This window comes from Leuresthes tenuis, unplaced genomic scaffold (genome assembly GCF_036924035.1).
Source record: "Leuresthes tenuis unplaced genomic scaffold, fLeuTen1.0.hap1 SCAF_27, whole genome shotgun sequence".
Lineage (NCBI taxonomy): Eukaryota > Metazoa > Chordata > Actinopteri > Atheriniformes > Atherinopsidae > Leuresthes > Leuresthes tenuis.
This window is the reverse complement of record NW_027325381.1, coordinates 576,761-648,849: the sequence shown is the minus strand read 5'-3', so window position 1 is coordinate 648,849 and position 72,089 is coordinate 576,761. Positions and strand designations below refer to the sequence as shown.

At 42.7% G+C, this 72,089-nt stretch overlaps 4 non-coding genes across 4 annotated transcripts; all 4 read right to left on the bottom strand.

Moving 5' to 3' along the window:
• Positions 1-40,055: 40,055 nt before the first annotated feature.
• Positions 40,056-40,246, bottom strand: LOC140285126 (U2 spliceosomal RNA). Its single transcript, XR_011910283.1, has one exon. It is a non-coding gene; the product is annotated as a U2 spliceosomal RNA (small nuclear RNA).
• A 259-nt stretch (positions 40,247-40,505) lies between these two features.
• Positions 40,506-40,619, bottom strand: LOC140285129 (U5 spliceosomal RNA). The gene has a single exon (XR_011910286.1). It is a non-coding gene; the product is annotated as a U5 spliceosomal RNA (small nuclear RNA).
• A 390-nt stretch (positions 40,620-41,009) lies between these two features.
• LOC140285127 (U2 spliceosomal RNA) lies at positions 41,010-41,200 on the bottom strand. Its single transcript, XR_011910284.1, has one exon. It is a non-coding gene; the product is annotated as a U2 spliceosomal RNA (small nuclear RNA).
• A 308-nt stretch (positions 41,201-41,508) lies between these two features.
• On the bottom strand, positions 41,509-41,622 carry LOC140285128 (U5 spliceosomal RNA). The gene has a single exon (XR_011910285.1). It is a non-coding gene; the product is annotated as a U5 spliceosomal RNA (small nuclear RNA).
• Positions 41,623-72,089: the final 30,467 nt, after the last annotated feature.

Sequence of the window (72,089 nt, the reverse complement as noted above, 5' to 3'; positions counted from 1 at the left end):
AATTCAGACCTTATCCGTCAGGGTGCTCTAGGCGGGGTTACCCCTAGAGGAGCTTAAAACCTTATAGTTTGTCAACATTACCCAACTCCTTAGCAAATAGCAAACATTATCATGATTATAATTTGGTATGACCTGTAAGAGCAAGTTTAAGCAAAGCCCCAGCAAACACGATTATGAGTATAACAAATCCAAAAATAAAAGAATTCAACTGCGATGACGTCATCTGGTCCCGTTCTTCTGAGAAGCACAACTCCGGGTGCTCTTTAAGGAAAGTCAGTCGCTGGTAATATGAAGAGGGTGAGGGCTGACGTTTCCAGATGAGGGTTGAGTTGGAGCCCGGGTCTAACACCCGTCCTGCTCGTCAATGATGTCGTTGCAAGGAGGCAGAAGTGTACTACTTCTGCCTGCAAAATGCCACCAGGGGATTATTCTGCCCCTTGTTGGTTGGTGGTCTTTTCCTCTGTACCAGCTGGTACAGTGTACAAATCTGTCAGCGCCTGGTGAGTGGCTGCTAGGGAGCGCTGAGGTTCCTCGGCTGCAGCGCACTGGCTCCAATGGAACCACGTATCACCTTTCCCTTTGACTCGGACTGCGTGGGAGGTCCTTTCGGTCACCTGATAGGGCCCTGTCCACCTTGGCTCCGACCACTTTCGTTTGATGACCCTCAGCAATACCCACTCAGCCTCTGGAGCCGGCGCTGTTTGGCCCTCTCCTCGGCTACTCGCCACCTGCTTTGAAAATTCTGCAACGAGACTTTGGAGTTCATGGAAATACATTTTGTGGGTTAGGTGTTGTTCAATATGTCCTGTTCCTGGCAACTTAGATTGAGGTCCAGGAAAAGCTCTCCCTGTCTGGAGCCCATGTGGTGTAAACCTTGTGGACTGATTAACAGAGCTCCTGATGGACATTAAGGCTAAGGGCAACGCATCTAGCCAATTCATTTTGGTCTGTGCACAGATTTTAGCCAATTTGCTCTTCACTGTCTGATTCATTCTCTCAACCTTACCCTGTGATTGTGGATGGTAGACAGTACCAAACTTGTGTTTTAGCCCTAGCATGGCCTCAACCTGTTGCAACTCTTGGTTTTTGAAGTGAGTGCCGTTGTCTGACCTGATCCTTTCTGGAAATCCATGCCTGGGGATATAATGGTTGATCAGAAATTTTATTACCGACTTACCATCCTCTTTCTTGGTAGGCCGTGCTTCAGGCCATCCTGAATATGCATCCACACACATCAGAATATACCTATACCCTTTCACCGGTGTGATCATGTCTGTGTAATCAATGATGATTTCTTTCCCTGGCTTTACCTCCAATGGATAACGTCCAGGGTGTGGTTTCACTGTTGGTCTGACATTGTACTTTAGACACTCCTCGCATGACCCCACAAAATGTTTGGCCATGTCCTTTAGGTATGGATGCCACCAGTGCTCTAGATTTCTCATCATTTGAGCTACCCCCACATGTCCCACTCCATGTGCCTCTGCCAACGCTGTCTGTCTGATCCCTGGAGGTAGTATAGGTCGTCCATCTGGGCCCCTCCAGAGGCCGTGTACTTCTGTCGCCCCTCTCGCTTTCCATAATGTCTTTTCTTGTGGAGAGGCCGCAGCTTGCTCAGCTATCAGTGCGGTCATGTCTGTGTCTTTCTCTGTCTCAGCGCACATGAGGATCGCCTTCACCACATATCCTGCCGCGGTTTTAGCTGCCATATCTGCTGCGTCGTTTCCCTTTTTTGTAGGTGAGTCATTTTTCTCATGGCCCTTACATTTGATAACAGCTACTTTGCTCGGGAGTAGTAGGGCCTCCGCTAGCTCTTTCATTTCTGCCTCATGTCTGATGGGTTTATTTGTTGCGGTTAGAAATCCAGCCCTCAACCACTGTTTCAGTTCCACATGTACTGCTCCTGCTGCATAGGCTGAATCTGTGTAAATGTTTACTTCCTGCCCTTCCCCTAGCCTCAGTGCTGCTATTACTGCCAGTACTTCTGCTCTTTGTGCTGACTGCTGTCCTTCCAGTCTCTCTGCTTGTCGTGTGATCAGTTCCCCTTGGACGTCCTCTACAACTGCATATGCTGCTTTCAGTCCTTCTCGTTCATCCCTGAAGCAACAGCCGTCTGTGTACAGTTCTCTGGCCCCTGGTATCGGCTCTGTTTGTAGGTCCAGTCGTACTTTCTCCTCTTTCTGCATTCTGTCCGTACACTCATGTGGCTCACCTGTTCCTAGCTGATCTGCCATGTTTATGCCTTCATGAGTGAAAGTCAGGTTTGGTGCCTCGAGAATTTTGCTCAGTCGTCTTTGTCTCAGAGCAGTCAGCGTAAAAGTCTGTGAGTTCACATAGGCCACAACGCTATGTGTGGTCAGAATGTGCAGTTGATGTCCCATGACAATGTGTGCAGTTTTTTGAATGAGCTTTGCTATCCCTGCTGCCTGTTGTGTACACATAGGATGGCGCTTTTCCATATTGTCTAGCATCACACTGATATACATTAGTACTACTCTCTCACCCCCTTTTCTCTGGAACAGGACGCCATTAGTGCAAAGTTCTGTTCCAGAGACATCCAAATAGAATGGTAAGCTATAATCGGGTATAGCTAGGTCTGCTGCTGTGGAGAGGGCCTGTTTTAGTGCAATAAAGGCTTCCTCCGCCTCCTGAGTCCAATTCAGGGTCGCTGACAGGTTGCGCATGCCTTGTTCTTTCACTAGGGCCCGCAGAGGTCTAGTTAAGCCGGTGTAATTGGCTATGTAAGTCCTACTATAGCCCGTCAACCCTAAGAAAGACAACATGTCCTTTACCTTCACTGGCTTAGAGTGATGGAGAATAGTAGACCTGTGCTGAGGGGAGAGCCCTGCTCCTTTTTGGGAAATTTGCCTGCCCAAAAACGCTACCTGCCGCCGTGCAACCTGAAGTTTGGCTTTGCTGACCTTGAACCCTGTTCTTGCAAGATGTAAAAGGACATTTTTAGTTGCTTCCAAACACAGAGCCGCAGTGGGCGCTGCCAACAACAAATCATCTACATACTGAACGAGAGTCACCTGCTCTGGTAGTGGGCAATCACTCAGGATATCTTTTAGAACCTGGTTAAAAATCCCTGGGGACAAAGCGAACCCTTGTGGCAGCCTGGTGTACTGTAGCTGCTTGTGCTGATACGAAAACGAGAAAATGTGCCTGCAGTCTTCCGCCAAGGGAAGACAAAAGAATGCATTAGCCAAGTCAATGCAGGTAAACCACTAAATTTTCCTGATACCAATCTGTCTGTAACCCATCATAAAATAGAGTAACATGGGGGGAATCTGGAGGTGAGACATAGGGTTCGAGTTGGGAAATCCAGGGTTTCCACTGGAGGTAAGCCGAGAGGATACCACGCCGCTCAGATGTTTCCGGCTGTAATAGACCCCAGTATATGTTCGCGTATTGTTCATTCACTGGCTGCACAAGATATTGACCAGTGATGTTCTCCATCGGTCCAGAGCACGGCAAATGAGATCCATCAGGCATGACAACAACCAGGCCATCGGCGCTGCAGAGTATCGTGGCCCCCAGTTTTATCAGGAGATCTCTTCCCAGCAAGTTCATCGGTACAGAAGGTGAATGTACAAATGGATGTGTCACAGTCTGTTTTCCCACCTGGGTGAGTAGCGGCTTAGTGAACGGCAGTGTCTTTTTCTCCCCAGAGAAGCCCATAAGCGTGATGGTATGCGATGACAGGGAACCAGATGGTACAACTTTCAATGTGGAACATGTGGCTCCAGTGTCAACCAAGAAAGGCAGATCTTTTTTCTCAATCTGAACTGACAGCATCGGTTCTGCCGTAGTGATGCTGTCTGAGAGTCTCTGTGGGGTGTGTCAATACTGACCGGACTGGTCAGGGTTCTCCCCATTGTCCCACAATGGGAACTGACCAGCAGCAGCTGCTCCCCAAGGCTGCTGAGGATACATAGGTGCAGTAACAGGAGGTCCGGAGCCGCGACCCCTGCCTCTCCCAGGAGGACCACTATCCACACCTTTCTGTGCTCTTGGATTATGTGGGCAGCTTCTTATCCAATGATTAGGGTCTCCACAGAGATAACAACAACGAGTCTCCCCTGACTGTCCTCTTCCTGTACCGCCCCTTAGTCCCCGACCTCTCCCCCAAAGCCTCCACCCCGCATTGGTCCTCCCCCATGTCTTCTCCCGCCTGATGGGGGCTGCGGTACCCATGGTGGGACCGGAAATAAATCAGGAACCTGTGGTGGCTCGGCAGCCAACATGACCCTCGCAGCTTCCCCTTTTTGTTTTTTATTTTTATTATTACATTTCTGTCTGGCTTCCGTTAATTGTAATTTTAACAGCTGAACCTGCAATTCTTTTAAGTCATCCTGTTCTTTCTGTGTATTATCTTGTGCACGGGTGAGATGGTGAATTAAGTGTTTCTCCCAGACATGTGATTCAGCACCGAGCATGTCCGGGTTATTAACCATGGCTGTTTTGACATTCTCCGGCACTCCTTCCAGTATAGCCTGTCTAAACCACTCCCTCTGAGCTCCAGCTTTCCCTGGGTGGCATCCTGTGTGTTTCAACCATAAATCCTTGCTCTGATCCACATACTCCCTGGGATTTTGTTTGGGGTCCCATCTCATCTTTGGCATTACGGTGGCGTTAGGTAGTGGATATTTTTCTCTCATAGCTTTCCCTATTTCAGTGCTATGATGCGTGAAAGGGGTGTCATCTGTCACCCTGTCTGTATGAGCGATAGTCTCAATTTCTCTCATGTCCCCGCCCGTCATGCATCGTCCTGCAATCGCTCTAAAGTCCCCCAATGCCAATTTCTGTCCTGCCGTCAGAGAATCCAATTTGCTGAGCCACAAATTTCCACCCTCGGCTACAGGTGGTAATTTCTCCACTATGGCCTGTATGTCCCCTATAGTGAATGGTCGGTACTGGTCACCTTGTCCTGGTACTGCTGTTAGTGGGTACATTGTGACCGGAAGGATTGTCCCACCACGTCGGCGCTGGCTAACTCTTCTGCCTATCGTATCTGTCAGTTCCTCTGCCACCTTCATTTCTTTCTCTACACTTCTCACCAGTCCGTCCCTTTTTTGACAGAGCTCTTCTATCTCTCTCCGACATAACTCATCTAGCTCTCTCTCTTTCCTGACGGCTGAATCTTCATCATCCTCCCTCCATGTTCCTGCCAAGCTAAAACTTACTGGTACTTCTTGTCTTTCACCTTCCCACTGTCCCTTTCCTTGAAAAGAAGCTGTCCCTGCTGCTTCTGCTTCCTCCTCACAATCTGAAATCTCACTTCCCCTCATGACCTGCCTCCGTGGCTGTGGTGTGACTTTTCGTTTTACCGTGTGCTGTGGAGCCTGTTCTCTTGCCTGTCTCTGCGAGAATGGGTCTGGGGGCGCCGAAAGGTTATCACCTGTGAAGGGGTTATAAGAGGATTTGGACGTCGTCCCTGTCCTTACGGACGTCTCAGAGGTTGATGCTGTAGGAGTGGCTGCACTTGCGTCAGTCACACTGTCACTTACAAGTGTCTCTTCTGAGGCTCCAACCTGAAGTGTACCACTAGTCACATATAGTGTGGGATATAACCCTGGTGTCGGTGCAGCAGGCGGTGCATATGGAGGTGGGCATGTAGGAGTGTCAGGTGCAGTTACCATTTGTTTGCCTCCTGGTTTTCCTGCGTTCTCATGGAGATGTCTCACACTTTGCCAGAAGACCGCCAGCTCAGACCAGCCCCGTCGTCGCTCCTCCTGCTCTTTCGCCTCCTTTTTTTAATTTTGAACGTTGCAGCACACCTGCCTTTTGTCCCTGCTCTGCCAGCTCTTCTTTCCTCACCTTACATTCTTTCTCCTTTTCCCACAACCAGGCCCCTAACGGACCGGGGTCTGACATTTTCTTGCCCTTATATCTCACCAATTGTTCCACTTGTCCCTTCATGTCGGCTAATTTCCTGTCCCTACCCTTTTTAGGTAACACTGCCCCTGCTGCTTTTAACGTATTCTCTAACTGCAGCTCGAGGGGCCTCCAGGCACCCATACCTGGGCCCCATCCCCCATCATCTATTTCCCTGTCAAACTCTCCCTCCATTTTACTTCTCTTTTTCTAAATTCTGAGGCCAGCCGGTTTGTATGACGTACGTCCGAGCAACAGGCCTTGTAAGGTGATGATTTATTAACGGCCAGTCAGTTAGTGTGGCATAACACCCGAGCAACTGACCCTTTTGACAAACCAAGCCACTTATGTTAGCACCGCTAGGTTTCGATGGCTCAGACAGATTACGTTATCACCGTTAGGTTTCCTCTGTCTGATTGTCGAGTTTGTCAAGACACCGTTTTATGTACCCATTCACCTTTAGACACCTCAGAATTTTATTTTTCCCACAGCCCGCTTCTCCTTATTTCTCTCAAACAAATACAAAACACACAAAGCACGTTAAAATCTTCACAAACTTTTTCAAAATGCACTTATAGAAAAATACCTCAGGAACCCTGTTCCTGTACTCTAGTATAGGGGACTCTAGCCCCAAACAGACTTCAAGAATTTATGAGGAGTATAACCTCAAGGGACTCTAACCCAACTCCGTAGAGTATACTACTTTAGGGGACTCTAACCCCAGGGACTCAAACCCAGTAGAAATCGGGGTGTCTTCACCTCCCCGGGACTCTAACCCAGCAGCCTCTCAGGCTTCCGGTTCCTCGTCAGGCAACCGGTGGGGTCCGCCACGACCAAAGACAGTCTGTTTTATCCTCTTTTCTATTCACTTTTCTCTTATAATTTCACGCAGTTATCAACATTAACTCTTATCGTCTTTTGCTGATTCAATCACCAGTTTCAGGACAGGACACGTTGTTTTAAGATATTCAATGTGCAGAGTTTGATAAAACAGGTTCTGCTTACCTCTGTGTTAACGTGCCGGCTCGTGTCCCGTCTCTGTCACCGTGAAGGAATCTTTTATCCGAATGAACTCCGTCCTCTCCTCACCACATCCCGAACGAGCCCCCAAAATTGTTGAGGTCAACCTGTACCTCTTTCCGAGTCCGTTGATGCAGTGAAGGAGGAAGACAGAGGAGACGATATAAGAATCAACACAGTTTTATTTGCGCAGTTTGCAAAGTGCGGAGAACAGTTCAGTACAATACATGCGAACAGCACAAAGTACGGAAAAGCTCTGTCTTTGTCTAGGGGTGTGATGTTATATAGACTTGAGTTCAGTCTCCACCTTATGAGATGTGTGTGCGTCAATATCTTGTCTCTTCCTCTATGTGTGTGCGTGTGTGTGCCTGTATAAGGCGTTACTTTCAGAAGACCGTTGTGAGTGCGGTCCTAGTTTCACAACATGTCTTTCTCAGAGCTATCTCCTTATAAAGCTGCTGTGCAAGCACAGAAATGAGCAAGCCGGTTATACATGATATTTCCTTATAAGGCTATCCCCACTCACATAACCTATTGGCTAAGGAATAGTGCTAAAAATGAGGTAAATCTAATCCACCACTGTCCTTGGTCTTCTATAGGGTTTTTAAACTAATACGTGGTGGTTTGTTTTTCCACAGAAATTTGGAGATGCATGAATCTAGTGACTTAAACCAAGTAGCAGATGGTTTTATGGGGATCATTGAGAACAAATAGTTAACTTTTGGTAGTATCATCATTTTAATGGTTGTAACTCTCCCCATAAGTGATATAGGTGAGGACTTCCAACGAGAGAGATCGTCCTCTACTCTCTTTAATAATTGCACATAATTTAGCTTTGTTAGCTCTGAGAGCCTGGAGGAAATGTTTATGCCTAAATATCTAATATTTCCTGACTGTAAAGTGATCACAGGTATATTCTGGACCCTGCAGTTAATGGGCAGAACTTTGGTCTTAGACCAGTTGATAGAGTAGTCAGAAAGTGCTGAGAATTTATTTATGAGTGTGATCGTGTGAGTGAGAGACGTCTATGAGTTCTGAAGGAAAAGGCTCCCGGAGGGCCTCTGCCCTATGCTTATGGGGGCTCTTTCCGGGGGATTCCTCTGCAGTCTTCTGGGTGAATGTGTGGTTGCCCCTGCGGTGGGCTTCCTGGGTTCTGTGCTCTGTGGGGGCTGCTGGTGGCCTGGGTCTTGTGGCCCTCTCTGCCTGCTTCTGATTGCTTGGGGGGGCTGTGGATTGTGGCCCTGTACGCTTATACACTCATAACTAAGCACGGTTATCATGTAGGTCCTGTGCCATGGGTGTTGCATGTTCTCGCACACACACACACACATTCATTAGTCCAGTAGCATGGTCGCTAAGCAGTTGATGTATTATCATGTCGTCTCAGGTCATCTATATCCACAGCTGTGTTGTATGCGATTGCCGCTTCTTGTGCTTGTTTTTGTTTGTTTGTGTGTTTGTTTTTTTTCTGCTTGTCTGCTTTCAGGTGCTCCTGGTGGCGCTAAGGCTGGAATCCCCTCAGAGGCCATGGATTGTTGTCTGTTTTGTTTTTTACAGGTGTAGCAGCTGGTTGTCTGGTTTTTGTTTCTATTTTTGTTCTCTTTCCTCTTCTTTCCTCTTCTTCTTTCCTTGTCCCCCGGTCCGGTTCAGTTCTATTACATGTCATATATTAAATGACATAAATAAATAAATGGGCATCAAGGGGAGCTTTACATTTATAAAACTTCCCTTGGCAAAGCAAATCTGTTTGGCATCAAAGGTATTCAGACTACAATTCTGCTGCCATAATGCTGAACAGGACAAGGGGAAAAAAAAAAAAAAGTAAAGAAGACAGTTCTGCCGAAAGCCAGGGACTAGACCTGTTCTAAGTTCTATACTTTTTAAAAGGGGCGTGTTTATCAACTATAGAATTAGAAGATTTACAAAAATGGTCAAGTGCTAGATCTTCATCTGGGATTTTAACAGTGTCATGAACTATTCAACAGATCAGTTAAAAAAAAGCCTGCTCATGGAGATGTTTCAGGATCTGGATACCAACCGTGGACCTAATGTTTTCATTTTTGCAATTCTGATACAAGCTATTGAGCAGTGATAACTAACACCAAGTTCAGATACTGCGGATTTTCTACCTTTGATTTGTTAAGATTGAGCCAATCAGGGACAACCTTGAAGGATCTCTTAAGTTTGGTTTAGTAGGATCAGTAATTACCTGAGAAAGGTTGATATTGGTACACACCTTTTTTAAATGATCAGAGGCAGAGTTCAACTTGTTTAAATTAAAATTGCCACACAGAGATTGGGTTTAGGCCACATGCACACAGAATGACCTCAACAAATATAAGAAATATTAAACATTTACACATGGATTTTTGAATACATGTAGAGGAATGATACTTTGAAATGTGCTCATTGCGGAGTTATGCTCAGTTGAGTTATGAAGGTTGAACTATTCTGGGAAAGAGGTTCTATTCCCAGCATCATGATGGACACTCCTGATATAGAAGGTTTCGCTAACGCATTGGAATTGTTTTACTATTTTCATATGCATGTGCAATGAAGAATTGCTTGTTGCTGATAAATGCAAAGAAGAACAGCTTACACATAGATGCTCACATATAGGCTGCTGAATGCAATGAAGACCTGCTTATCCAGTAAAGTTCAATGTCAATGTGTAATATTCAATTAGGATTTGCAAAACAGTGAAGTTAAACAATGAATGGGTCCATAGTCGGTATGAGAAGACTACAGGAATATTTACCTGGGTGTACGTTCAAACAGAGATGAAAAAATTGCGATAAATAATTGTTTGTTTGTTAGTATGTATATGAATGTTATGTGTATAAACTGTGTTGGGTTATAGTTACTCAGTGGTTTCTCAGTGAAACAACCGACGGGGGAAGCCTTGCGGTGACAACAAAAGCAGTGTTTTACTGATCAGTCAAGTTTTCCAGTGTACTCCATACAAACTGGTTGGCTACTGAAGGGATAGAAAATGGGGAATACTTGTTTTAAAGCAAACAAGGAATTAGATGGGAAAAATACATGTTTTAACGGGACCCAGACAATATTAAATACTCAGACAGATGGGAGAAGAAGTGTAGTTTTGTAGGAAATCACAAAATTATTACATAAAATTAGTGAAATCAATTGAAGAATGCCTTTCTGAAGAGCTGTTTACCACAGATGAGCAGCTTTGCGACCAAGCACATTGTAGATCGCTTTACTGCCAAAATGATCTAATTTAATGGATTGGTTTAGACATGCATAACAGCATTTTAAGAACAAAGAGAGAAACAAAAAGGGACAACGCTTCATGGTGGAAGGTGATGTATAAATAACTGTGTATATGATGAAGGAGAGACCATTTGAGCAGCACAGCCATTTCGCAGCACAGGGACAGCAGTCCAAGTTAAAGGATCTCCCACGTGGTATCACCTGTCACACTGTCTCAAGGCATCAAAAGAAGAAAAAAATCACCAAACTCAAGGACAAAGAGACGAAGACTCCGGTGAACGAAGAGAGAGGACTGACAAACCAGAAATACAAAAGGATGCTCGATATCAAGATCCAGAAGAAGAGGCTAACAATGCCACGAACACTTACGATGCTGGGAATGATGCCAGCAATGAACAGAGAAGAAGATTCAGTGTCATCAATCTGCAACACGTGCCTCTAATGAGGGGGTGAATATAGAATCCTCAACAATTACAACGTCTCTGGGAACTGTGACAACAACAAGGTTTAAACCATTTTGATATATATTGTAACCTATTGGCTAACGAATAGTGCTGAAAATGAGGTAAATCTAATCCACCACTGTCCTTGGTCTTCTATAGAGTTTTTAAACTAATACGTGGTGGTTTGTTTTTCCACAGAAATTTGGAGATGCATGAATCTAGTGACTTAAACCAAGTAGCAGATGGTTTTATGGGGATCATTGAGAACAAATAGTTAACTTTTGGTAGTATCATCATTTTAATGGTTGTAACTCTCCCCATAAGTGATATAGGTGAGGACTTCCAACGAGAGAGATCGTCCTCTACTCTCTTTAATAATTGCACATAATTTAGCTTTGTTAGCTCTGAGAGCCTGGAGGAAATGTTTATGCCTAAATATCTAATATTTCCTGACTGTAAAGTGATCACAGGTATATTCTGGACCCTGCAGTTAATGGGCAGAACTTTGGTCTTAGACCAGTTGATAGAGTAGTCAGAAAGTGCTGAGAATTTATTTATGATTGTGATCGTGTGAGTGAGAGACGTCTGTGAGTTCTGAAGGAAAAGGCTCCCGGAGGGCCTCTGCCCTATGCTTATGGGGGCTCTTTCCGGGGGATTCCTCTGCAGTCTTCTGGGTGAATGCATGGTTGCCCCTGCGGTGGGCTTCCTGGGTTCTGTGCTCTGTGGGGGCTGCTGGTGGCCTGGGTCTTGTGGCCCTCTCTGCCTGCTTCTGATTGCTTGGGGGGGCAGTGGATTGTGGCCCTGTACGCTTATACACTCATAACTAAGCACGGTTATCATGTAGGTCCTGTGCCATGGGTGTTGCATGTTCTCGCACACACACACACACATTCATTAGTCCAGTAGCATGGTCGCTAAGCAGTTGATGTATTATCATGTCGTCTCAGGTCATCTATATCCACAGCTGTGTTGTATGCGATTGCCGCTTCTTGTGCTTGTTTTTGTTTGTTTGTGTGTTTGTTTTTTCTCTGCTTGTCTGCTTTCAGGTGCTCCTGGTGGCGCTAAGCCTGGAATCCCCTCAGAGGCCATGGATTGTTGTCTGTTTTGTTTTTTACAGGTGTAGCAGCTGGTTGTCTGGTTTTTGTTTCTATTTTTGTTCTCTTTCCTCTTCTTTCCTCTTCTTCTTTCCTTGTCCCCCGGTCCGGTTCAGTTCTATTACATGTCATATATTGTAAACAGAAATAAATAAATGGGCATCAAGGGGAGCTTTACATTTATAAAACTTCCCTTGGCAAAGCAAATCTGTTTGGCATCAAAGGTATTCAGACTACAATTCTGCTGCCATAATGCTGAACAGGACAAGGGGAAAAAAAAAAAAAAGTAAAGAAGACAGTTCTGCCGAAAGCCAGGGACTAGACCTGTTCTAAGTTCTATACTTTTTAAAAGGGGCGTGTTTATCAACTATAGAATTAGAAGATTTACAAAAATGGTCAAGTGCTAGATCTTCATCTGGGATTTTAACAGTGTCATGAACTATTCAACAGATCAGTTAAAAAAAAGCCTGCTCATGGAGATGTTTCAGGATCTGGATACCAACCGTGGACCTAATATTTTCATTTTTGCAATTCTGATACAAGCTATTGAGCAGTGATAACTAACACCAAGTTCAGATACTGCGGATTTTCTACCTTTGATTTGTTAAGATTGAGCCAATCAGGGACAACCTTGAAGGATCTCTTAAGTTTGGTTTAGTAGGATCAGTAATTACCTGAGAAAGGTTGATATTGGTACACACCTTTTTTAAATGATCAGAGGCAGAGTTCAACTTGTTTAAATTAAAATTGCCACACAGAGATTGGGTTTAGGCCACATGCACACAGAATGACCTCAACAAATATAAGAAATATTAAACATTTACACATGGATTTTTGAATACATGTAGAGGAATGATACTTTGAAATGTGCTCATTGCGGAGTTATGCTCAGTTGAGTAATGAAGGTTGAACTATTCTGGGAAAGAGGTTCTATTCCCAGCATCATGATGGACACTCCTGATATAGAAGGTTTCGCTAACGCATTGGAATTGTTTTACTATTTTCATATGCATGTGCAATGAAGAATTGCTTGTTGCTGATAAATGCAAAGAAGAACAGCTTACACATAGATGCTCACATATAGGCTGCTGAATGCAATGAAGACCTGCTTATCCAGTAAAGTTCAATGTCAATGTGTAATATTCAATTAGGATTTGCAAAACAGTGAAGTTAAACAATGAATGGGTCCATAGTCGGTATGAGAAGACTACAGGAATATTTACCTGGGCGTACGTTCAAACAGAGATGAAAAAATTGCTATAAATAATTGTTTGTTTGTTAGTATGTATATGAATGTTATGTGTATAAACTGTGTTGGGTTATAGTTACTCAGTGGTGTCTCAGTGAAACAACCGACGGGGGAAGCCTTGCGGTGACAACAAAAGCAGTGTTTTACTGATCAGTCAAGTTTTCCAGTGTACTCCATACAAACTGGTTGGCTACTGAAGGGATAGAAAATGGGGAATACTTGTTTTAAAGCAAACAAGGAATTAGATGGGAAAAATACATGTTTTAACGGGACCCAGACAATATTAAATACTCAGACAGATGGGAGAAGAAGTGTAGTTTTGTAGGAAATCACAAAATTATTACATAAAATTAGTGAAATCAATTGAAGAATGCCTTTCTGAAGAGCTGTTTACCACAGATGAGCAGCTTTGCGACCAAGCACATTGTAGATCGCTTTACTGCCAAAATGATCTAATTTAATGGATTAGTTTAGACATGCATAACAGCATTTTAAGAACAAAGAGAGAAACAAAAAGGGACAACGCTTCATGGTGGAAGGTGATGTATAAATAACTGTGTATATGATGAAGGAGAGACCATTTGAGCAGCACAGCCATTTCGCAGCACAGGGACAGCAGTCCAAGTTAAAGGATCTCCCACGTGGTATCACCTGTCACACTGTCTCAAGGCATCAAAAGAAGAAAAAATCACCAAACTCAAGGACAAAGAGACGAAGACTCCGGTGAACGAAGAGAGAGGACTGACAAACCAGAAATACAAAAGGATGCTCGATATCAAGATCCAGAAGAAGAGGCTAACAATGCCACGAACACTTACGATGCTGGGAATGATGCCAGCAATGAACAGAGAAGAAGATTCAGTGTCATCAATCTGCAACACGTGCCTCTAATGAGGGGGTGAATATAGAATCCTCAACAATTACAACGTCTCTGGGAACTGTGACAACAACAAGGTTTAAACCATTTTGATATATATTGTAACCTATTGGCTAACGAATAGTGCTGAAAATGAGGTAAATCTAATCCACCACTGTCCTTGGTCTTCTATAGAGTTTTTAAACTAATACGTGGTGGTTTGTTTTTCCACAGAAATTTGGAGATGCATGAATCTAGTGACTTAAACCAAGTAGCAGATGGTTTTATGGGGATCATTGAGAACAAATAGTTAACTTTTGGTAGTATCATCATTTTAATGGTTGTAACTCTCCCCATAAGTGATATAGGTGAGGACTTCCAACGAGAGAGATCGTCCTCTACTCTCTTTAATAATTGCACATAATTTAGCTTTGTTAGCTCTGAGAGCCTGGAGGAAATGTTTATGCCTAAATATCTAATATTTCCTGACTGTAAAGTGATCACAGGTATATTCTGGACCCTGCAGTTAATGGGCAGAACTTTGGTCTTAGACCAGTTGATAGAGTAGTCAGAAAGTGCTGAGAATTTATTTATGAGTGTGATCGTGTGAGTGAGAGACGTCTGTGAGTTCTGAAGGAAAAGGCTCCCGGAGGGCCTCTGCCCTATGCTTATGGGGGCTCTTTCCGGGGGATTCCTCTGCAGTCTTCTGGGTGAATGCATGGTTGCCCCTGCGGTGGGCTTCCTGGGTTCTGTGCTCTGTGGGGGCTGCTGGTGGCCTGGGTCTTGTGGCCCTCTCTGCCTGCTTCTGATTGCTTGGGGGGGCAGTGGATTGTGGCCCTGTACGCTTATACACTCATAACTAAGCACGGTTATCATGTAGGTCCTGTGCCATGGGTGTTGCATGTTCTCGCACACACACACACACATTCATTAGTCCAGTAGCATGGTCGCTAAGCAGTTGATGTATTATCATGTCGTCTCAGGTCATCTATATCCACAGCTGTGTTGTATGCGATTGCCGCTTCTTGTGCTTGTTTTTGTTTCTTTGTGTGTTTGTTTTTTCTCTGCTTGTCTGCTTTCAGGTGCTCCTGGTGGCGCTAATCCTGGAATCCCCTCAGAGGCCATGGATTGTTGTCTGTTTTGTTTTTTACAGGTGTAGCAGCTGGTTGTCTGGTTTTTGTTTCTATTTTTGTTCTCTTTCCTCTTCTTTCCTCTTCTTCTTTCCTTGTCCCCCGGTCCGGTTCAGTTCTATTACATGTCATATATTGTAAACAGAAATAAATAAATGGGCATCAAGGGGAGCTTTACATTTATAAAACTTTCCTTGGCAAAGCAAATCTGTTTGGCATCGAAGGTATTCAGACTACAATTCTGCTGCCATAATGCTGAACAGGACAAGGGGAAAAAAAAAAAAAAGTAAAGAAGACAGTTCTGCCGAAAGCCAGGGACTAGACCTGTTCTAAGTTCTATACTTTTTAAAAGGGGCGTGTTTATCAACTATAGAATTAGAAGATTTACAAAAATGGTCAAGTGCTAGATCTTCATCTGGGATTTTAACAGTGTCATGAACTATTCAACAGATCAGTTAAAAAAAAGCCTGCTCATGGAGATGTTTCAGGATCTGGATACCAACCGTGGACCTAATGTTTTCATTTTTGCAATTCTGATACAAGAAATTGTTGAGGTTAACCTGTACCTCTTTCCGAGTCCGTTGATGCAGTGAAGGAGGAAGACAGAGGAGACGATATAAGAATCATCACAGTTTTATTTACTCAGTTTGCAAAGTGCGGAGAGCAGTTCAGTACAATGCATGCGAACAGCACAAAGTACGGAAAAGCTCTGTCGTTGTCTAGGGGTGTGATGTTATATAGACTTGAGTTCAGTCTCCGCCTTATGAGATGTGTGTGCGTCAATATCTTATCTCTTCCTCTATGTGTGTGTGTGTGTGTACTGGTATAAGGCGTTACTTTCAGAAGACCGTTGTGGGTGCAGTCCTAGTTTTACAACCTGTTGTTCTCAGAGATATTTCCTTATCAGGCTGCTGTGCAAGCACAGAAATGAGCAAGTCAGTTATACAGGATATCACCTTATACAGCTATCCTCACTCACAATACCCCCTTTTGATCTCTATTAAGAGATCACACAAATAGTTGAGTAACAATACATGACTAAAAAATAAATTGAAAAACTTCACGCCCCCTTTTGATAACAACAAGATGATCACACAATCTCCGACATTCTGATGATATCATCTTCCTCTATATCAGGATCGGGAGGGTTCAGACCTTATCTATCAGGGTGCTCTAGGCGGGGTTACCCCTAGAGGAGCTTTAAACCTTATAGTTTGTCAACATTACCCAACTCCTTAGCAAATAGCACACATTATTAAAAGATAACATAAGGGTGATACTGCAATGATTATAACTTGGTATGACCTGTAAGAGCAAGTTTAAGCAAAGCCCAAGCAAACACGATTATGAGTATAACAAATCCAAAAATAAAAGAATTCAACTGCGATGACGTCATCTGGTGCCGTTCTTCTGAGAAGCACAACTCCGGGTGCTCTTTAAGGAAAGTCAGTCGCTGGTAATATGAAGAAGGTGAGGGCTGACGTTTCCAGATGAGGGTTGAGTTGGAGCCCGGGTCTAACACCCTTCCTGCTCGTAAATGATGTCGTTGCAAGGAGGCAGAAGTGTACTACTTCTGCCTGCAAAATGCCACCAGGGGATTATTCTGCCCCTTGTTGGTTGGTGGTCTTTTCCTCTGTACCAGCCGGTACAGTGTGCAAATCTTTCAGCGCCTGGTGAGTCGCTGCTAGGGAGCGTTGAGGTTCCTCGGCTGCCGCACACTGGCTCCAATGGAACCACGTATCACCTTTCCCTTTGACTCGGACTGCGTGGGAGGTCCTCTCGGTCACCTGATAGGGCCCCGTCCACCTTGGCTCCGACCACTTTCGTTTGATGACCCTCAGCAATACCCACTCAGCCTCTGGAGCCGGCGCTGGTTGGCCCTCTCCTCTGCTACTCGCCACCTGCTTTGAAAATTCTGCAACGAGACTTTGGAGTTCATGGAAATACATTTTGTGGGTTAGGTGTTGTTCAATATGTCCTGTTCCTGGCAACTTAGATTGAGGTCCAGGAAAAGCTCTCCCTGTCTGGAGCTCATGTGGTGTAAACCTTGTGGACTGATTAACAGAGCTCCTGATGGACATTAAGGCTAAGGGCAACGCATCTAGCCAATTCATTTTGGTCTGTGCACAGATTTTAGCCAATTTGCTCTTCACTGTCTGATTCATTCTCTCAACCTTACCCTGTGATTGTGGATGGTAGACAGTACCAAACTTGTGTTTTAGCCCTAGCATGGCCTCAACCTGTTGCAACTCTTGGTTTTTGAAGTGAGTGCCGTTGTCTGACCTGATCCTTTCTGGAAATCCATGCCTGGGGATATAATGGTTAATCAGAAATTTTATTACCGACTTACCATCCTCTTTCTTGGTAGGCCATGCTTCAGGCCATCCTGAATATGCGTCCACACACATCAGAATATACCTATACCCTTTCACCGGTGTGATCATGTCTGTGTAATCAATGATGATTTCTTTCCCTGGCTTTACCTCCAATGGATAACATCCAGGGTGTGGTTTCACTGTTGGTCTGACATTGTACTTTAGACACTCCTCGCATGACCCCACAAAATGTTTGGCCATGTCCTTTAGGTATGGATGCCACCAGTGCTCTAGATTTCTCATCATTTGAGCTACCCCCACATGTCCCACTCCATGTGCCTCCGCCAACGCTGTCTGTCTGATCCCTGGAGGTAGTATAGGTCGTCCATCTGGGCCCCTCCAGAGGCCGTGTACTTCTGTCGCCCCTCTCGCTTTCCATAATGTCTTTTCTTGTGGAGAGGCCGCAGCTTGCTCAGCTATCAGTGCGGTCATGTCTGTGTCTTTCTCTGTCTCAGCGTACATGAGGATCGCCTTCACCACATATCCTGCCGCGGTTTTAGCTGCCATATCTGCTGCGTCGTTTCCCTTTTTTGTAGGTGAGTCATTTTTCTCATGGCCCTTACATTTGATAACAGCTACTTTGCTCGGGAGTAGTGGGGCCTCCGCTAGCTCTTTCATTTCTGCCTCATGTCTGATGGGTTTATTTGTTGCGGTTAGAAATCCAGCCCTCAACCACTGTTTCAGTTCCACATGTACTGCTCCTGCTGCATAGGCTGAATCTGTGTAAATGTTTACTTCCTGCCCTTCCCCTAGCCTCAGTGCTGCTATTACTGCCAGTACTTCTGCTCTTTGTGCTGACTGCTGTCCTTCCAGTCTCTCTGTTTGTCGTGTGATCAGTTCCCCTTGCACGTCCTCTACAACTGCATATGCTGCTTTCAGTCCTTCTCGTTCATCCCTGAAGCAACAGCCGTCTGTGTATAGTTCTCTGGCCCCTGGTATCGGTTCTGTTTATAGGTCCAGTCGTACTTTCTCCTCTTTCTGCACTCTGTCCGTACACTCATGTGGCTCACCTGTTCCTAGCTGATCTGCCATGTTTATGCCTTCATGAGTGAAAGTCAGGTTTGGTGCCTCGAGAATTTTGCTCAGTCGTCTTTGTCTCAGAGCAGTCAGCGTAAAAGTCTGTGAGTTCACATAGGCCACAACGCTATGTGTGGTCAGAATGTGCAGTTGATGTCCCATGACAATGTGTGCAGTTTTTTGAATGAGCTTTGCTATCCCTGCTGCCTGTTGTGTACACATAGGATGGCGCTTTTCCATATTGTCTAGCATCACACTGATATACATTAGTACTACTCTCTCACCCCCTTTTCTCTGGAACAGGACGCCATTAGTGCAAAGTTCTGTTCCAGAGACATCCAAGTAGAATGGTAAGCTATAATCGGGTATAGCTAGGTCTGCTGCTGTGGAGAGGGCCTGTTTTAGTGCAATAAAGGCTTCCTCCGCCTCCTGAGTCCAATTCAGGGTCGCTGACAGGTTGCGCATGCCTTGTTCTTTCACTAGGGCCCGCAGAGGTCTAGTTAAGCCGGTGTAATTGGCTATGTAAGTCCTACTATAGCCCGTCAACCCTAAGAAAGACAACATGTCCTTTACCTTCACTGGCTTAGAATGATGGAGAATAGTAGACCTGTGCTGAGGGGAGAGCCCTGCTCCTTTTTGGGAAATTTGCCTGCCCAAAAACGCTACCTGCCGCCGTGCAACCTGAAGTTTGGCTTTGCTGACCTTGAACCCTGTTCTTGCAAGATGTAAAAGGACATTTTTAGTTGCTTCCAAACACAGAGCCGCAGTGGGCGCTGCCAACAACAAATCATCTACATACTGAACGAGAGTCACCTGCTCTGGTAGTGGGCAATCACTCAGGATATCTTTTAAAACCTGGTTAAAAATCCCTGGGGACAAAGCGAACCCTTGTGGCAGCCTGGTGTACTGTAGCTGCTTGTGCTGATACGAAAACGAGAAAATGTGCCTGCAGTCTTCCGCCAAGGGAAGACAAAAGAATGCATTAGCCAAGTCAATGCAGGTAAACCACTCATGTTTAGGATCCAAATTGGTTAGAGCCACATATGGATTCGGAACAGGAACTGTAGGAGTGAGGAGAATATCGTTGATTGCCCGTAGGTCATGTGCCATGCGATATTTACCTGTCCCTTTCTTTTCAATAGGTAAAATGGGTGTGTTCCACTCTGAGGACGAGGGTTCTAACACCCCCTTTTGTAACAGGCCATCAATAGTGTCCCTAAGTCCTTCTTCCGCCTGAGGTTTATGAGGATACTGCCTTATCCAAATAGGGGGACCCTCACGCACCTGGAATGTAATGGGCTTGTACTTAACTTGTCCAACATCTGTCGGACCCTGTGCCCATAGGTGTTCAGGGAGGCTGGCGAGTAGAGCTGCCGCCTCCACGTGATCTGTACGTTCACGGCCATGATGTCTAGAGATCTGTGCATGCTCTAATGTGACTGTATCTTCCCCTGAAACCTGAATGCGATATGTGCGAGCTTGCGCAGAATACTGAACTTGTGGAAGTTGTGTATTTACCCAATCGGATTGTAGGAGTGCCCGTTTAACAATACTCCCTAGCTCTTTTGCCTGATGCTGTGGGTGTAATGCCAATGATACATGTGGGGCCGCTTCTTCTGCCATCATATACCAGGGAAGTTGTGCAGAGGTCAGGGCAACACCTGCCGCCACGCCTTCAGGCGCCACATAAATATTATGTGTCTTAATTTGCCAATCTCGACCTTCAAGTTGGTCCTGAAAATTTTCCTGATACCAATCTGTCTGTAACCCATCATAGAATAGAGTAACATGGGGGGAATCTGGAGGTGAGACATAGGGTTCGAGTTGGGAAATCCAGGGTTTCCACTGGAGGTAAGCCGAGAGGATACCACGCCGCTCAGATGTTTCCGGCTGTAATAGACCCCAGTATATGTCCGCGTATTGTTCATTCACTGGCTGCACAAGATATTGACCAGTGATGTTCTCCATCGGTCCAGAGCACGGCAAATGAGATCCATCAGGCATGACAACAACCAGGCCATCGGCGCTGCAGAGTATCGTGGCCCCCAGTTTTATCAGGAGATCTCTTCCCAGCAAGTTCATCGGTACAGAAGGTGAATGTACAAATGGATGTGTCACAGTCTGTTTTCCCACCTGGGTGAGTAGCGGCTTAGTGAACGGCAGTGTCTTTTTCTCCCCAGAGAAGCCCATAAGCGTGATGGTATGCGATGACAGGGAACCAGCTGGTACAACTTTCAATGTGGAACATGTGGCTCCAGTGTCAACCAAGAAAGGCAGATCTTTTTTCTCAATCTGAACTGACAGCATCGGTTCTGCCGTAGTGATGCTGTCTGAGAGTCTCTGTGGGGTGTGTCAATACTGACCGGACTGGTCAGGGTTCTCCCCATTGTCCCACAATGGGAACTGACCAGCAGCAGCTGCTCCCCAAGGCTGTTGAGGATACATAGGTGCAGTAACAGGAGGTCCGGAGCCGCGACCCCTGCCTCTCCCAGGAGGACCACTATCCACACCTTTCTGTGCTCTTGGATTATGTGGGCAGCTTCTTATCCAATGATTAGGGTCTCCACAGAGATAACAACAACGAGTCTCCCCTGACTGTCCTCTTCCTGTACCGCCCCTTAGTCCCCGACCTCTTCCCCCAAAGCCTCCACCCCACATTGGTCCTCCCCCATGTCTTCTCCCGCCTGATGGGGGCTGCGGTACCCATGGTGGGACCGGAAATAAATCAGGAACCTGTGGTGGCTCGGCAGCCAACATGACCTTCGCAGCTTCCCCTTTTTGTTTTTTATTTTTATCATTACATTTCTGTCTAGCTTCCGTTAACTGTAATTTTAACAGCTGAACCTGCAATTCTTTTAAGTCATCCTGTTCCTTCTGCGTATTATCTTGAGCACGGGTGAGGTGGTGTATTAAGTGTTTCTCCCAGACATGTGATTCAGCACCGAGCATGTCCGGGTTATTAACCATGGCTGTTTTGACATTCTCCGGCACTCCTTCCAGTATAGCCTGTCTAAACCACTCTCTCTGAGCTCCAGCTCTCCCTGGGTGGCATCCTGTGTGTTTCAACCATAAATCCTTGCTCTGATCCACATACTCCCTGGGATTTTGTTTGGGGTCCCATCTCATCTTTGGCATTACGGTGGCGTTAGGTAGTGGATATTTTTCTCTCATAGCTTTCCCTATTTCAGTGCTATGATGCGTGAAAGGGGTGTCATCTGTCACCCTGTCTGTATGAGCGATAGTCTCAATTTCTCTCATGTCCCCACCCGTCATGCATCGTCCTGCAATAGCTCTAAAGTCCCCCAATGCCAATTTCTGTCCTGCCGTCAGAGAATCCAATTTGCTGAGCCACAAATTTCCACCCTCGGCTACAGGTGGTAATTTCTCCACTATGGCCTGTATGTCCCCTATAGTAAATGGTCGGTACCGGTCACCTTGTCCTGGTACTGCTGTTAGTGGGTACATTGTGACCGGAAGGATTGTCTCACCACGTCGGCGCTGGCTAACTCTTCTGCCTATCGTATCTGTCAGTTCCTCTGCCACCTTCATTTCTTTCTCTACACTTCTCATCAGTCCGTCCCTTTTTTGACAGAGCTCTTCTATCTCTCTCCGACATAACTCATGTAGCTCTCTCTCTTTCCTGACGGCTGAATCTTCCTCCTCTTCCCTCCATGATCCTGCCAAGCTAAAACTTACTGGTACTTCTTGTCTTTCACCTTCCCACTGTCCCTTTCCTTGAAAAGAAGCTGTCCCTGCTGCTTCTGCTTCCTCCTCACAATCTGAAATCTCACTTCCCCTCATGACCTGCCTCCGTGGCTGTGGTGTGACTTTTCGTTTTACCGTGTGCTGTGGAGCCTGTTCTCTTGCCTGTCTCTGCGAGAATGGGTCTGGGGGCGCCGAAAGGTTATCACCTGTGAAGGGGTTATAAGAGGATTTGGACGTCGTCCCTGTCCTTACTGAAGTCTCAGCGGTTGATGCTGTAGGAGTGGCTGCACCTGCTTCAGTCACCCTGTCACTTACAAGTGTCTCTTCTGAGGATCCAACCTGAAGTGTACCACTAGTCACATATAGTGTGGGATATAACCCTGGTGTCGGTGCAGCAGGCGGTGCATATGGAGGTGGCCATGTAGGAGTGTCAGGTGCAGTTACCATTTGTTTGCCTCCTGGTTTTCCTGCGTTCTCATGGAGATGTCTCACACTTTGCCAGAAGACCGCCAGCTCAGACCAGCCCCGTCGTCGCTCCTCCTGCTCTTTCGCCTCCTTTTTTAATTTCGAACGTTGCAGCACACCTGCCTTTTGTCCCTGCTCTGCCAGCTCTTCTTTCCTCACCTTACATTCTTTCTCCTTTTCCCACAACCAGGCCCCTAACGGACCGGGGTCTGACATTTTCTTGCCCTTATATCTCACCAATTGTTCCACTTGTCCCTTTATGTCGGCTAATTTCCTGTCCCTACCCTTTTTAGGTAACACTGCCCCTGCTGCTTTTAACGTATTCTCTAACTGCAGCTCGAGGGGCCTCCAGGCACCCGTACCTGGGCCCCATCCCCCATCATCTATTTCCCTGTCAAACTCTCCCTCCATTTTACTTCTCTTTTTCTAAATTCTGAGGCCAGCCGGTTTGTATGACGTACGTCCGAGCAACAGGCCTTGTAAGGTGATGATTTATTAACGGCCAGTCAGTTTGTATGGCATAACACCCGAGCAACTGACCCTTTTGACAAACCAAGCCACTTATGTTAGCACCGCTAGGTTTCGATGGCTCAGACAGATTACGTTATCACCGTTAGGTTTCCTCTGTCTGATTGTCGAGTTTGTCAAGACACCGTTTTATGTACCCATTCACCTTTAGACACCTCAGAATTTTATTTTTCCCACAGCCCGCTTCTCCTTATTTCTCTCAAACAAATACAAAAACACACAAAGCACGTTAAAATCTTCACAAACTTTTTCAAAATGCACTTATAGAAAAATACCTCAGGAACCCTGTTCCTGTACTCTAGTATAGGGGACTCTAGCCCCAAACAGACTTCAAGAATTTATGAGGAGTATAACCTCAAGGGACTCTAACCCAACTCCGTAGAGTATACTACTTTAGGGGACTCTAACCCCAAACAGACTTCAAGAATTTATGAGGAGTATAACCTCAAGGGACTCTAACCCAACTCCGTAGAGTATACTACTTTAGGGGACTCTAACCCCAGGGACTCAAACCCAGTAGAATTCGGGGTGTCTTCACCTCCCCGGGACTCTAACCCAGCAGCCTCTCAGGCTTCCGGTTCCTCGTCAGGCAACCGGTGGGGTCCGCCACGACCAAAGACAGTCTGTTTTATCCTCTTTTTATATTCACTTTTCTTTTATAGTTTTTTTTTTTTTTTTTTTTTTTTTGCGCAGTTCTCGACATTAATTCTTATCGTCTTTTGCTGATTCAACCACCAGTTTCAGGACAGGACACGTTGTTTTAAAATATTCAATGTGCAGAGTTTGATAAAACAGGTTCTGCTTACCTCTGTGTTAACGTGCCGGCTCGTGTCCCGTCTCTGTCACCGTGAAGGAATCTTTTATCCGAATGAACTCCGTCCTCTCCTCACCACATCCCGGACGAGCCCCCAAAATTGTTGAGGTTAACCTGTACCTCTTTCCGAGTCCGTTGATGCAGTGAAGGAGGAAGACAGAGGAGACGATATAAGAATCATCACAGTTTTATTTACGCAGTTTGCAAAGTGCGGAGAGCAGTTCAGTACAATGCATGCGAACAGCACAAAGTACGGAAAAGCTCTGTCGTTGTCTAGGGGTGTGATGTTATATAGACTTGAGTTCAGTCTCCGCCTTATGAGATGTGTGTGCGTCAATATCTTATCTCTTCCTCTATGTGTGTGTGTGTGTGTACTGGTATAAGGCGTTACTTTCAGAAGACCGTTGTGGGTGCAGTCCTAGTTTTACAACCTGTTGTTCTCAGAGATATTTCCTTATCAGGCTGCTGTGCAAGCACAGAAATGAGCAAGTCAGTTATACAGGATATCACCTTATACAGCTATCCTCACTCACACTATTGAGCAGTGATAACTAACACCAAGTTCAGATACTGCGGATTTTCTACCTTTGATTTGTTAAGATTGAGCCAATCAGGGACAACCTTGAAGGATCTCTTAAGTTTGGTTTAGTAGGATCAGTAATTACCTGAGAAAGGTTGATATTGGTACACACCTTTTTTAAATGATCAGAGGCAGAGTTCAACTTGTTTAAATTAAAATTGCCACACAGAGATTGGGTTTAGGCCACATGCACACAGAATGACCTCAACAAATATAAGAAATATTAAACATTTACACATGGATTTTTGAATACATGTAGAGGAATGATACTTTGAAATGTGCTCATTGCGGAGTTATGCTCAGTTGAGTTATGAAGGTTGAACTATTCTGGGAAAGAGGTTCTATTCCCAGCATCATGATGGACACTCCTGATATAGAAGGTTTCGCTAACGCATTGGAATTGTTTTACTATTTTCATATGCATGTGCAATGAAGAATTGCTTGTTGCTGATAAATGCAAAGAAGAACAGCTTACACATAGATGCTCACATATAGGCTGCTGAATGCAATGAAGACCTGCTTATCCAGTAAAGTTCAATGTCAATGTGTAATATTCAATTAGGATTTGCAAAACAGTGAAGTTAAACAATGAATGGGTCCATAGTCGGTATGAGAAGACTACAGGAATATTTACCTGGGTGTACGTTCAAACAGAGATGAAAAAATTGCGATAAATAATTGTTTGTTTGTTAGTATGTATATGAATGTTATGTGTATAAACTGTGTTGGGTTATAGTTACTCAGTGGTTTCTCAGTGAAACAACCGACGGGGGAAGCCTTGCGGTGACAACAAAAGCAGTGTTTTACTGATCAGTCAAGTTTTCCAGTGTACTCCATACAAACTGGTTGGCTACTGAAGGGATAGAAAATGGGGAATACTTGTTTTAAAGCAAACAAGGAATTAGATGGGAAAAATACATGTTTTAACGGGACCCAGACAATATTAAATACTCAGACAGATGGGAGAAGAAGTGTAGTTTTGTAGGAAATCACAAAATTATTACATAAAATTAGTGAAATCAATTGAAGAATGCCTTTCTGAAGAGCTGTTTACCACAGATGAGCAGCTTTGCGACCAAGCACATTGTAGATCGCTTTACTGCCAAAATGATCTAATTTAATGGATTGGTTTAGACATGCATAACAGCATTTTAAGAACAAAGAGAGAAACAAAAAGGGACAACGCTTCATGGTGGAAGGTGATGTATAAATAACTGTGTATATGATGAAGGAGAGACCATTTGAGCAGCACAGCCATTTCGCAGCACAGGGACAGCAGTCCAAGTTAAAGGATCTCCCACGTGGTATCACCTGTCACACTGTCTCAAGGCATCAAAAGAAGAAAAAAATCACCAAACTCAAGGACAAAGAGACGAAGACTCCGGTGAACGAAGAGAGAGGACTGACAAACCAGAAATACAAAAGGATGCTCGATATCAAGATCCAGAAGAAGAGGCTAACAATGCCACGAACACTTACGATGCTGGGAATGATGCCAGCAATGAACAGAGAAGAAGATTCAGTGTCATCAATCTGCAACACGTGCCTCTAATGAGGGGGTGAATATAGAATCCTCAACAATTACAACGTCTCTGGGAACTGTGACAACAACAAGGTTTAAACCATTTTGATATATATTGTAACCTATTGGCTAACGAATAGTGCTGAAAATGAGGTAAATCTAATCCACCACTGTCCTTGGTCTTCTATAGAGTTTTTAAACTAATACGTGGTGGTTTGTTTTTCCACAGAAATTTGGAGATGCATGAATCTAGTGACTTAAACCAAGTAGCAGATGGTTTTATGGGGATCATTGAGAACAAATAGTTAACTTTTGGTAGTATCATCATTTTAATGGTTGTAACTCTCCCCATAAGTGATATAGGTGAGGACTTCCAACGAGAGAGATCGTCCTCTACTCTCTTTAATAATTGCACATAATTTAGCTTTGTTAGCTCTGAGAGCCTGGAGGAAATGTTTATGCCTAAATATCTAATATTTCCTGACTGTAAAGTGATCACAGGTATATTCTGGACCCTGCAGTTAATGGGCAGAACTTTGGTCTTAGACCAGTTGATAGAGTAGTCAGAAAGTGCTGAGAATTTATTTATGATTGTGATCGTGTGAGTGAGAGACGTCTGTGAGTTCTGAAGGAAAAGGCTCCCGGAGGGCCTCTGCCCTATGCTTATGGGGGCTCTTTCCGGGGGATTCCTCTGCAGTCTTCTGGGTGAATGCATGGTTGCCCCTGCGGTGGGCTTCCTGGGTTCTGTGCTCTGTGGGGGCTGCTGGTGGCCTGGGTCTTGTGGCCCTCTCTGCCTGCTTCTGATTGCTTGGGGGGGCAGTGGATTGTGGCCCTGTACGCTTATACACTCATAACTAAGCACGGTTATCATGTAGGTCCTGTGCCATGGGTGTTGCATGTTCTCGCACACACACACACACATTCATTAGTCCAGTAGCATGGTCGCTAAGCAGTTGATGTATTATCATGTCGTCTCAGGTCATCTATATCCACAGCTGTGTTGTATGCGATTGCCGCTTCTTGTGCTTGTTTTTGTTTGTTTGTGTGTTTGTTTTTTCTCTGCTTGTCTGCTTTCAGGTGCTCCTGGTGGCGCTAAGCCTGGAATCCCCTCAGAGGCCATGGATTGTTGTCTGTTTTGTTTTTTACAGGTGTAGCAGCTGGTTGTCTGGTTTTTGTTTCTATTTTTGTTCTCTTTCCTCTTCTTTCCTCTTCTTCTTTCCTTGTCCCCCGGTCCGGTTCAGTTCTATTACATGTCATATATTGTAAACAGAAATAAATAAATGGGCATCAAGGGGAGCTTTACATTTATAAAACTTCCCTTGGCAAAGCAAATCTGTTTGGCATCAAAGGTATTCAGACTACAATTCTGCTGCCATAATGCTGAACAGGACAAGGGGAAAAAAAAAAAAAAGTAAAGAAGACAGTTCTGCCGAAAGCCAGGGACTAGACCTGTTCTAAGTTCTATACTTTTTAAAAGGGGCGTGTTTATCAACTATAGAATTAGAAGATTTACAAAAATGGTCAAGTGCTAGATCTTCATCTGGGATTTTAACAGTGTCATGAACTATTCAACAGATCAGTTAAAAAAAAGCCTGCTCATGGAGATGTTTCAGGATCTGGATACCAACCGTGGACCTAATGTTTTCATTTTTGCAATTCTGATACAAGCTATTGAGCAGTGATAACTAACACCAAGTTCAGATACTGCGGATTTTCTACCTTTGATTTGTTAAGATTGAGCCAATCAGGGACAACCTTGAAGGATCTCTTAAGTTTGGTTTAGTAGGATCAGTAATTACCTGAGAAAGGTTGATATTGGTACACACCTTTTTTAAATGATCAGAGGCAGAGTTCAACTTGTTTAAATTAAAATTGCCACACAGAGATTGGGTTTAGGCCACATGCACACAGAATGACCTCAACAAATATAAGAAATATTAAACATTTACACATGGATTTTTGAATACATGTAGAGGAATGATACTTTGAAATGTGCTCATTGCGGAGTTATGCTCAGTTGAGTAATGAAGGTTGAACTATTCTGGGAAAGAGGTTCTATTCCCAGCATCATGATGGACACTCCTGATATAGAAGGTTTCGCTAACGCATTGGAATTGTTTTACTATTTTCATATGCATGTGCAATGAAGAATTGCTTGTTGCTGATAAATGCAAAGAAGAACAGCTTACACATAGATGCTCACATATAGGCTGCTGAATGCAATGAAGACCTGCTTATCCAGTAAAGTTCAATGTCAATGTGTAATATTCAATTAGGATTTGCAAAACAGTGAAGTTAAACAATGAATGGGTCCATAGTCGGTATGAGAAGACTACAGGAATATTTACCTGGGTGTACGTTCAAACAGAGATGAAAAAATTGCTATAAATAATTGTTTGTTTGTTAGTATGTATATGAATGTTATGTGTATAAACTGTGTTGGGTTATAGTTACTCAGTGGTGTCTCAGTGAAACAACCGACGGGGGAAGCCTTGCGGTGACAACAAAAGCAGTGTTTTACTGATCAGTCAAGTTTTCCAGTGTACTCCATACAAACTGGTTGGCTACTGAAGGGATAGAAAATGGGGAATACTTGTTTTAAAGCAAACAAGGAATTAGATGGGAAAAATACATGTTTTAACGGGACCCAGACAATATTAAATACTCAGACAGATGGGAGAAGAAGTGTAGTTTTGTAGGAAATCACAAAATTATTACATAAAATTAGTGAAATCAATTGAAGAATGCCTTTCTGAAGAGCTGTTTACCACAGATGAGCAGCTTTGCGACCAAGCACATTGTAGATCGCTTTACTGCCAAAATGATCTAATTTAATGGATTAGTTTAGACATGCATAACAGCATTTTAAGAACAAAGAGAGAAACAAAAAGGGACAACGCTTCATGGTGGAAGGTGATGTATAAATAACTGTGTATATGATGAAGGAGAGACCATTTGAGCAGCACAGCCATTTCGCAGCACAGGGACAGCAGTCCAAGTTAAAGGATCTCCCACGTGGTATCACCTGTCACACTGTCTCAAGGCATCAAAAGAAGAAAAAATCACCAAACTCAAGGACAAAGAGACGAAGACTCCGGTGAACGAAGAGAGAGGACTGACAAACCAGAAATACAAAAGGATGCTCGATATCAAGATCCAGAAGAAGAGGCTAACAATGCCACGAACACTTACGATGCTGGGAATGATGCCAGCAATGAACAGAGAAGAAGATTCAGTGTCATCAATCTGCAACACGTGCCTCTAATGAGGGGGTGAATATAGAATCCTCAACAATTACAACGTCTCTGGGAACTGTGACAACAACAAGGTTTAAACCATTTTGATATATATTGTAACCTATTGGCTAACGAATAGTGCTGAAAATGAGGTAAATCTAATCCACCACTGTCCTTGGTCTTCTATAGAGTTTTTAAACTAATACGTGGTGGTTTGTTTTTCCACAGAAATTTGGAGATGCATGAATCTAGTGACTTAAACCAAGTAGCAGATGGTTTTATGGGGATCATTGAGAACAAATAGTTAACTTTTGGTAGTATCATCATTTTAATGGTTGTAACTCTCCCCATAAGTGATATAGGTGAGGACTTCCAACGAGAGAGATCGTCCTCTACTCTCTTTAATAATTGCACATAATTTAGCTTTGTTAGCTCTGAGAGCCTGGAGGAAATGTTTATGCCTAAATATCTAATATTTCCTGACTGTAAAGTGATCACAGGTATATTCTGGACCCTGCAGTTAATGGGCAGAACTTTGGTCTTAGACCAGTTGATAGAGTAGTCAGAAAGTGCTGAGAATTTATTTATGAGTGTGATCGTGTGAGTGAGAGACGTCTGTGAGTTCTGAAGGAAAAGGCTCCCGGAGGGCCTCTGCCCTATGCTTATGGGGGCTCTTTCCGGGGGATTCCTCTGCAGTCTTCTGGGTGAATGCATGGTTGCCCCTGCGGTGGGCTTCCTGGGTTCTGTGCTCTGTGGGGGCTGCTGGTGGCCTGGGTCTTGTGGCCCTCTCTGCCTGCTTCTGATTGCTTGGGGGGGCAGTGGATTGTGGCCCTGTACGCTTATACACTCATAACTAAGCACGGTTATCATGTAGGTCCTGTGCCATGGGTGTTGCATGTTCTCGCACACACACACACACATTCATTAGTCCAGTAGCATGGTCGCTAAGCAGTTGATGTATTATCATGTCGTCTCAGGTCATCTATATCCACAGCTGTGTTGTATGCGATTGCCGCTTCTTGTGCTTGTTTTTGTTTGTTTGTGTGTTTGTTTTTTCTCTGCTTGTCTGCTTTCAGGTGCTCCTGGTGGCGCTAATCCTGGAATCCCCTCAGAGGCCATGGATTGTTGTCTGTTTTGTTTTTTACAGGTGTAGCAGCTGGTTGTCTGGTTTTTGTTTCTATTTTTGTTCTCTTTCCTCTTCTTTCCTCTTCTTCTTTCCTTGTCCCCCGGTCCGGTTCAGTTCTATTACATGTCATATATTGTAAACAGAAATAAATAAATGGGCATCAAGGGGAGCTTTACATTTATAAAACTTTCCTTGGCAAAGCAAATCTGTTTGGCATCGAAGGTATTCAGACTACAATTCTGCTGCCATAATGCTGAACAGGACAAGGGGAAAAAAAAAAAAAAGTAAAGAAGACAGTTCTGCCGAAAGCCAGGGACTAGACCTGTTCTAAGTTCTATACTTTTTAAAAGGGGCGTGTTTATCAACTATAGAATTAGAAGATTTACAAAAATGGTCAAGTGCTAGATCTTCATCTGGGATTTTAACAGTGTCATGAACTATTCAACAGATCAGTTAAAAAAAAGCCTGCTCATGGAGATGTTTCAGGATCTGGATACCAACCGTGGACCTAATGTTTTCATTTTTGCAATTCTGATACAAGCTATTGAGCAGTGATAACTAACACCAAGTTCAGATACTGCGGATTTTCTACCTTTGATTTGTTAAGATTGAGCCAATCAGGGACAACCTTGAAGGATCTCTTAAGTTTGGTTTAGTAGGATCAGTAATTACCTGAGAAAGGTTGATATTGGTACACACCTTTTTTAAATGATCAGAGGCAGAGTTCAACTTGTTTAAATTAAAATTGCCACACAGAGATTGGGTTTAGGCCACATGCACACAGAATGACCTCAACAAATATAAGAAATATTAAACATTTACACATGGATTTTTGAATACATGTAGAGGAATGATACTTTGAAATGTGCTCATTGCGGAGTTATGCTCAGTTGAGTAATGAAGGTTGAACTATTCTGGGAAAGAGGTTCTATTCCCAGCATCATGATGGACACTCCTGATATAGAAGGTTTCGCTAACGCATTGGAATTGTTTTACTATTTTCATATGCATGTGCAATGAAGAATTGCTTGTTGCTGATAAATGCAAAGAAGAACAGCTTACACATAGATGCTCACATATAGGCTGCTGAATGCAATGAAGACCTGCTTATCCAGTAAAGTTCAATGTCAATGTGTAATATTCAATTAGGATTTGCAAAACAGTGAAGTTAAACAATGAATGGGTCCATAGTCGGTATGAGAAGACTACAGGAATATTTACCTGGGTGTACGTTCAAACAGAGATGAAAAAATTGCTATAAATAATTGTTTGTTTGTTAGTATGTATATGAATGTTATGTGTATAAACTGTGTTGGGTTATAGTTACTCAGTGGTGTCTCAGTGAAACAACCGACGGGGGAAGCCTTGCGGTGACAACAAAAGCAGTGTTTTACTGATCAGTCAAGTTTTCCAGTGTACTCCATACAAACTGGTTGGCTACTGAAGGGATAGAAAATGGGGAATACTTGTTTTAAAGCAAACAAGGAATTAGATGGGAAAAATACATGTTTTAACGGGACCCAGACAATATTAAATACTCAGACAGATGGGAGAAGAAGTGTAGTTTTGTAGGAAATCACAAAATTATTACATAAAATTAGTGAAATCAATTGAAGAATGCCTTTCTGAAGAGCTGTTTACCACAGATGAGCAGCTTTGCGACCAAGCACATTGTAGATCGCTTTACTGCCAAAATGATCTAATTTAATGGATTAGTTTAGACATGCATAACAGCATTTTAAGAACAAAGAGAGAAACAAAAAGGGACAACGCTTCATGGTGGAAGGTGATGTATAAATAACTGTGTATATGATGAAGGAGAGACCATTTGAGCAGCACAGCCATTTCGCAGCACAGGGACAGCAGTCCAAGTTAAAGGATCTCCCACGTGGTATCACCTGTCACACTGTCTCAAGGCATCAAAAGAAGAAAAAATCACCAAACTCAAGGACAAAGAGACGAAGACTCCGGTGAACGAAGAGAGAGGACTGACAAACCAGAAATACAAAAGGATGCTCGATATCAAGATCCAGAAGAAGAGGCTAACAATGCCACGAACACTTACGATGCTGGGAATGATGCCAGCAATGAACAGAGAAGAAGATTCAGTGTCATCAATCTGCAACACGTGCCTCTAATGAGGGGGTGAATATAGAATCCTCAACAATTACAACGTCTCTGGGAACTGTGACAACAACAAGGTTTAAACCATTTTGATATATATTGTAACCTATTGGCTAACGAATAGTGCTGAAAATGAGGTAAATCTAATCCACCACTGTCCTTGGTCTTCTATAGAGTTTTTAAACTAATACGTGGTGGTTTGTTTTTCCACAGAAATTTGGAGATGCATGAATCTAGTGACTTAAACCAAGTAGCAGATGGTTTTATGGGGATCATTGAGAACAAATAGTTAACTTTTGGTAGTATCATCATTTTAATGGTTGTAACTCTCCCCATAAGTGATATAGGTGAGGACTTCCAACGAGAGAGATCTCTATGTTTAATAATTGCACATAATTTAGCTTTGTTAGCTCTGAGAGCCTGGAGGAAATGTTTATGCCTAAATATCTAATATTTCCTGACTGTATAGTGATCACAGGTATATTCTGGACCCTGCAGTTAATGGGTAGAACTTTGGTCTTAGACCAGTTGATAGAGTAGTCAGAAAGTGCTGAGAATTTATTTATGAGTGTGATCGTGTGAGTGAGAGACGTCTGTGAGTTCTGAAGGAAAAGTAATACATCATCAGCATAAAGACTTATTTTATGCTCAATATTTTGGGATTGGATGCCTTTAATATTTCTATCTTGTCTGATAGAAGCTGCTAAAGGTTTGATGAAAATAGCAAAAAGTGAGGGAGAAAGTGGGCAACCTTGTCTTGTACCTCTCTGCAGACTGAAGCTTGGAGAAGTTTGATCATTTGTCCTGACAATTGCATTTGGGGAGCTATATAATATCCTTATCCAGTTGATGAAGTGTGACCCAAACCCGAATTTGTTTAATGCTGCGAATAAAAGTTTCCAGTTCACTCCATCAAATGCTTTTTCTGCATCTATAGAGTCGATTGTGGCTTCCAAGTTGTTGATGGTAGAATAGTCTTTGAGATTAATGATCCGGTTTGTGAATGAACCGTTGTGCCTACTGCTCTTCAGCCTGTCAAATGAAATGTATAATTTGAAACGTGACAAATGAACGAAGACCCAAGGAGTTGAGTCGTAAATGAATCAATACTGTTTCCTGTGCAAGGACCCGTCAGCCGAGGAGTTGAGTCATGAACGAATCAATACTGTTTCCTGTGCGAGGACCCGTCTCCCGAGGAGTTGAGTCGTGAACGAATCAATACTGTTTCCTGTCCTGCTGACTGAGCTTATGAAGCTGCCGCCTGCCATGTGGTGAGGAAGGGTACTGCATGAAAATGAACGAATCACTCACTGAGACAACTCGTTACTCCCGAGTCATATAAAAAATTAGTTTATATCGAACGAATCGCTCACGAACGACACATAACTATCTATTTGACGAGTTATGCATGAATTCGGATTTTGCAATAAAATTAATTCCTTCTCTCAAACCAAGTTCAAACTGCTTTGTCCTTCATATTTATCTACTTCTAATCTAGTTTCAACAATAAACAACACTGTATTTTGTAGTATGAAAAAGAACCAGACCTAATTTTCAGCAATTAGCTTCTCTCGAGGATATATGAAGGAATACAGATTTTGCTATAAAATGAAATACTTCTATCAAACTGACTTAAAACGGTTTGTTCTTATTTCTTCATTTCTGATGAAGTTTCAACAATAAACAACAAACTTTTTATTATGAGAAAGAACCAGACTTATTCTTCAGGAATCCGAAAATAAGCTCTATTTCACGAGTTATGCACAAATTCGGATTCTCCTATAAAACAAATTCCTTAACTCAAACCAAGTTAAGACTGCTTTGTCCTTCATATTTATTCATGTCTAATCAAGTTTCAACAATAAACAACGTTGTACTTTGTAGAATGAGAAAGAACTTCTTCAGCAATAAGCATCTCTCGACATATGACGAAATACAGATTTTGCTATAAAATTAATTCCTTCTATCAGCCTGACTTAAAACTGTTTGTCCTCCTTATTTATCCACTTCAAATCAAATTTCAAAAATTAAAAAAATTTTGTAGTTTGAGAAAGAACAACTTAATCTTCAGCTATCAGTATAAAAAGAGGGTAAGAAAAGGTGCAAATGCCAACCATACATCACTAAAAGGTGGAGCGGAAGTATTCGGCTGCAAGTAGGTGTGACTGTTCGACCATAATTTGTAAAAAGCGGGTAAGAAAAGGTTCGAATGCCCGACTATATATTAACAAAAGCGGAAGGAGAGATCTTCGGATGAGAGTGGGTGAGAATTTCCAACCATAATCTATAAAATGCGGTGAAAAAAAAGGTGTGAATACCCCATAGAACACTAAAAGGTGGAGCGGAAGTGTTCGGCTGCAAGAAGGTGTGAATGTCCGACTATATTTGGTGAAAAGCAGGTGAAGCAACGTCTGAATGCCCAACCTTACATCATCAAAAGCGAGATCAGAGGTGTTTGGCTGCAAGAAGGCCATAGTTTGCCAAAAGCGGGTAAGGTGCGAATGACCGACTAAATATCAACAAAAGTGGGGGCGGAGGTCTTCGGATGCAAGTGGGTGTGAATATCCCACCATACAAGTATGGTGTAGAGGAAGCTGTGAATGGCCGACCATAGTAGAAAGCGGGTGAGAGAAGGTGCGAATGTCAAACCATACATGATCAAAACAGTGAGCGGAGGTGTTTGGCTGCGACAAGGTGTGAATGTCCACCCATAATTAATGAAAAGCGGGCAACAAGTAGGTTCGAATGCCCAACCATACATCATCAAAAGCAGGAGTGGATGTGTTCGGCTACAAGAAGGTTTGAATATCCGACCATAGTTTGTAAAAAGCGGGTAAGAAAAGGTTTGAATGCCCGAACATACACCATCAAAAGAGGGAGCGGACGGGTTCCGCTGTAAGAAGGTGTGAATGTCCGACCATAGTTGGTAAAAAGCGGGTAAGAAAAGGTTAAAATACCCGACTGTACACAATCAATAGCGGGAGCGGAGTTATTCGGCTACTAAAAGGTGTGAACGTCCGACCAGGGTTTGTAAAAAGCGGGTAAGAAAAGGTGCGAATGCCCGACAATGTATGATCAAAAGAGGGAGCGGAGGTGTTCAGCTGCAAGAAGGTCTGAATGTCCATCAATAATTGCTAGAAAACATGAAAGAAAATTTTCTAATATCAAACCGCACATGATCATAAGCGGGAGAGGAGGTGTTCAGCTGCAAGAAGGTGTGAATGTCCACCCATAATTACTGAAAAATGGTTTGTAAAAAGCGGGTAAGAAAAGGTATGAATGCCTGACTATACACCATCAAATGCGGGAACGGTTTTTCGGCTGTGAGTAGGTGTGAATCTCCGACCATAATTGCTGAAAAATGTGTTAGAAAAGGTAAGAATGCCGGTCCATACATCATCAAAAGCGAGAAAGGTGGTGTTCGGCTGCAAGTAGGTGTGAATGTCCAGCCATAATTACTCACAAACGGGTAAGAAAAGGTAGTATTGCCAGACCATACATGATCAAAACAGGGAGTGGAGGTGGTTCAGCTGCAAGAAGGTGTGAATGTCCGACTAAAGTTTGTAAAAAGCGGATAAGACAAGGTGCGAATGCCTGACAATGTATGATCAAAAGAGTGAGCGGAGGTTTTCGGCTGCAAGAAGTTCTGAATGTCTACCCATAATTCCTGAAAAATGGGTAAAAAAAGGGTCCGAATGCCCAACCATACATCATCAAAAGCAGGAGTGGATGTTTTCGGCTACAAGAAGGTTTGAATGTCCATCAATAATTGCTTTAAAACAGGAATGAAAATTTTCGAATATCAAACCGCACATGATCATAAGCGGGAGAGGAGGTGTTCAGCTGCAAGAAGGTGTGAATGTCCACCCATAATTCCTGAAAAATGGGTAAAAAAAGGTGCGAATGCCCAACCATACATTATCAAAAGCAGGTGTGAATGTCAGATCATAATTTGCAAAAAGCTGATGAGAAAAGGTGAGAATGCCTGACTATACACCATCAAATGCGGGAGCAGAGGTGTTCGGCTCTGAGTAGGCGTGAATGTCCGACCATAATTGCTGAAAAATGTGTTAGAAAAGGTAAAAATGCCGGAACATACATCATCAAAAGCGGGAGAGGTGGTGTTCAGCTGCAAAAAGGTGTGAATGTTCGACTAAAGTTTGTAAAAAGCGGGTAAGACAAGGTCCGAATGCCCGAACATACACCATCAAAAGAGGGAGTGGAGGTGTTCCGCTGTAAGAAGGTGTGAATGTCCAAACCATAGTTGGTAAAAACCGGGTAAGAAAAGGTTGAAATACCCGACTGTACACAATCAAAAGAGGGAGCGGAGTTGTTCAGCTAAGAGATGGTGTGAAAGTCCGACCATGGTTTGTAAAAAGCGGGTAAGAAAAGGTTCGTATGCCCTAATATACACTATCAAAAGCAGAAGCGGAGGTGTTCGGCTGCAAGAAGGTGTGAACGTCCAACCAAAGTTTGTAAAAAGCAGTTAAGAAAAGTTTCGAATATCTAACCAAACATAATCAAAAGCGGGAGCAGAGCTGTTCGACTGCAAGTAGGTGTGAATGTCAGATCATAATTTGCAATAAGCTGATGAGAAAGGGTGAGAATGCCCGACTATACACCATCAAATGCGGTAGCGGAGTTGTTCGGCTGTGAGTAGGTGTGAATGTCCGACCATAATTGCTGGAAAATGTGTTAGAAAAGATAAGAATGCCGGTCCATATATCATCAAAAGCGGGAGAGGTGGTGTTCGGCTGCAAGTAGGTGTGAATGTCCAGCCATAATTACTCACAAACGGATAAGAAAAGATAGTATTGCCAGACCATACATGATCAAAACAGGGAGCGGAGGTGGTTCAGCTTCAAGGTCTGAATGTCCACCAATAATTACTGAAAAATGGTTAAGAAAAGGTGCGAATGCCCAACCATATATCATCAAAAGCAGGAGTGGATGTGTTCGGCTACAAGAAGGTTTGAATGTCCGACCATAGTTTGTAAAAGGCGGGTAAGAAAAGGTTCCAATGTCCAAACATACACCATCAAAAGAGGGAGAGGAGGTGTTCCGCTGTAAGGTGTGAATGTCCGACCATAGTTTGTAAAAAGCGGATAAGAAAAGGTTAAAATACCCGACTGTACACAATCAAAAGAGAGAGCGGAGTTGTTCAGCTAAGAGATGGTGTGAAAGCCCGACCATGGTTTGTAAAAAGCGGGTAAGAAAAGGTTTGTATGCCCAAATATACACTATCAAAAGCAGAAGCGGAGGTGCTCGGCTGCAAGAAGGTGTGAACGTCCAACCAAAGTTTGTAAAAAGCAGTTAAGAAAAGTTTCGAATATCTAACCAAACATAATCAAAAGCGGGAGCAGAGCTGTTCGACTGCAAGTAGGTGTGAATGTCAGATCATAATTTGCAAAAAGCTGATGAGAAAGGGTGAGAATGCCTGACTATACACCATCAAATTGCGGTAGCGGAGTTGTTCGGCTGTGAGTAGGTGTGAATGTCCGACCATAATTGCTGGAAAATGTGTTAGAAAAGGTAAGAATGCCGGTCCATACATCATCAAAAGCGGGAGAGGTGGTGTTCGGCTGCAAGTGGGTGTGAATGTCCAGCCATAATTACTCCCAAACGGGTAACACCGAGAGTCCGAAAAGGAAATATAGATCACCCTACTCACTTTTTACCTAAAGAAATGAAGGAAGAGCTAGTTTCCCAAGAAACAACCTGAGTGTGTAATTTGTTTTGATAACTTAGAAAAACGAAAATGACATACCTACTTTCCTTTATCCTTTTAATGGTTCTCACCTTCTCAACACTAAATGTAAGAAGTGTGAAATCAAAGACAAGAGCCCAGAGTATTTTATCCTTCTTAGACTCCATAAAATCAGATGTGTTTTTAATACAAGAATGTGGACTACCTTTTTTAAAAAACCATAGACAATGGGAGGAAATGTGGCCCCATTTATCGATATGGAGTGGTTCAAATCAAAATAAAAATGATGGTGTGGCCATTCTAATTAAAAATCCGCATGTTCTGGTGAAAGGTAGCACAGTGGTGAGAGACGGACGGGCACTTTTAGCACACTTGAATTTTATGGGGCAAGACTTTAACCTCTTAAATATTTATGGTTTCAATGGAAAAATGACAGGTATGACCTTTTAGAAGATATACAGCTTTACATGCTAGGGCAAGTACCTTTAGTTGTAGCAGGATTTTAACTGTATCTTGAGCAGGAAAGATAGAAAAAGAGCAGGGGGAGATTTTAAAGTGGATAAGACTTCGATTTTACTTCAGGGCATATGCAGGGATTTTAAGCTTACTGACTGTTTTAAAACCATGCATCCCAGAGAGGAGGGCTTCACCTGGTTTAGTCATGATGGCACCAGAGCCTCTCGCATCGATTATTTCTTTACTAGAGATTGCCCACCCACTGATGTTAGATTAACCCCTGTTTTCTTTTCAAACCACCTTATGCTCTCCTGCACCCTTTCACCCCCTTCTGGTGTGACGGTAGGACGTGGTCTGTGGAAACTCAACTGTTCCCTGTTGGAGGATGAAATCATAGTCAGTCAGTACAGGGAATGTTATAAAGAGTGGCAGACCCTTCAAGACCTCTACGAAACACATGCACAATGGTGGGAAATGGTGAAGGAAACGACCCAGACTTTTTTTAAACAGCAAGGTAAACGTAAAAAAAGGAAAGAGAATAGATGTATGATGGGACAACAGAAACGCTTACAGCGCTACTTTAAACTAAATCAGTGTGGCATAAACTTTAATGAAGAAATCAAAGATGTCAAAAAGGAAATGTCAGTTTTAGCAGAAATAAAGAGTAAAGGAATTTTTGTAAGAAGCAGGGAGCAGGAAATTGAGGAAGGTGAAAAATGCACACGGTACTTTTTTAAGAAAGTTATAAATAAAAAGGAGTGTATTCAAAATCTAAAAAGAGAAGATGGGTTTTGAACAAAATCCACACAAGAGATGATTGAAACTGTACATACCTTTTATAGTAACATGTACAAAGAGAAACCAGTGCACTTGGAAACATCGGCAGAAATTTTAAAATTAGTTGACAAAACCGTAAAAGAGAATGCACACTTGACACAGGATTTTACTGCTTTAGAGTTAAAAAAAATGCCTAACAGGTTTTAAGAGAAGTCGAGCTCCGGGTTTAGACGGGCTTCCTGCAGAATTCTATCTGACCTTTTGGGACCTTTTATCATCAGACATTTTAGATGTTTTTAAAGATTTTGAAAAACTCGACCGACTGCCTGACAGTTTTAGAGTGGGAATAGTGACTCTACTTTATAAAAAAAATTATAAGACTGACCTAAAGAATTGGAGGCCCATCACACTTTTAAACTTTGACTGTAAACTTTTTAGCAAGGTTTTAGCGACACGGATGTCCTCTGTTTTAGAGGAGGTAATTCACCCAGACCAGGCTTGTGCAATCTCAGGGAGACAACTCACTGACAGCCTCGTACTGATTCGAGACATCATTGATTACGATAGAGAAAGAAACACCCGGCTTGTCATCTTAAATTTAGACTTTGAAAAAGCTTTTCATCAGGTCTCGCATCAATATCTCTTTCAGGTGTTGCAGCCATCGAATAGGACCCTGAAACTTCCATCCTGCACCGCTGTTTGCTTTTTCACAAGAGCAGAGAAGATCGCACCGTTCCCAGCGGCACTGCAGTACCGGGTCGATGCTTGGAGTGAACGGAGCCAGCTCCTTTTTCAACTCCTATTGCTAAAAATCCATTTAATATGTAGTCCTCGTATAGAGGACATATCAAATATTAAACTGATAAGAACAGATACCACACTTGATCTTAGCCAAAAGGCCGAGAAGCGATAACTGTCCACTGGTTCACGTCCGAGGGCCCTTCCTGGCACAATGCGCACTTGTAGCGGTGTTCTTTTTAGTGTCACTTTGCACCTCCGCACTGAGCACTCTTCAGCCCTTTTAAATGGTATAACTTTGCACTCCTGCACGCTCCAGCAAGCACCATTCAAGCAACAACGTCAGCACAGTCGCAACAAGTAAGGCGACTCTACTCAGAGAAGTCACTCTGCACAGTAACAAGATTTCTTTTGCACAGACAGAAAGGGCTTCACCCGCAAAGGTAAAGCCTGCCAAAAATAGAAACAACTCACTAGTGCTGCTCTCCACGGAAGTCTTTAGTAAAAGGCGAAAGACTTGTACGTTATGAAGAGAAACCAGAGTACGATTATCCGTCACTGCAGGAGCAGGGCATCAGGCTAGTTGGCATAGCCACCTTCCCCATGGTGAGCTTTGCTTGGTAGAGACGTTTGCTCCCCCCCCTTGCTCCTCGGCTGACCAAGTAGGGACAATCGGGCCCTATTCGATGGCTGCCTTGTCTTTTACTCTGTGCAAAAGACAAGGCAGCAACAAAAACACCATGGGAACACCGTATTGAGGCTTTTTTCTGACCGCTCATTTGGTGTCGCGTTTCTTTCAAGCAATTCTCCCGGTTAGCCCGCACTCGGCTTGCTCCCAGAGCCGTGTTAAAGTCTACTTCGCATTCACACTCTCTTCTCAGCAGACTAAAAGAAACTTCCATCCTGCACCGCTGTTTGCTTTTTCACTAGAGCAGAGAAGAGCGCACCGTTCCCAGCGGCACTGCAGTACTGGGTCGATGTTTGGAGTGAACGGAGCAAGCTCCTTTTTCAACTCCTATTGCTAAAAATCCATTTAATATGTAGTCCTCGTATAGAGGACATATCAGAAATTAAACTGATAAGAACAGATATTACACTTGATCTGAGCTAAAAGACCGAGAAGCGATAACTGTCCACTGGTTCACGTCCGAGGGCCCTTCCTGGCACAATGCGCACTTGTAGCGGTGTTCTTTTTATGGCCATAGGTGGCCAGAGTGTCACTTTGCACCTCCGCCCACCCGCTGCACTGAGCACTCTTCAGCCCTTTCAAATGGTATAAATTTGCACTCCCGCACGCTCCAGCAAGCACCATTCAAGCAACAACTTTGCACTCCAGCTTCGAACATCGGCACAGTCGCAACAAGTAAGGCGACTCTACTCAGAGAAGTCACTCTGCACAGTAACAAGATTTCTTTTGCACAGACAAAAAGGGCTTCACCCGCAAAGGTAAAGCCTGCCAAAAATAGAAACAACTCATTAGTGCTGCTCTCCACGGAAGTCTTTAGTAAAAGGCGAAAGACTTGTACGTTATGAAGAGAAACCAGAGTACGATTATCCGTCACTGCAGGAGCAGGGCATCAGGCTAGTTGGCATAGCCACCTTCCCCATGGTGAGCTTTGCTTGGTGGAGACGCTTGCTCCCCCCCCTTGCTCCTCGGCTGACCAAGTAGGAACAATCGGGCCCTATTCGATGGCTGCCTTGTCTTTTACTCTGTGCAAAAGACAAGGCAGCAACAAAAACACCATGGGAACACCGTATTGAGGCTTTTTTCTGACCGCTCATTCGGTGTCGCGTTTCTTTCAAGCAATTCTCCCGGTTAGCCCGCACTCGGATTGCTCCCAGAGCCGTGTTAAAGTCTACTTCGTATTCACTCTCTTTTCTCAGCAGACTCTTGGGATTTTATCTATAAAATGAATTCCTTCACTCAAACTATGTTAAAACTGCTTTGTCCTTCATATTTACCATGTCTAGAAAGATTTAAACAAAAAAAACAACGTCGTACATTGCATCTTTTGATCATACATTTTCGGGCATTCGCACCTTTTCTTACCCGCTTTTTTCAAACCAGGGTCGGACTTTCACACCTTTTAATAGCCGAACAACTCCGCTCCCGCTATTGATTGTGTACAGTCGGGTATTTTCACCTTGTCTTACCCGCTTTTTACCAACTATGGTCGGACATTCACACCTTCTTACAGCGGAACCCCTCCGCTCCCTCTTTTGATGGTGTATGTTTGGGCATTCGCACCTTTTCTTACCCGCTTTTTACAAACAATGGTCAGACATTCAAACCTTCTTGTAGCCGAACACATCCACTCCTGTTTTTGATGATGTATGGTTGGTTATTCGCACCTTTTCTTACCCATTTTTCAGTAATTATGGGTGGACATTCACACCTTCTTGCAGCTGAACACCTCCTCTCCCGCTTATGATCATGTGTGGTTTGATATTCGAAAATTTTCTTTCATGTTTTCTAGCAATTATTGATGGACATTCAGACCTTCTTGCAGCTGAACACCTCCGCTCCCGCTTTTGATGGTGTACAGTCAGGGTTTCGAACCTTTCCTTACCCGCTTTTTACAAACTATGGTCGGACATTCAGACCTTCTTGCAGCCAAAAACCTCCGCTCCCTCTTTTGATCATACATTTTCGGGCATTCGCACCTTTTCTTACCCGCTTTTTACAAACCAGGGTCGGACTTTCACACCTTTTAGTAGCCGAACAACTCCACTCCCGCTATTGATTGTGTACAGTCGTGTATTTTCACCTTGTCTTAACCGCTTTTTACCAACTATGGTCAGACATTCACACCGTCTTACAGCGGAACACCTCCGCTCCCTCTTTTGATGGTGTATAGTCGGGCATTCGAACCTTTTCTTACCCGCTTTTCACCATCTATGGTCGGACATTCACACCTTCTTACAGCGGAACACCTCCGCTCCTGCTTTTGATGATGTATGGTTGGGCATTCGAAGCTTTTCTTACCCATTCTTCAGTAATTATGTGTGGACATTAACACCTTCTTGCAGCTGAACACCTCCTCTCCCGCTTATGATCATGTGCGGTTTGATATTCGAAAATTTTCTTTCATGTTTTCTAGCAATTATTGATGGACATTCAGACCTTCTTGCAGCTGAACACCTCCGCTCCCGCTTTTGATGGTGTATAGTCGGGCTTTCGAGCCTTTTCTTCCCCGGTTTTTACAAATTATGTTTGGACATTCAGACCTTCTTGCAGCCGAAGACTTCCGCTCCACCTTTTGGTGTTCTATCACACCTTTTTTTTCAACGCATTTTATAGATTATGGTTGGAAATTCTCAACCACTCTCATCCCAAGACCTCTCCTCCCGCTTTTGTTAATATATTTGAACTTTAGTCGGACATTCACACCTTCTTGCAGCTGAACCACCTCCGCTCCCTGTTTTGATCATGTATGGTCTGGCAATACTACCTTTTCTTACCCGTTTGTGAGTAATTATGGCTGGACATTCACACCTACTTGCAGCCGAACACCACCTCTCTCGCTTTTGATGATGTATGGACCGGCATTCTTACGTTTTCTAACACATTTTTCAGCAATTATGGTCGGAGATTCACACCTACTCACAGCCGAACAACTCCGCTCCCGCATTTGATGGTGTATAGTTGGGCATTCTCATCCATTCTCATTAGCTTTTTGCAAATTATGATCTGACATTCACACCTACTTGCAGTCGAACAGCTCTACTCCCGCTTTTGATTATGTTTGGTTGGATATTCGAACCTGTTCTTAACTGCTTTTTACAATCTTTGGTCGGACGTTCACACATTTTTGCAGCCGAACACCTCCGCTTCCGCTTTTGATGGTATATAATCGGGCATTCGAACCTTTTCTTACCCGCTTTTTAAAAACCATGGTCGGACATTCACACCTTCTTGTAGCCGAACAACTCTGCTCCCGCTATTGATTGTGTACAGTCGGGTATTTTAACCTTTTCTTACCAACTTTTTACCAACTATGGTCGGACATTCACACCGTCTTACAGCGGAACGCCTCCGCTTCCTCTTTTGATGATGTATGGTTGGGCATTTGCACCTTTTCTTACCCATTTTTCAGTAATTATGGGTGGACATTGACACCTTCTTGCAGCTGAACACCTCCTCTTCTGCTTATGATCATGTGCGGTTTGATATTCGAAAATTTTCTTTCATGTTTTCTAGCAATTATTGATGGACATTCAGACCTTCTTGCAGCTGAACACCTTTGCTCCCGCTTTTGATGGTGTATAGTCGGGCTTTCGAGCCTTTTCTTCCCCGGTTTTTACAAATTATGGTTGGACATTCAGACCTTCCTGCAGCCAAAAACCTCCGCTCCCTCTTTTGATCATACATTGTCGGGCATTCGCACCTTTTCTTACCCGCTTTTTACAAACCATGTTCGGACGTTCACACCTTTTAGTAGCCAAACAACTCCACTCCCGCTATTGATTGTGTACAGTCGGGTATTTTAACCTTTTCTTACCCGCTTTTTACCAACTATGGTTGGACATTCACACCTTCTTACAGCGGAACACCTCCGCTCCCTCTTTTTATGGTGTATGTTCGGGCATTCAAACCTTTTCTTACCCGCTTTTTACAAACTATGGTCGGATATTCAAACCTTCTTGTAGCCGAACATATCCACTCCTGCTTTTGATGATGTATGGTTTGACATTCGAAACTACTTGTTGCCCGCTTTTCATTAATTATGGGTGGACATTCACACCTTGTCACAGTCAAACACCTCCGCTCCCTGTTTTGATCATGTATGGTTTGACCTTCGCACCTTCTCTCACCCGCTTTTTACTATGGTCGGCCATTCACAGCTTACTCTCCACCATACTTGTATGGTGGGATATTCACACCCACTTGCATCCGAAGACCTCCGCCCCCACTTTTGTTGATATTTAGTCGGTCATTCGCACCTTACCCGCTTTTGGCAAACTATGGCCTTCTTGCAGCCAAACACCTCTGATCTCACTTTTGATGATGTAAGGTTGGGCATTCAGACCTTGCTTCACCTGCTTTTCAACAAATATAGTCGGACATTCACACCTTATTGCAGCCGAACACTTCCGCTCCACCTTTTAGTGTTCTATCACACCATTTTTTTCACCGCATTTTATAGATTATGGTTGGAAATTCTCAACCACTCTCATCCGAAGACCTCTCCTCCCGCTTTTGTTAATATATTTGAACTTTAGTCGGACATTCACCCCTTCTTGCAGCTGAACCACCTCCGCTCCCTGTTTTGATCATGTATGGTCTGGCATTCTTACCTTTTCCTACCCGTTTGTGAGTAATTATGGCTGGACATTCACACCTAATTGCAGCCGAACACCACCTCTCCCGCTTTTGATTATGTATGGACCGGCATTCTTACCTGTTCTAACACATTTTTCAGCAATTATGGTCAGAGATTCACACCTACTCACAGCTGAACAACTCCGCTCCCGCATTTGATGGTGTATAGTTGGGCATTCTCACCCTTTCTCATCAGCTTTTTGCAAATTATGATCTGACATTCACACCTACTTGCAGTCGAACAGCTCTACTCCCGCTTTTGATTATGTTTGGTTGGATATTCAAACCTTTTAACTGCTTTTTACAAACTTTGGTCGGACGTTCACATCTTCTTGCAGCCGAACACCACAGCTTCCGCTTTTGATGGTATATATTTGGGCATTCGAACCTTTTCTTACCCGCTTTTTACAAACCATGGTCGGACTTTCACACCTTCTTGTAGCCAAATAACTCCACTCCCGCTATTGATTGTGTACAGTCGGGTATTTTAAACTTTTCTTACCCGCTTTTTACCAACTAAGGTCGGACATTCACACCGTCTTACAGCGGAACACCTACGCTCCTGCTTTTGATCATGTATGGTTGGGCATTCGAAGCTTTTCTTACCCATTCTTCAGTAATTATGTGTGGACATTAACACCTTCGTGCAGCTGAACACCTCCTCTCCCGCTTATGATCATGTGCGGTTTGATATTCGAAAATTTTCTTTCATGTTTTCTAGCAATTATTGATGGACATTCAGACCTTCTTGCAGCTGAACACCTCCGCTCCCGCTTTTGATGGTGTATAGTTGGGCTTTCGAGCCTTTTCTTCCCCGGTTTTTACAAATTATGTTTGGACATTCAGACCTTCTTGCAGCCGAAGACTTCCGCTCCACCTTTTGGTGTTCTATCACACCTTTTTTTAAACGCACCCTTTTTTTTACCCATTTTTCAGGAATTATGATTGGACATTCAGACCTTCTTGCAGCTGAACTACGTCCGCTCCCTGTTATGATCATGTGCGGTTTGATATTCGAAAATTCTCCTTCATGTTTTCTAGCAATTATTGATGGACATTCAGACCTTCTTGCAGCCGAACACATCCACTCCTGCTTTTGATGATGCATGGTTGGACATTCACACCTTTTCTTACCAATTTTTCAGTAATTATGGGTGGACATTCACACCTTCTTGCAGCCGAACACTTCCGCTCCACCTTTTAGTGTTCTATGGGGTATTCACACCTTTTTTTCACCGCATTTTATAGATTATGGTTGGAAATTCTCACCCACTCTCATCCGAAGACCTCTCCTCCTGCTTTTGTTAATATATAGTCGGGTATTGGAACCTTTTCTTACCCGCTTTTTACAAATTATGGTCGAACATTCACACCTACTTGCAGCCGAATACTTCCGCTCCACCTTTTAGTGATGTATGGTTGGCATTTGCACCTTTTCTTACTCTCTTTTTATACTGATTGCTGAAGATTAAGTTGTTCTTTCTCAAACTACAACATTTTTTTAATTGTTGAAACTTGATATGAAGTGGATAAATAAGGAGGACAAACAGTTTTAAGTCAGGCTGATAGAAGGAATTAATTTTATAGCAAAATCTGTATTTCGTCATATGTCGAGAGATGCTTATTGCTGAAGAAGTTCTTTCTCATTCTACAAAGTACAAAGTTGTTTATTGTTGAAACTTGATTAGACATGAATAAATATGAAGGACAAAGCAGTCTTAACTTGGTTTGAGTTAAGGAATTCGTTTTATAGGAGAATCCGAATTCGTGCATAACTCGTAAAATAGAGCTTATTTTCGGATTCCTGAAGAATGAGTCTGGTTCTTTCTCATAATACAAAGTTTGTTGTTTATTGTTGAAACTTCATCAGAAGTGAAGAAATAAGGACAAACCGTTTTAAGTCAGTTTGATAGAAGGATTTCCTTTTGTAGCAAAATCTGTATTGCTTCATATCTCCTCGAGAGAAGCTTATTGTTGAAAATTAGTTCTGGTTCTTTTTCATACTACAAAATACAGTGTTGTTTATTGTTGAAACTAAATTAGAAGTAGATAAATATGAAGGACAAAGCAGTGTGAACTTGGTTTGAGAGAAGGAATTAATTTTATTGCAAAATCCGAATTCATGCATAACTCGTCAAATAGATAGTGATGTGTCGTTCGTGAGCGATTCGTTCGATATGAACTAATTTTTTATATGACTCGGGAGTAACGAGTTGTCTCAGTGAGTGATTCGTTCATTTTCATGCAGTACCCTTCCTCACCACTTGGCAGGCGGCAGCTTCATAAGCTCAGTCAGCAGGACAGGAAACGGTATTGATTCGTTCACGACTCAACTCCTCGGGTGACGGGTCCTCGCACAGGAAACAGTATTGATTCGTTCATGACTCAACTCCTCGGCTGACGGGTCCTCGCACAGGAAACAGTATTGATTCATTTACGACTCAACTCCTTGGGTCTTCGTTCATTTGTCACGTTTCAAATTCTACGTTTCATTTGACAGGCTGAAGAGCAGTAGGCACAACAGTTCGTTCACAAACCAGATCATTAATCCCATAGACTATTCTACCATCAACAACTTGGAAACCACAATCGACTCTCTAGATGCAGAAAAAGCATTTGATGGAGTGAACTGGAAATTTTTATTCGCAGCATTAAACAAATTCGGGTTTGGGTCACACTTCATCAACTGGATAAGGATATTATATAGCTCCCCAAATGCAAGTGTCAGGACAAATGATCAAAATTCTCCAAGCTTCAGTCTGCAGAGAGGTACAAGACAGGGTTGCCCACTTTCTCCCTCACTTTTTGCTATTTTCATCAAACCTTTAGCAGCTTCTATCAGACAAGATAGAAATATTAAAGGCATCCAATCCCAAAATATTGAGCATAAAATAAGTCTTTATGCTGATGATGTATTACTTTTCCTTCAGAACTCACAGACGTCTCTCACTCACACGATCACACTCATAAATAAATTCTCAGCACTTTCTGACTACTCTATCACCTGATCTAAGACCACAGTTCTGCCTATTAACTGCAGGGTCCAGAATATACCTGCGATCACTTTACAGTCAGGAAATATTAGATATTTAGGCATAAACATTTCCTCCAGGCTCTCAGAGCTAACAAAGCTAAATTATGTGCAATTATTAAAGAGAGTAGAGGACGATCTCTCTCGTTGGAAGTCCTTACCTATATCACTTATGGGGAGAGTTACAACCATTAAAATGATGATACTACCAAAAGTTAACTATTTGTTCTCAATGATCCCCATAAAACCATCTGCTACTTGGTTTAAGTCACTAGATTCATGCATCTCCAAATTTCTGTGGAAAAACAAACCACCACGTATTAGTTTAAAAACCCTACAGAAGACCAAGGACAGTGGTGGATTAGATTTACCTCATTTTCAGCACTATTCCTTAGCCAATAGGTTACAATATATATCAAAATGGTTTAAACCTAGCCCAATAGATGAACCATGGATAAATATATATATTCTAACCTTTTCTTACCCGCCTTTTACAAACTATGGTCGGACATTCAAACCTTCTTGTAGCCGAACATATCCACTCCTGCTTTTGATGTATGGTTGGGCATTCGAACCTACTTGTTGCCCGCTTTTCATTAATTATGGGTGGACATTCACACCTTGTCGCAGCCAAACACCTCCGCTCCCTGTTTTGATCATGTATGGTTGGACATTTGCACCTTTTCTCACCCGCTTTTTACTATGGTCGGCCATTCACAGCTTCCTCTCCACCATACTTGTATAGTGGGATATTCACACCCACTTGCATCCGAAGACCTCCGCCCCCACTTTTGTTGATATTTAGTCGGTCATTCGCACCTTACCCGCTTTTGGCAAACTATGGCCTTCTTGCAGCCAAACACCTCTGATCTCGCTTTTGATGATGTAAGGTTGGGCATTCAGACCTTGCTTCACCTGCTTTTCACCAAATATAGTCGGACATTCACACCTTCTTGCAGCCGAACACTTCCGCTCCACCTTTTAGTGTTCTATGGGGTATTCACACCTTTTTTTTCACCGCATTTTATAGATTATGGTTGGAAATTCTCACCCACTCTCATCTGAAGACCTCTCCTTCCGCTTTTGTTAATATATAGTCGGGCATTCGAACCTTTTCTTACCCGCTTTTTACAAATTATGGTCGAACAGTCACACCTACTTGCAGCCGAATACTTCCGCTCCACCTTTTAGTGATATATGGTTGGCATTTGCACCTTTTCTTACCCTCTTTTTATACTGATTGCTGAAGATTAAGTTGTTCTTTGTCAAACTACAAAATTTTTTTAATTTTTGAAACTTGATTTGAAGTGGATAAATAAGGAGGACAAACAGTTTTAAGTCAGGCTGATAGAAGGAATTAATTTTATAGCTAAATCTGTATTTCGTCATATGTCGAGAGATGCTTATTGCTGAAGAAGTTCTTTCTCATTCTACAAAGTACAACGTTGTTTATTGTTGAAACTTGATTAGACATGAATAAATATGAAGGACAAAGCAGTCTTAACTTGGTTTGAGTTAAGGAATTCGTTTTATAGGAGAATCCGAATTCGTGCATAACTCGTGAAATAGAGTTTATTTTCGGATTCCTGAAGAATAAGTCTGGTTCTTTCTCATAATACAAAGTTTGTTGTTTATTGTTGAAACTTCATCAGAAGTGAAGAAATAAGGACAAACCGTTTTAAGTCAGTTTGATAGAAGGATTTCATTTTATAGAAAAATCTATATTCCTTCATGTCTCCTCGAGAGAAGCTTATTGTTGAAAATTAGGTCAGGTTCTTTTTTATACTACAAAATACAGTGTTGTTGGCAGGCGGCAGCTTCATAAGCTCAGTCAGCAGGACAGGAAACAGTATTGATTCGTTCATGACTCAACTCCTCGGGTGACGGGTCCTCGCACAGGAAACAGTATTGATTCGTTTACGACTCAACTCCTTGGGTTCATTTGTCACGTTTCAATTTCTACGTTTCATTTGACAGGCTGAAGAGCAGTAGGCACAACAGTCCGTTCACAAACCGGATCATTAATCTCATAGACTATTCTACCATCAACAACTTGGAAACCACAATCGACTCTCTAGATGCAGAAAAGCATTTGCTGGAGTGAACTGGAAATTTTTATTCGCAGCATTAAACAAATTCGGGTTTGGGTCACACTTCATCAACTGGATAAGGATATTATATAGCTCCCCAAATGCAAGTGTCAGGACAAATGATCAAACTTCTCCAAGCTTCAGTCTGCAGAGAGGTACAAGACAGGGTTGCCCACTTTCTCCCTCACTTTTTGCTATTTTCATCAAACCTTTAGCAGCTTCTATCAGACAAGATAGAAATATTAAAGGCATCCAATCCCAAAATATTGAGCATAAAATAAGTCTTTATGCTGATGATGTATTACTTTTCCTTTAGAACTCACAGACGTCTCTCACTCACACGATCACACTCATAAATAAATTCTCAGCACTTTCTGACTACTCTATCAACTGGTCTAAAACCACAGTTCTGCCCATTAACTGTAGGGTCCAGAATATACCTGCGATCACTTTACAGTCAAGAAATATTAGATATTTAGGCATAAACATTTCCGCCAGGCTCTCAGAGCTAACAAAGCTATATTATGTGCAATTATTAAAGAGAGTAGAGGACGATCTCTCTCGTTGGAAGTCCTTACCTATATCACTTATGGGGAGAGTTACAACCATTAAAATGATGATACTACCAAAAGTTAACTATTTGTTCTCAATGATCCCCATAAAACCATCTGCTTCATGGTTTAAGTCACTAGATTCATGCATCTCCAAATTTCTGTGGAAAAACAAACCATCACGTATTAGTTTAAAAACCCTACAGAAGACCAAGGACAGTGGTGGATTAGATTTACCTCATTTTCAGCACTATTCCTTAGCCAATAGGTTACAATATATATCAAAATGGTTTAAACCTAGCCCAATAGATGAACCATGGATAAATATAGAACAAGCATTGTGTGATAATCTGGAATCTCTGACCTGCCACTTATTAGTCAAAACGTAAAAAATCACAAAAGTTTCAAAAGCATTAACATCAACACCTCTCTGGCAGCCTGGTGGGAATTTTTTAAAATAACAAAGTCCTCACTTGTCCCGTGTAAGCTTACACCCATCTGGAACAATCCTGACATACTGCAAAACAAAAAAATGCTAAACTTTACTCTGTGGAACATCAAAGGAATCAAACATCTGGAACATATAATCCAAAATGGAAATTTTATTTCATTTGATGAGCTCATATCACAACATGAGATAGGCAGCAATAAATTCCTAGAATATCAACAACTTAAGTCTATAATAACAAAGAAATATATCCTCCACCAACCAGACTTACAACTCCCGACTAGGGTAGCAGAATTTCTAAGCATCTGCACCCCAAAACTACTATCAAACATATATAAATTATTGTCTAACATAGATGACACAATGTCTCTTCCATCCTCAAAATGGGAGGCAGATTTATCCATCAGTTCTAGTCATAGCTTCTGGCCGCAAATATGTTTGAACACCTTCAGAATGACTCGAAATCCTAATTTACAGCTCATTCAATACAAAATCCTTCATAGAACACACTATACAGGACAAAGGATGTTCAGGATGGGTCTAACACAGTCAAACATCTGCTCACATTGCACAGATAACACACCTGATGATTATGCACACGCTTTGTGGTTCCGTGCTCCTGTCCAGAAGTTCTGTCTTGAAGTCTGTGAGGACCTATCAACATGGCTAAAGTGTAGCATCCCTGCATGCCCCACACTGTGCATACTGGGTGACTTAGACAACATCAACATGGAAATGAACTCAGCACACATGGTTCTCACAGTGTTATGTATCGCAAAGAAAACTATTCTCATGAACTGGAAAGCGAAGAACAATCTGTGTATTAACCAGTTTAGAAATTTTCTTTTAGATTATATTAGCATGGAAACAATGTCTGCCTCCTCAAAACATCAATTGGCTGAATTTCATTCTCTCTGGTCCCCTCTGATTAGCTTTATCACATAGTGGTGGTGGTGGGTTGCTGTCCCGTCGCTCTGGGCGGTTGGGTGTGTGCTGGGGGGGGCTGTGTGGCTTCGGGCTTGGAGGGCAGTTTTGGGGGCTTGCGAGTGGTGCTGTCTTGCGGTGTGGGGCGGGGTCCCTTAGGGGCCTTGGGGTGGTGGCTGCTGGCTCTATGCCGGTTGGCCGGGCCGCTCTGGCGTGGGTGGTGGTGCTGGGCCTGGGACCTGGTGGCTGGGCGCTGCCTTGCGCCCGGAGGGGGTCCCTGCCTGTGCCTGGGGGGGCTGGGTAGCCCTGGACGCGCCACAGTATGGGTGGGTTGGTGCAGGTCCTGGTGCCGGGCTTGTTGCTCTGGGACCTCCAAGGTGTCCGCAGATGGTTGTTTTTTTTTCAGGGTGTTGGGGCGTGCGGTGGGGGGGGGGGGGGGCTTTTCCCCTGTTAGGGGGGGGCCTGGGTGATGGTGGGTCTGAGGCCCGGGCTGCTGCGACTGGTGTGACCGGGTGGTTTGTTTGTTTGCTTTTTGTTGTTGTTTGTTTGTTTTTGGTAGAGGTCCTCCGGGGTGGGGTTGGGTTGAGTGGGGTGGGGCGGGATGGGTACCTTCTGGGGGTACAGTAGCTCCCGGAATATGGTCGCTGCAGGCCCCGAATCTGGTGGACATCAGGCCCTCCTGCCCTGTGTTGGCTCCCAGGTAGCGGGGATGCCTATTGCAGCCAGTCCCTGGCTGCCCTCTCTGGGGGAGAGAAGCTCCCCCGGTGTATATCCCCATACCCCTCTCCCTTCTGGCTCCTGTACACAGCACACACTCACACATGAAGGGTTTTGGGGGCGTGTGTGTTCGGTGGGGTGTAGTGGATGGGGCCACGTAGGTGGTCCCCTTTGGTTGCACTCTGCTGTTCCCCGCCCCTGTTTTAATTACACCTTAGACATTACTACTTATCAAACACACTCACAAACACACATTAGGTCTTGGGGGGTGGTTACACTGAGTGGCATCTGGTGGGCGGGTCTCTTTGGGTATGTAGGCTGCCCAGAGGGCCGCGCTCCCAGTTTGGCTGCCCCTCAATTTTAATTGCTCACTATTAGAAAATATTGAAGAGCCAGAAGGGTGAGTGGAGGGGTCTTCTTCGCACACCCCTGCTTCCTGGTTGCTGCTCGGGGCGGGAGGGGCCAGGAGGATTAATTAATTGTTCTGCTGGTTCGGGGTCTGTGGTGGCTGGGGGGCTGCTGGCCCCCTGGTGTGCCCGCTGCACTACACCCCAGCGGAGTCGAGGGAGGGAGGACGTGTGGATGTGTGGATGTATGGGACGTGAAAGTGTGTGTGGTAATGATTGGGCCTGGATCTGGGACTTGCTGTCGCCTGGCCTGCCTGTGCTTCTACTGCCATCCCGATGGGGGGGCAGCGTTGCCTCTCCCCGCTGCTCGCGACTTCACCCATCTGTGGGCACGTCTTGACTCCCAGGGCACTTGGCCAGGGGCGCTGGGGCAAGCGCTGACCCACTGTGTGGCTGTCTGGGGTGCTTGGCCCTCCTGGGTATTGGGTGGGGCCTCTGCCGGGGGGTTTGGGGGCGCTCGGGCTCCTGGGGCCTGGGTCCAGTGCACAGCCCATGTCTGGGCGGCTGGGGCCTGGCGGGGTCGGTGGGCTGTTGCCCCTGGCTCCCGGAGGGCCTCTGCCCTATGCTTATGGGGGCTCTTTCCGGGGGATTCCTCTGCAGTCCTCTGGGTGAATGCGTGGTTGCCCCTGCGGTGGGCTTCCTGGGTTCTGTGCCCTGTGGGGGCTGCTGGTGGCCTGGGTCTTGTGGCCCTCTCTGCCTGCTTCTGATTGCTTGGGGGGGCTGTGGATTGTGGCCCTGTACGCTTATACACTCATAACTAAGCACGGTTATCATGTAGGTCCTGTGCCATGGGTGTTGCATGTTCTCGCACACACACACACACACACATTCATTAGTCCAGTAGCATGGTCGCTAAGCAGTTGATGTATTATCATGTCGTCTCAGGTCATCTATATCCACAGCTGTGTTGTATGCGATTGCCGCTTCTTGTGCTTGTTTTTGTTTCTTTGTGTGTTTGTTTTTTCTCTGCTTGTCTGCTTTCAGGTGCTTCTGGTGGCGCTAAGGCTGGATTCCCCTCAGAGGCCATGGATTGTTGTCTGTTTTGTTTTTTACAGGTGTAGCAGCTGGTTGTCTGGTTTTTGTTTCTATTTTTGTTCTGTTTCCTCTTCTTTCCTCTTCTTCTTCTTTCCTTGTCCCCCGGTCCGGTTCAGTTCTATTACATGTCATATATTGTAAACAGAAATAAATAAATGGGCATCAAGGGGAGCTTTACATTTATAAAACTTCCCTTGGCAAAGCAAATCTGTTTGGCATCAAAGGTATTCAGACTACAATTCTGCTGCCATAATGCTGAACAGGACAAGGGAAAAAAAAAAAAGTAAAGAAGACAGTTCTGCCGAAAGCCAGGGACTAGACCTGTTCTAAGTTCTATACTTTTTAAAAGGGGCATGTTTATCAACTATAGAATTAGAAGATTTACAAAAATGGTCAAGTGCTAGATCTTCATCTGGGATTTTAACAGTGTCATGAACTATTCAACAGATCAGTTAAAAAAAAGCCTGCTCATGGAGATGTTTCAGGATCTGGATACCAAGCGTGGACCTAATGTTTTCATTTTTTGCAATTCTGATACAGGCTATTGAGCAGTGATAACTAACACCAAGTTCGGATACTGCGGATTTTCTACCTTTGATTTGTTAAGATTGAGCCAATCAGGGACAACCTTGAAGGATCTCTTAAGTTTGGTTTAGTAGGATCAGTAATTACCTGAGAAAGGTTGATATTGGTACACACCTTTTTTAAATGATCAGAGGCAGAGTTCAACTTGTTTAAATTAAAATTGCCACACAGAGATTGGGTTTAGGCCACATGCACACAGAATGCCCTCAACAAATAAAAGAAATATTAAACATTTACACATGGATTTTTGAATACATGTAGAGGAATGATACTTTGAAATGTGCTCATTGCGGAGTTATGCTCAGTTGCGTAATGAAGGTTGAACTATTCTGGGAAAGAGGTTCTATTCCCAGCATCATGATGGACACTCCTGATATAGAAGGTTTCGCTAACGCATTGGAATTGTTTTACTATTTTCATATGCATGTGCAATGAAGAATTGCTTGTTGCTGATAAATGCAAAGAAGAACAGCTTACACATAGATGCTCACATATAGGCTGCTGAATGCAACGAAGACCTGCTTATCCAGTAAAGTTCAATGTCAATGTGTAATATTCAATTAGGATTTGTAAAACAGTGAAGTTAAACAATGAATGGGTCCATAGTCGGTATGAGAAGACTATAGGAATATTTACCTGGGTGTACGTTCAAACAGAGATGAAAAAATTGCGATAAATAATTGTTTGTTTGTTTGTTAGTATGTATATGAATGTTATGTGTATAAACTGTGTTGAGTTATAGTTACTCAGTAGTGTCTCAGTGAAACAACCGACGGGGGAAGCCTTGCGGTGACAACAAAAGCAGTGTTTTACTGATCAGTCAAGTTGCTCCAGTGTACTCCATACAAACTGGTTGGCTACTGAAGGGATAGAAATTGAAGAATGCCTTTCTGAAGAGCTGTTTACCACAGATGAGCAGCTTTGCGACCAAGCACATTGTAGATCGCTTTACTGCCAAAATGATCTAATTTAATGGATTGGTTTAGACATGCATAACAGCATTTTAAGAACAAAGAGAGAAACAAAAAGGGACAACGCTTCATGGTGGAAGGTGATGTATAAATAACTGTGTATATGATGAAGGAGAGACCATTTGAGCAGCACAGCCATTTCGCAGCACAGGGACAGCAGTCCAAGTTAAAGGATCTCCCACGTGGTATCACCTGTCACACTGTCTCAAGGCATCAAAAGAAGAAAAAATCACCAAACTCAAGGACAAAGAGACGAAGACTCCGGTGAACGAAGAGAGAGGACTGACAAACCATAAATACAAAAGGATGCTCGATATCAAGATCCAGAAGAAGAGGCTAACAATGCCACGAACACTTACGATGCTGGGAATGATGCCAGCAATGAACAGAGAAGAAGATTCAGTGTCATCAATCTGCAACACGTGCCTCTAATGACGGGGTGAATATAGAATCCTCAACAATTACAACGTCTCTGGGAACTGTGACAACAACAAGGTTTAAACCATTTTGATATATATTGTAACCTATTGGCTAACGAATAGTGCTGAAAATGAGGTAAATCTAATCCACCACTGTCCTTGGTCTTCTATAGGGTTTTTAAACTAATACGTGGTGGTTTGTTTTTCCACAGAAATTTGGAGATGCATGAATCTAGTGACTTAAACCAAGTAGCAGATGGTTTTATGGGGATCATTGAGAACAAATAGTTAACTTTTGGTAGTATCATCATTTTAATGGTTGTAACTCTCCCCATAAGTGATATAGGTGAGGACTTCCAACGAGAGAGATCGTCCTCTACTCTCTTTAATAATTGCACATAATTTAGCTTTGTTAGCTCTGAGAGCCTGGAGGAAATGTTTATGCCTAAATATCTAATATTTCCTGACTGTAAAGTGATCACAGGTATATTCTGGACCCTGCAGTTAATGGGCAGAACTTTGGTCTTAGACCAGTTGATAGAGTAGTCAGAAAGTGCTGAGAATTTATTTATGAGTGTGATCGTGTGAGTGAGAGACGTCTGTGAGTTCTGAAGGAAAAGGCTCCCGGAGGGCCTCTGCCCTATGCTTATGGGGGCTCTTTCCGGGGGATTCCTCTGCAGTCTTCTGGGTGAATGCATGGTTGCCCCTGCGGTGGGCTTCCTGGGTTCTGTGCTCTGTGGGGGCTGCTGGTGGCCTGGGTCTTGTGGCCCTCTCTGCCTGCTTCTGATTGCTTGGGGGGGCTGTGGATTGTGGCCCTGTACGCTTATACACTCATAACTAAGCACGGTTATCATGTAGGTCCTGTGCCATGGGTGTTGCATGTTCTCGCACACACACACACACATTCATTAGTCCAGTAGCATGGTCGCTAAGCAGTTGATGTATTATCATGTCGTCTCAGGTCATCTATATCCACAGCTGTGTTGTATGCGATTGCCGCTTCTTGTGCTTGTTTTTGTTTCTTTGTGTGTTTGTTTTTTCTCTGCTTGTCTGCTTTCAGGTGCTCCTGGTGGCGCTAAGGCTGGAATCCCCTCAGAGGCCATGGATTGTTGTCTGTTTTGTTTTTTACAGGTGTAGCAGCTGGTTGTCTGGTTTTTGTTTCTATTTTTGTTCTCTTTCCTCTTCTTTCCTCTTCTTCTTTCCTTGTCCCCCGGTCCGGTTCAGTTCTATTACATGTCATATATTGTAAACAGAAATAAATAAATGGGCATCAAGGGGAGCTTTACCTTTATAAAACTTCCCTTGGCAAAGCAAATCTGTTTGGCATCAAAGGTATTCAGACTACAATTCTGCTGCCATAATGCTGAACAGGACAAGGGGAAAAAAAAAAAAAGTAAAGAAGACAGTTCTGCCGAAAGCCAGGGACTAGACCTGTTCTAAGTTCTATACTTTTTAAAAGGGGCGTGTTTATCAACTATAGAATTAGAAGATTTACAAAAATGGTCAAGTGCTAGATCTTCATCTGGGATTTTAACAGTGTCATGAACTATTCAACAGATCAGTTAAAAAAAAGCCTGCTCATGGAGATGTTTCAGGATCTGGATACCAACCGTGGACCTAATGTTTTCATTTTTGCAATTCTGATACAAGCTATTGAGCAGTGATAACTAACACCAAGTTCAGATACTGCGGATTTTCTACCTTTGATGTGTTAAGATTGAGCCAATCAGGGACAACCTTGAAGGATCTCTTAAGTTTGGTTTAGTAGGATCAGTAATTACCTGAGAAAGGTTGATATTGGTACACACCTTTTTTAAATGATCAGAGGCAGAGTTCAACTTGTTTAAATTAAAATTGCCACACAGAGATTGGGTTTAGGCCACATGCACACAGAATGACCTCAACAAATATAAGAAATATTAAACATTTACACATGGATTTTTGAATACATGTAGAGGAATGATACTTTGAAATGTGCTCATTGCGGAGTTATGCTCAGTTGAGTAATGAAGGTTGAACTATTCTGGGAAAGAGGTTCTATTCCCAGCATCATGATGGACACTCCTGATATAGAAGGTTTCGCTAACGCATTGGAATTGTTTTACTATTTTCATATGCATGTGCAATGAAGAATTGCTTGTTGCTGATAAATGCAAAGAAGAACAGCTTACACATAGATGCTCACATATAGGCTGCTGAATGCAATGAAGACCTGCTTATCCAGTAAAGTTCAATGTCAATGTGTAATATTCAATTAGGATTTGCAAAACAGTGAAGTTAAACAATGAATGGGTCCATAGTCAGTATGAGAAGACTACAGGAATATCTACCTGGGTGTACGTTCAAACAGAGATGAAAAAATTGCGATAAATAATTGTTTGTTTGTTAGTATGTATATGAATGTTATGTGTATAAACTGTGTTGGGTTATAGTTACTCAGTAGTGTCTCAGTGAAACAACCGACGGGGGAAGCCTTGCGGTGACAACAAAAGCAGTGTTTTACTGATCAGTCAAGTTTTCCAGTGTACTCCATACAAACTGGTTGGCTACTGAAGGGATAGAAAATGGGGAATACTTGTTTTAAAGCAAACAAGGAATTAGATGGGAAAAATACATGTTTTAACGGGACCCAGACAATATTAAATACTCAGACAGATGGGAGAAGAAGTGTAGTTTTGTAGGAAATCACAAAATTATTACATAAAATTAGTGAAATCAATTGAAGAATTTCTTTCTGAAGAGCTGTTTACCACAGATGAGCAGCTTTGCGACCAAGCACATTGTAGATCGCTTTACTGCCAAAATGATCTAATTTAATGGATTGGTTTAGACATGCATAACAGCATTTTAAGAACAAAGAGAGAAACAAAAAGGGACAACGCTTCATGGTGGAAGGTGATGTATAAATAACTGTGTATATGATGAAGGAGAGACCATTTGAGCAGCACAGCCATTTCGCAGCACAGGGACAGCAGTCCAAGTTAAAGGATCTCCCACGTGGTATCACCTGTCACACTGTCTCAAGGCATCAAAAGAAGAAAAAATCACCAAACTCAAGGACAAAGAGACGAAGACTCCGGTGAACGAAGAGAGAGGACTGACAAACCAGAAATACAAAAGGATGCTCGATATCAAGATCCAGAAGAAGAGGCTAACAATGCCACGAACACTTACGATGCTGGGAATGATGCCAGCAATGAACAGAGAAGAAGATTCAGTGTCATCAATCTGCAACACGTGCCTCTAATGAGGGGGTGAATATAGAATCCTCAACAATTACAACGTCTCTGGGAACTGTGACAACAACAAGGTTTAAACCATTTTGATATATATTGTAACCTATTGGCTAAGGAATAGTGCTGAAAATGAGGTAAATCTAATCCACCACTGTCCTTGGTCTTCTATAGGGTTTTTAAACTAATACGTGGTGGTTTGTTTTTCCACAGAAATTTGGAGATGCATGAATCTAGTGACTTAAACCAAGTAGCAGATGGTTTATGGGGATCATTGAGAACAAATAGTTAACTTTTGGTAGTATCATCATTTTAATGGTTGTAACTCTCCCCATAAGTGATATAGGTGAGGACTTCCAACGAGAGAGATCGTCCTCTACTCTCTTTAATAATTGCACATAATTTAGCTTTGTTAGCTCTGAGAGCCTGGAGGAAATGTTTATGCCTAAATATCTAATATTTCCTGACTGTAAAGTGATCACAGGTATATTCTGGACCCTGCAGTTAATGGGCAGAACTTTGGTCTTAGACCAGTTGATAGAGTAGTCAGAAAGTGCTGAGAATGTATTTATGAGTGTGATCGTGTGAGTGAGAGACGTCTGTGAGTTCTGAAGGAAAAGGCTCCTGGAGGGCCTCTGCCCTATGCTTATGGGGGCTCTTTCCGGGGGATTCCTCTGCAGTCTTCTGGGTGAATGCGTGGTTGCCCCTGCGGTGGGCTTCCTGGGTTCTGTGCTCTGTGGGGGCTGCTGGTGGCCTGGGTCTTGTGGCCCTCTCTGCCTGCTTCTGATTGCTTTTGGGGGCAGTGGATTGTGGCCCTGTACGCTTATACACTCATAACTAAGCACAGTTATCATGTAGGTCCTGTGCCATGGGTGTTGCATGTTCTCGCATACACACACACACATTCATTAGTCCAGTAGCATGGTCGCTAAGCAGTTGATGTATTATCATGTCGTCTCAGGTCATCTATATCCACAGCTGTGTTGTATGCGATTGCCGCTTCTTGTGCTTGTTTTTGTTTCTTTGTGTGTTTGTTTTTTCTCTGCTTGTCTGCTTTCAGGTGCTCCTGGTGGCGCTAAGGCTGGAATCCCCTCAGAGGCCATGGATTGTTGTCTGTTTTGTTTTTTACAGGTGTAGCAGCTGGTTGTCTGGTTTTTGTTTCTATTTTTGTTCTCTTTCCTCTTCTTTCCTCTTCTTCTTTCCTTGTCCCCCGGTCCGGTTCAGTTCTATTACATGTCATATATTGTAAACAGAAATAAATAAATGGGCATCAAGGGGAGCTTTACATTTATAAAACTTCCCTTGGCAAAGCAAATCTGTTTGGCATCAAAGGTATTCAGACTACAATTCTGCTGCCATAATGCTGAACAGGACAAGGGGAAAAAAAAAAAAAGTAAAGAAGACAGTTCTGCCGAAAGCCAGGGACTAGACCTGTTCTAAGTTCTATACTTTTTAAAAGGGGCGTGTTTATCAACTATAGAATTAGAAGATTTACAAAAATGGTTAAGTGCTAGATCTTCATCTGGGATTTTAACAGTGTCATGAACTATTCAACAGATCAGTTAAAAAAAAGCCTGCTCATGGAGATGTTTCAGGATCTGGATACCAACCGTGGACCTAATGTTTTCATTTTTGCAATTCTGATACAAGCTATTGAGCAGTGATAACTAACACCAAGTTCAGATACTGCGGATTTTCTACCTTTGATTTGTTAAGATTGAGCCAATCAGGGACAACCTTGAAGGATCTCTTAAGTTTGGTTTAGTAGGATCAGTAATTACCTGAGAAAGGTTGATATTGGTACACACCTTTTTTAAATGATCAGAGGCAGAGTTCAACTTGTTTAAATTAAAATTGCCACACAGAGATTGGGTTTAGGCCACATGCACACAGAATGACCTCAACAAATATAAGAAATATTAAACATTTACACATGGATTTTTGAATACATGTAGAGGAATGATACTTTGAAATGTGCTCATTGTGGAGTTATGCTCAGTTGAGTAATGAAGGTTGAACTATTCTGGGAAAGAGGTTCTATTCCCAGCATCATGATGGACACTCCTGATATAGAAGGTTTCGCTAACGCATTGGAATTGTTTTACTATTTTCATATGCATGTGCAATGAAGAATTGCTTGTTGCTGATAAATGCAAAGAAGAACAGCTTACACATAGATGCTCACATATAGGCTGCTGAATGCAATGAAGACCTGCTTATCCAGTAAAGTTCAATGTCAATGTGTAATATTCAATTAGGATTTGCAAAACAGTGAAGTTAAACAATGAATGGGTCCATAGTCGGTATGAGAAGACTACAGGAATATTTACCTGGGTGTACGTTCAAACAGAGATGAAAAAATTGGGATAAATAATTGTTTGTTTGTTAGTATGTATATGAATGTTATGTGTATAAACTGTGTTGGGTTATAGTTACTCAGTGGTGTCTCAGTGAAACAACCGACGGGGGAGGCCTTGCGGTGACAACAAAAGCAGTGTTTTACTGATCAGTCAAGTTTTCCAGTGTACTCCATACAAACTGGTTGGCTACTGAAGGGATAGAAAATGGGGAATACTTGTTTTAAAGCAAACAAGGAATTAGATGGGACAAATACATGTTTTAAGGGGACCCAGTCAATATTAAATACTCAGACAGATGGTAGAAGAAGTGTAGTTTTGTAGGAAATCACAAAATTATTACATAAAATTAGTGAAATCAATTGAAGAATGCCTTTCTGAAGAGCTGTTTACCACAGATGAGCAGCTTTGCGACCAAGCACATTGTAGATCGCTTTACTGCCAAAATGATCTAATTTAATGGATTGGTTTAGACATGCATAACAGCATTTTAAGAACAAAGAGAGAAACAAAAAGGGACAACGCTTCATGGTGGAAGGTGATGTATAAATAACTGTGTATATGATGAAGGAGAGACCATTTGAGCAGCACAGCCATTTCGCAGCACAGGGACAGCAGTCCAAGTTAAAGGATCTCCCACGTGGTATCACCTGTCACACTGTCTCAAGGCATCAAAAGAAGAAAAAATCACCAAACTCAAGGACAAAGAGACGAAGACTCCGGTGAACGAAGAGAGAGGACTGACAAACCAGAAATACAAAAGGATGCTCGATATCAAGATCCAGAAGAAGAGGCTAACAATGCCACGAACACTTACGATGCTGGGAATGATGCCAGCAATGAACAGAGAAGAAGATTCAGTGTCATCAATCTGCAACACGTGCCTCTAATGAGGGGGTGAATATAGAATCCTCAACAATTACAACGTCTCTGGGAACTGTGACAACAACAAGGTTTAAACCATTTTGATATATATTGTAACCTATTGGCTAACGAATAGTGCTGAAAATTAGGTAAATCTAATCCACCACTGTCCTTGGTCTTCTATAGAGTTTTTAAACTAATACGTGTTGGTTTGTTTTTCCACAGAAATTTGGAGATGCATGAATCTAGTGACTTAAACCAAGTAGCAGATGGTTTTATGGGGATCATTGAGAACAAATAGTTAACTTTTGGTAGTATCATCATTTTAATGGTTGTAACTCTCCCCATAAGTGATATAGGTGAGGACTTCCAACGAGAGAGATCGTCCTCTACTCTCTTTAATAATTGCACATAATTTAGCTTTGTTAGCTCTGAGAGCCTGGAGGAAATGTTTATGCCTAAATATCTAATATTTCCTGACTGTAAAGTGATCACAGGTATATTCTGGACCCTGCAGTTAATGGGCAGAACTTTGGTCTTAGACCAGTTGATAGAGTAGTCAGAAAGTGCTGAGAATTTATTTATGAGTGTGATCGTGTGAGTGAGAGACGTCTGTGAGTTCTGAAGGAAAAGGCTCCCGGAGGGCCTCTGCCCTATGCTTATGGGGGCTCTTTCCGGGGGATTCCTCTGCAGTCTTCTGGGTGAATGCATGGTTGCCCCTGCGGTGGGCTTCCTGGGTTCTGTGCTCTGTGGGGGCTGCTGGTGGCCTGGGTCTTGTGGCCCTCTCTGCCTGCTTCTGATTGCTTGGGGGGGCAGTGGATTGTGGCCCTGTACGCTTATACACTCATAACTAAGCACGGTTATCATGTAGGTCCTGTGCCATGGGTGTTGCATGTTCTCGCACACACACACACACATTCATTAGTCCAGTAGCATGGTCGCTAAGCAGTTGATGTATTATCATGTCGTCTCAGGTCATCTATATCCACAGCTGTGTTGTATGCGATTGCCGCTTCTTGTGCTTGTTTTTGTTTGTTTGTGTGTTTGTTTTTTCTCTGCTTGTCTGCTTTCAGGTGCTCCTGGTGGCGCTAAGCCTGGAATCCCCTCAGAGGCCATGGATTGTTGTCTGTTTTGTTTTTTACAGGTGTAGCAGCTGGTTGTCTGGTTTTTGTTTCTATTTTTGTTCTCTTTCCTCTTCTTTCCTCTTCTTCTTTCCTTGTCCCCCGGTCCGGTTCAGTTCTATTACATGTCATATATTGTAAACAGAAATAAATAAATGGGCATCAAGGGGAGCTTTACATTTATAAAACTTCCCTTGGCAAAGCAAATCTGTTTGGCATCAAAGGTATTCAGACTACAATTCTGCTGCCATAATGCTGAACAGGACAAGGGGAAAAAAAAAAAAAAGTAAAGAAGACAGTTCTGCCGAAAGCCAGGGACTAGACCTGTTCTAAGTTCTATACTTTTTAAAAGGGGCGTGTTTATCAACTATAGAATTAGAAGATTTACAAAAATGGTCAAGTGCTAGATCTTCATCTGGGATTTTAACAGTGTCATGAACTATTCAACAGATCAGTTAAAAAAAAGCCTGCTCATGGAGATGTTTCAGGATCTGGATACCAACCGTGGACCTAATGTTTTCATTTTTGCAATTCTGATACAAGCTATTGAGCAGTGATAACTAACACCAAGTTCAGATACTGCGGATTTTCTACCTTTGATTTGTTAAGATTGAGCCAATCAGGGACAACCTTGAAGGATCTCTTAAGTTTGGTTTAGTAGGATCAGTAATTACCTGAGAAAGGTTGATATTGGTACACACCTTTTTTAAATGATCAGAGGCAGAGTTCAACTTGTTTAAATTAAAATTGCCACACAGAGATTGGGTTTAGGCCACATGCGCACAGAATGACCTCAACAAATATAAGAAATATTAAACATTTACACATGGATTTTTGAATACATGTAGAGGAATGATACTTTGAAATGTGCTCATTGCGGAGTTATGCTCAGTTGAGTAATGAAGGTTGAACTATTCTGGGAAAGAGGTTCTATTCCCAGCATCATGATGGACACTCCTGATATAGAAGGTTTCGCTAACGCATTGGAATTGTTTTACTATTTTCATATGCATGTGCAATGAAGAATTGCTTGTTGCTGATAAATGCAAAGAAGAACAGCTTACACATAGATGCTCACATATAGGCTGCTGAATGCAATGAAGACCTGCTTATCCAGTAAAGTTCAATGTCAATGTGTAATATTCAATTAGGATTTGCAAAACAGTGAAGTTAAACAATGAATGGGTCCATAGTCGGTATGAGAAGACTACAAGAATATTTACCTGGGTGTACGTTCAAACAGAGATGAAAAAATTGCTATAAATAATTGTTTGTTTGTTAGTATGTATATGAATGTTATGTGTATAAACTGTGTTGGGTTATAGTTACTCAGTGGTGTCTCAGTGAAACAACCGACGGGGGAAGCCTTGCGGTGACAACAAAAGCAGTGTTTTACTGATCAGTCAAGTTTTCCAGTGTACTCCATACAAACTGGTTGGCTACTGAAGGGATAGAAAATGGGGAATACTTGTTTTAAAGCAAACAAGGAATTAGATGGGAAAAATACATGTTTTAACGGGACCCAGACAATATTAAATACTCAGACAGATGGGAGAAGAAGTGTAGTTTTGTAGGAAATCACAAAATTATTACATAAAATTAGTGAAATCAATTGAAGAATGCCTTTCTGAAGAGCTGTTTACCACAGATGAGCAGCTTTGCGACCAAGCACATTGTAGATCGCTTTACTGCCAAAATGATCTAATTTAATGGATTGGTTTAGACATGCATAACAGCATTTTAAGAACAAAGAGAGAAACAAAAAGGGACAACGCTTCATGGTGGAAGGTGATGTATAAATAACTGTGTATATGATGAAGGAGAGACCATTTGAGCAGCACAGCCATTTCGCAGCACAGGGACAGCAGTCCAAGTTAAAGGATCTCCCACGTGGTATCACCTGTCACACTGTCTCAAGGCATCAAAAGAAGAAAAAAATCACCAAACTCAAGGACAAAGAGACGAAGACTCCGGTGAACGAAGAGAGAGGACTGACAAACCAGAAATACAAAAGGATGCTCGATATCAAGATCCAGAAGAAGAGGCTAACAATGCCACGAACACTTACGATGCTGGGAATGATGCCAGCAATGAACAGAGAAGAAGATTCAGTGTCATCAATCTGCAACACGTGCCTCTAATGAGGGGGTGAATATAGAATCCTCAACAATTACAACGTCTCTGGGAACTGTGACAACAACAAGGTTTAAACCATTTTGATATATATTGTAACCTATTGGCTAACGAATAGTGCTGAAAATGAGGTAAATCTAATCCACCACTGTCCTTGGTCTTCTATAGAGTTTTTAAACTAATACGTGTTGGTTTTTTTTTCCACAGAAATTTGGAGATGCATGAATCTAGTGACTTAAACCAAGTAGCAGATGGTTTTATGGGGATCATTGAGAACAAATAGTTAACTTTTGGTAGTATCATCATTTTAATGGTTGTAACTCTCCCCATAAGTGATATAGGTGAGGACTTCCAACGAGAGAGATCGTCCTCTACTCTCTTTAATAATTGCACATAATTTAGCTTTGTTAGCTCTGAGAGCCTGGAGGAAATGTTTATGCCTAAATATCTAATATTTCCTGACTGTAAAGTGATCACAGGTATATTCTGGACCCTGCAGTTAATGGGCAGAACTTTGGTCTTAGACCAGTTGATAGAGTAGTCAGAAAGTGCTGAGAATTTATTTATGAGTGTGATCGTGTGAGTGAGAGACGTCTGTGAGTTCTGAAGGAAAAGGCTCCCGGAGGGCCTCTGCCCTATGCTTATGGGGGCTCTTTCCGGGGGATTCCTCTGCAGTCTTCTGGGTGAATGCATGGTTGCCCCTGCGGTGGGCTTCCTGGGTTCTGTGCTCTGTGGGGGCTGCTGGTGGCCTGGGTCTTGTGGCCCTCTCTGCCTGCTTCTGATTGCTTGGGGGGGCAGTGGATTGTGGCCCTGTACGCTTATACACTCATAACTAAGCACGGTTATCATGTAGGTCCTGTGCCATGGGTGTTGCATGTTCTCGCACACACACACACACATTCATTAGTCCAGTAGCATGGTCGCTAAGCAGTTGATGTATTATCATGTCGTCTCAGGTCATCTATATCCACAGCTGTGTTGTATGCGATTGCCGCTTCTTGTGCTTGTTTTTGTTTGTTTGTGTGTTTGTTTTTTCTCTGCTTGTCTGCTTTCAGGTGCTCCTGGTGGCGCTAAGCCTGGAATCCCCTCAGAGGCCATGGATTGTTGTCTGTTTTGTTTTTTACAGGTGTAGCAGCTGGTTGTCTGGTTTTTGTTTCTATTTTTGTTCTCTTTCCTCTTCTTCTTTCCTTGTCCCCCGGTCCGGTTCAGTTCTATTACATGTCATATATTGTAAACAGAAATAAATAAATGGGCATCAAGGGGAGCTTTACATTTATAAAACTTCCCTTGGCAAAGCAAATCTGTTTGGCATCAAAGGTATTCAGACTACAATTCTGCTGCCATAATGCTGAACAGGACAAGGGGAAAAAAAAAAAAGTAAAGAAGACAGTTCTGCCGAAAGCCAGGGACTAGACCTGTTCTAAGTTCTATACTTTTTAAAAGGGGCGTGTTTATCAACTATAGAATTAGAAGATTTACAAAAATGGTCAAGTGCTAGATCTTCATCTGGGATTTTAACAGTGTCATGAACTATTCAACAGATCAGTTAAAAAAAAGCCTGCTCATGGAGATGTTTCAGGATCTGGATACCAACCGTGGACCTAATGTTTTCATTTTTGCAATTCTGATACAAGCTATTGAGCAGTGATAACTAACACCAAGTTCAGATACTGCGGATTTTCTACCTTTGATTTGTTAAGATTGAGCCAATCAGGGACAACCTTGAAGGATCTCTTAAGTTTGGTTTAGTAGGATCAGTAATTACCTGAGAAAGGTTGATATTGGTACACACCTTTTTTAAATGATCAGAGGCAGAGTTCAACTTGTTTAAATTAAAATTGCCACACAGAGATTGGGTTTAGGCCACATGCGCACAGAATGACCTCAACAAATATAAGAAATATTAAACATTTACACATGGATTTTTGAATACATGTAGAGGAATGATACTTTGAAATGTGCTCATTGCGGAGTTATGCTCAGTTGAGTAATGAAGGTTGAACTATTCTGGGAAAGAGGTTCTATTCCCAGCGTCATAATGGACACTCCTGATATAGAAGGTTTCGCTAACGCATTGGAATTGTTTTACTATTTTCATATGCATGTGCAATGAAGAATTGCTTGTTGCTGATAAATGCAAAGAAGAACAGCTTACACATAGATGCTCACATATAGGCTGCTGAATGCAATGAAGACCTGCTTATCCAGTAAAGTTCAATGTCAATGTGTAATATTCAATTAGGATTTGCAAAACAGTGAAGTTAAACAATGAATGGGTCCATAGTCGGTATGAGAAGACTACAGGAATATTTACCTGGGTGTACGTTCAAACAGAGATGAAAAAATTGCGATAAATAATTGTTTGTTTGTTAGTATGTATATGAATGTTATGTGTATAAACTGTGTTGGGTTATAGTTACTCAGTGGTGTCTCAGTGAAACAACCGACGGGGGAAGCCTTGCGGTGACAACAAAAGCAGTGTTTTACTGATCAGTCAAGTTTTCCAGTGTACTCCATACAAACTGGTTGGCTACTGAAGGGATAGAAAATGGGGAATACTTGTTTTAAAGCAAACAAGGAATTAGATGGGAAAAATACATGTTTTAACGGGACCCAGACAATATTAAATACTCAGACAGATGGTAGAAGAAGTGTAGTTTTGTAGGAAATCACAAAATTATTACATAAAATTAGTGAAATCAATTGAAGAATGCCTTTCTGAAGAGCTGTTTAGCACAGATGAGCAGCTTTGCGACCAAGCACATTGTAGATCGCTTTACTGCCAAAATGATCTAATTTAATGGATTGGTTTAGACATGCATAACAGCATTTTAAGAACAAAGAGAGAAACAAAAAGGGACAACGCTTCATGGTGGGAGGTGATGTATAAATAACTGTGTATATGATGAAGGAGAGACCATTTGAGCAGCACAGCCATTTCGCAGCACAGGGACAGCAGTCCAAGTTAAAGGATCTCCCACGTGGTATCACCTGTCACACTGTCTCAAGGCATCAAAAGAAGAAAAAATCACTAAACTCAAGGACAAAGAGACGAAGACTCCGGTGAACGAAGAGAGAGGACTGACAAACCAGAAATACAAAAGGATGCTCGATATCAAGATCCAGAAGAAGAGGCTAACAATGCCACGAACACTTACGATGCTGGGAATGATGCCAGCAATGAACAGAGAAGAGTCAGTGTCATCAATCTGCAACACGTGCCTCTAATGAGGGGGTGAATATAGAATCCTCAACAATTACAACGTCTCTGGGAACTGTGACAACAACAAGGTTTAAACCATTTTGATATATATTGTAACCTATTGGCTAAGGAATAGTGCTGAAAATGAGGTAAATCTAATCCACCACTGTCCTTGGTCTTCTATAGGGTTTTTAAACTAATACGTGGTGGTTTGTTTTTCCACAGAAATTTGGAGATGCATGAATCTAGTGACTTAAACCAAGTAGCAGATGGTTTTATGGGGATCATTGAGAACAAATAGTTAACTTTTGGTAGTATCATCATTTTAATGGTTGTAACTCTCCCCATAAGTGATATAGGTGAGGACTTCCAACGAGAGAGATCGTCCTCTACTCTCTTTAATAATTGCACATAATTTAGCTTTGTTAGCTCTGAGAGCCTGGAGGAAATTTTTATGCCTAAATATCGAATATTTCCTGACTGTAAAGTGATCACAGGTATATTCTGGACCCTGCAGTTAATGGGCAGAACTTTGGTCTTAGACCAGTTGATAGAGTAGTCAGAAAGTGCTGAGAATTTATTTATGAGTGTGATCGTGTGAGTGAGAGACGTCTGTGAGTTCTGAAGGAAAAGGCTCCCGGAGGGCCTCTGCCCTATGCTTATGGGGGCTCTTTCCGGGGGATTCCTCTGCAGTCTTCTGGGTGAATGCATGGTTGCCCCTGCGGTGGGCTTCCTGGGTTCTGTGCTCTGTGGGGGCTGCTGGTGGCCTGGGTCTTGTGGCCCTCTCTGCCTGCTTCTGATTGCTTGGGGGGGCAGTGGATTGTGGCCCTGTACGCTTATACACTCATAACTAAGCACGGTTATCATGTAGGTCCTGTGCCATGGGTGTTGCATGTTCTCGCACACACACACACACATTCATTAGTCCAGTAGCATGGTCGCTAAGCAGTTGATGTATTATCATGTCGTCTCAGGTCATCTATATCCACAGCTGTGTTGTATGCGATTGCCGCTTCTTGTGCTTGTTTTTGTTTCTTTGTGTGTTTGTTTTTTCTCTGCTTGTCTGCTTTCAGGTGCTCCTGGTGGCGCTAAGCCTGGAATCCCCTCAGAGGCCATGGATTGTTGTCTGTTTTGTTTTTTACAGGTGTAGCAGCTGGTTGTCTGGTTTTTGTTTCTATTTTTGGTCTCTTTACTCTTCTTTCCTCTTCTTCTTTCCTTGTCCCCCGGTCCGGTTCAGTTCTATTACATGTCATATATTGTAAACAGAAATAAATAAATGGGCATCAAGGGGAGCTTTACATTTATAAAACTTCCCTTGGCAAAGCAAATCTGTTTGGCATCAAAGGTATTCAGACTACAATTCTGCTGCCATAATGCTGAACAGGACAAGGGGAAAAAAAAAAAAAGTAAAGAAGACAGTTCTGCCGAAAGCCAGGGACTAGACCTGTTCTAAGTTCTATACTTTTTAAAAGGGGCGTGTTTATCAACTATAGAATTAGAAGATTTACAAAAATGGTCAAGTGCTAGATCTTCATCTGGGATTTTAACAGTGTCATGAACTATTCAACAGATCAGTTAAAAAAAAGCCTGCTCATGGAGATGTTTCAGGATCTGGATACCAACCGTGGACCTAATGTTTTCATTTTTGCAATTCTGATACAAGCTATTGAGCAGTGATAACTAACACCAAGTTCAGATACTGCGGATTTTCTACCTTTGATTTGTTAAGATTGAGCCAATCAGGGACAACCTTGAAGGATCTCTTAAGTTTGGTTTAGTAGGATCAGTAATTACCTGAGAAAGGTTGATATTGGTACACACCTTTTTTAAATGATCAGAGGCAGAGTTCAACTTGTTTAAATTAAAATTGCCACACAGAGATTAGGTTTAGGCCACATGCACACAGAATGACCTCAACAAATATAAGAAATATTAAACATTTACACATGGATTTTTGAATACATGTAGAGGAATGATACTTTGAAATGTGCTCATTGCGGAGTTATGCTCAGTTGAGTAATGAAGGTTGAATTATTCTGGGAAAGAGGTTCTATTCCCAGCATCATGATGGACACTCCTGATATAGAAGGTTTCGCTAACGCATTGGAATTGTTTTACTGTTTTCATATGCATGTGCAATGAAGAATTGCTTGTTGCTGATAAATGCAAAGAAGAACAGCTTACACATAGATGCTCACATATAGGCTGCTGAATGCAATGAAGACCTGCTTATCCCGTAAAGTTCAATGTCAATGTGTAATATTCAATTAGGATTTGCAAAACAGTGAAGTTAAACAATGAATGGGTCCATAGTCGGTATGAGAAGACTACAGGAATATTTACCTGGGTGTACGTTCAAACAGAGATGAAAAAATTGCGATAAATAATTGTTTGTTTGTTAGTATGTATATGAATGTTATGTGTATAAACTGTGTTGGGTTATAGTTACTCAGTGGTGTCTCAGTGAAACAACCGACGGGGGAAGCCTTGCGGTGACAACAAAAGCAGTGTTTTACTGATCAGTCAAGTTTTCCAGTGTACTCCATACAAACTGGTTGGCTACTGAAGGTATAGAAAATGGGGAATACTTGTTTTAAAGCAAACA